The 72,089-nt window shown below is 37.3% G+C and overlaps 1 protein-coding gene across 1 annotated transcript; it reads left to right on the top strand.

Moving 5' to 3' along the window:
- Positions 1-31,154: 31,154 nt before the first annotated feature.
- Positions 31,155-69,684, top strand: LOC149201019 (uncharacterized). The gene is given in 6 exon segments (XM_089401167.1): positions 31,155-32,072; positions 32,177-33,278; positions 33,428-33,766; positions 33,960-35,402; positions 69,120-69,182; positions 69,274-69,684. Coding segments are annotated over 6 exon segments (3,951 nt in total). The 5' UTR covers positions 31,155-31,479.
- Positions 69,685-72,089: the final 2,405 nt, after the last annotated feature.

Here is a 72,089-nt window from a genome sequence, read left to right as displayed (position 1 = left end):
AATCTCCAAAAAGTCGCATTATAGACAACTCCAAAAACGCAGTTGTCTATAATGAGACTTTTTGGAAGCCTTTCCGGTGGGTTTTTCCGGTCAAAATCCGGTAGCAATTTATTGGAATCGCAAGTTTGATAGCTAGTTTCTGCACAATCAAGGCGTCCCAGGGGTTTTTCAGGGTGCTGAATCCAAATATGCAGTTAAAAAACCATTTTAACTGCAACAAATCAAGATTTAACCTCAATTTCTTTCGCCGGATTCCGTCACCGGAATCTCCAAAAAGTCGCATTATAGACAACTCCAAAAACGCAGTTGTCTATAATGAGACTTTTTGGAAGCCTTTCCGGTGGGTTTTTCCGGTCAAAATCCGGCAACAATTTATTGGAATCGAAAGTTTGATAGCTAGTTTCTGCACAATCAAGGCGTCCAAGGCGTTTTTCAGGGTGCTGAATCCAAATATGCAGTTAAAAACCCATTTTAACTGCAACAAATCAAGATTTAACCTCAATTTCTTTCGCCGGATTCCATCACCGGAATCTCCAAAAAATCGCATTATAGACAACTCCCTTAAAAACGGGTTAAATGGTTAAAAATATTTTACTTAAATATTTTAATTTTTTTATTAAAAAGCCATAAAAATTTTATTAATTTTTTATTTAAAAATGGTAAAATTTATGATAATTTAATTATTTAATGATGGTGGGATTTGTGTTTGTACGTTGATTCATGAGTCTTATTTATGGAAAATCACTTTACATCAAAAAAAATTATTAGTGTTTATAAGAGAGCAAACTTTCACTATTAAAAAATGTCTCTAAATTAAAAATAATTACTCTATTTCTTTATATTTAAAAAATGATATCTTAATTAAATAAATAATGTTTTAGTTATGTCTTCACTTTTCTCAACACAATGTCAATCTAAATAGTATTAGCCGGAAACCTAATATTCCATAATATCATTGTACAATATCAACTTAAATTATATTTACAAAAAACTCAATATTTCATATTATTATTAAAGTTGAGATTTCAAGTGGCATCTAGACATAGTCTTTTACAAAAAACTCAATATTTCATATTATTATTAAAGTTGAGATTTCAAGTGGCATCTAGACATAGTCTAATACATAATAAACGCTATTTTCATAACAAGCTAACCCTCTTTTTAAGAGGAATATTTCATTTTTTCCTCTCTTTTTAAAGGTAGAAAAACCTGAGATAATTGTGGTTAATTGTTCTTTACAAATATAAGTTAATTTATCGATATTAAATAAAATCATATCATTTAAAATGGTTAATTCATAATTCATGAAAAAAATAAACTTTTAATTATATTAATTTAATTATATTGTTAAATTAATATATTATTATTTTTTTAATTATATTATTAAATTAACATATTATTATTTTTTTAAGATAAATAATAATAGTAAAATAAATAAATAAAAATTATTTTTCAACTTATTTTATTTTATTTAAATTATTTTAAATATAAATAAGAAAAATATATGAAGGCAAAAATAAAATCAAATTCTGTTACTTTATACGCATGCACTAGACATTTTGAACCGAAAGCCTTGTCTTGTTTTAATAAAATATTTCTTTGGGAAAAGATCAGAATTAAAATTAAAATCAAATTGGGTTACTTTATAGACATTTTGAACTGAAAGTCTTGTCTTGTTTTGGTTAAATATTTTTAAGGTAATTAAGCCAAATATAAAATTTAAGGATATGTTAATATTTTTTCTCGGGGAGAGTATATATATTTTAAAAATAACTTTATGAGGTAAGTGTTTCTTGGATTGCATTAATTTCATTTTAATTTTCCGTTTTATATTCTTATACGTTGAAAAAACCATTATTATTATTGGATGTGTTTATATATCTATATATATATAAATAAATATTATAAGTGTTATTTATTTGTTTTTTATTTTTAATTAAGTTGTATTTAGGTTAGGGTCAATTAGAAAATAATTTGTTTACTAATAGGATGTTGTTATTACATTGGTGTGAAATTTTGTTAGTGCAACTTTAGAATTGACTTTTATCTTACATCTTTCTTAAGGGATTTGATGAATATGAATATGTGATCTCATATAAATTAAATTGGGTAAACATTTATATTTTGAGTAAAAAATAATATATTAATAAAAATAATATTAAATTATTTAAATAATTTATTTTAATTGTTTATTTAATGAATTTTATTGAATAAAAAATTTATTTTTTAGATAAATATATATTTAACTATATTTTTATATAGATATTTCGAGTTTAATTATTATTATTTAGATTAATAAAGTAAATTTGGAAATTCCACTAAACAACATACATGTATATTAAATTAAGAGGAAAAATGTTAAAAATAAAAAGGTGTTTAGGTTAGTGCATAGCACGTATCATACATATGCATTACATAAGTTATGGGATGATAAGGAGCTGGAGGGGAAAAGGAAGCTAAGGTATTATAAGGAGGTGACTAACTCCAATCTTGCTAACCAAGATTATTTTTATGTTCTGACCAATGTTAAGAAGAAAATGAACATTGTGAAGATTAGAACTAATCATCATGAGCTTTGAAGTGAAATCGGGGCATTGTTCTATTCCCAAAATGCCTTGGGATGAAAGAACCTGTCACCTTTGTGATACTAAGAGGGTTAAACATGAAAAACACTTTATCTTGGATTGTCTGACTTTTACTCACATCCATTCTCATTTCCAAAACATTTGCCACACTACCAACCTTCTTGACTTGTTAAGCCAACAAAACTATAGTAATATAGGAACATTTTTTTTCTCTTTTTCTTGATCATAGAAGTAAAATATTAAATAGTCTCAATTCATCTCTTATCTTAAGATCTAATAGACCACATTAGTCTTAGTAAATGTTAATTGTCATCATCATAATTGTCCAAACTAAAAGTACAAGTAAATGACCTTTTAATACGTACGTTTTATCTTTTTTATAAAAATAAGTATCAGGTTATAAATCAATTATTTATAATTAAATGTATTTTTCAATAAAAAAAAAATCACCAAAATTTCTATTAAAAAAATAGTTTACAAAAATATAATCATGGAAATACATCATGTTCCAAAAAAAGGGGTCAAAATCTCATGTGCATCACCACCCAATAGTTGGATATCTCTCAAACTGATGATAATGTTTACTATAATGTACATCATCACATTATTTGTAGTTAAGTGTATATTCTAATGTGTATATCTATCACATTATTTGTAGTTAAGTGTATATTATAATGTGTATTAGCTATACACAAAGAGATAGGATTGGCACAATTAATGGTCCTTGCCTCAATGAGAAAATGCACTGAACCATATTCATGGGTATTTGATGCACTCCGTTTAATGTGCTAAACATAGTGCTCATCCTTGCCCTTTCCTCTTTTTGTTAGGGAACCTTTGGCCCCTCATTAATATTCATGAGACAATGGACAATGAGCCTTATGTGGTTTATGATATAATGTCCTTGGTGGGATTTTGTCGTTTTTGAAGAGCGGTGTTGTTGGATGGTTATTTAAGGGGTTCAAGGCGTCGTCTTGAAAGCTCTTTAGCATTTTATGTCCCCAAACAAACAAAAAACACTATGTATGCCAAGTCACAAATCATGACACATACAACTACAAAATTCTTAGGTGCTATGTGTGCCAACAATGTTAATAGTTTTTTAAAAATTGAAACTACAAAATAATTAGAATTAGATATTAATGCATTGGTTACTTTAAACATGGTTTTTATTATTATATCAAAGGAGTTAAAAAATTTCAAGCATCCATGATTACCTATACATTTAAAAATTTTAGTTAATTTAATTCATTTTTAATATCTCATTTAAAAATTTTAGTTAATTTAATTCATTTTTAATATCTCATTTATAAAATGTTTGTAATAATTTTGTAAGATTAATAATTAAAAAAATTTATATATTTTTTAAAAGAAAAATTAGTGGTTTCTGAAGAAAAATAATTATATCTTATAGAATTTAGGCAAATCGTTTATAATAAAAAATGGAATTGGTAAAAAAAAATTGGGAAAAAATAGATGTTAGTCAAATGGTGAAAGTTAGCCCTTAAAATTTTTCTTGTCAAAGGAGATTATTTGATGAAAAAGAAGCATGATAAGATGACAATTATTTGATGAGAAAGAAGCATGATAAGAAGCCTTCAATTTTTCGTCATTGAATCAAACTATGGTGGTACTTATGAGGAGTGCTTGCATTTCCATATGGCATGAAAATTTTGATCACGAGCATTTCATACCTTTTTTTATTCTACACGGAATAAATACCACCACTTGCTCATTTAGGAATACATGTTGAGCCACTCTATGGACGATTGGCCCTTCTTCATAAATGTTAATAGTATTTCAAGTTATGGAGCCCATGGTATGACAATTTTGTATAAAGAAGGTCATGAATGCATAATACATTTCAATGTGAAACTTGAGAATAATCTTCTTAGTCATAAGTCTAGTGCTAAGCTATCAAAAACAGAGAGGAAAGACACATGGTTTGTTCTCTTTGGTTTTATAGCATATATTACTTTAATTTTGTTTTATTTGCATTTAGGACATCTAGAGGTGGATGCATTCATGACATAGATAGTCACTCAAAATTACAAGGTAATTGATGTAATTTCTTTTGTAAAGATGTTATGTTATTTTTCATTGTCTCCCAACAGAAATGAATGATTTTAGACATAAAATAGATTTTGCACATTTTAAGCATAAAATAGATTTCATGCATATGTTTTTCTCAATTCTTAGTTGTCATGAGAATATGTTTCTGAATTTTTATATTTTCCTTTAGATTCCATTTATATTCAACCTAAGTTGTAATTGAGGTATAAAAGTAAATATTTTATTAAATTGTTGTTTCTTAGTTTACATAGCATTGAACTTAGCCTTATTTTTCTCAATTAAGGTTTGTTGACTTTTTTTAAGTTATTATTTTTTGAATTCGAGTTCTACCATATTTAGAGATACTTTCAAGGCATTCTCATATATCAATGTGAATTTGGTCTAGTTCACATTTTTTTCTTTGAAGAATGTGCACTTTGAATGTATGCAAATCAAAAGTCTTTGACATGTTTTTTTTCTAAATTTGAAAAATGGAGTTGGATTCAGTGGACAAGATATCTCGAAAACTATCTATCAATAAAAAACATTTTGGTGTGGTGGAATGTTGCACTTTAGGGTGACCATATTCTCCATTAAACATTTGTTGTCGATTATTAGGATCAACAACCTTACCATTTGTTATTTTTCTTCTTCTAGTTTTCTTTATTTTTAATTACATCATAATCTTGTAGAGAGAGAATGAATCATGTTGGATCACAAGTACAATAAGTGAACTATTTACAACTACTACTATGAAGACATAAACTAGTACTAGACCTTTATTATACATAGATTCATCATCTTGATGTTCATCCATGTGTTGGTTTTTCTTCTATTTTTGGTGTGGTAAGACTTTCTTATTTCTTGGTCATTTATGTCATTAAAGTTATTAGGTATCCAACAACTTTGCATCCTTATGTTGGTTGGTTGGTTAGCATTGTGGATTTCCAACTTATTTTGGACCAATTATTGAGGATGTTAGTAATAGAGTATGTATTTCTATTTTACATTAGAAATTCAATTGCAAGTGGTGATGGCCATTACCATTACTAAGGTTCTAGTTTGACATAGGAAAATATCGAAATTGTCTACATGGAAGCAACGTGAAGAAGAAATGGGTTGTTCAATCTATATTTATGACACTATATGCATTTGAAGCGTTTTTAATATGCTTTCTTACTTGAACCTATAAAATATCATTTGTGATATAATTACATCCTTTAGGGAAGAAACATCATGGACTTGGCTAAAAATTTATCATTAAACAATTTTTTTTCTCCGTAAAATAGTCCACCATTTTAAGAATGGAGGAGTGGAGACATAGTTATTGAGCCTCTTTTTCCTAAGGCTACACATTTATTTTCACAATAGGCATAAGTCTAGTCCTACATGTTGGCTATTAGAATGGAAGCAAGATGTCAATACATGCATGAATTTTGTGCCACTTTGACTCACATTTTCATATAAAGGGGATATTTCAAATTATGGGGTGGATGCTTCCTATTTTAGTGTGTAGTCATTGATTTTTCTAGTGGTTACTTAATTCATATATCTTTTGGAATTGTAGGTTATGTTGCACAATTTATTGTGTTTGCCACACTTTATTCATATCCCTTACATGTATAACCTACATTTACAAAAGATCATGAAAGGATTCATCCAAACAATGTGCTTCTTATAGTGACTGAAGTAGGACTCTAGTGAATGATTTGGCGAGGGTTTAATGAAGGTGGCCCTTATGTTGGTCATTGTTGTTTCATCCATGGTAGTCTTGAATAATGTTGAAAAGTGTGCAACAAGAAATGCTTGTTGAGAGTACAACAAGATGATGGAGCTTAGTGAAAAGAGTCGCCTTCACTAAGTGGGCCCGCAGGCTATTTTTGGCGCAAGTCTATTTTTAGACTATGTCTATTTTTAGACATATGGATCATGTCTATGTTTATGGATGATTGATCAAGTTGGGAAAAATAGATGGACTTCTATTTTTGATGAAAGTGTGAGTGATCACAGTGTGAGTGATCAAAGTCTATTTTTAGACTGGCTGTCAAAAAATAGAAAAGTCAAATATTATTATCTCACAATAATATTTGGACTATAAACTTAATCTTATTCTCTTGGAGCACTTCAGTTTGAGCTACAGAGGTGGCACATGCAGTTTTCAGAAGGAAATACGCTTTTCTTATGAGTCAGTTGAGTTGGCGCATGCATGACTTCAGTTAGAACTCAAGTGAGTTGAGTTTAGTGGACTGGAGGTACAGTTGATGGAGTTGTGTTCAGTTTGACTTAGTTAAACTAGTTGTAGTTAGTCTAACTGCAGATAGACTAATGATGAGTTGTTAAACTAATTATTAACTCATAATACAACTAAAGAATACATCAGTTAACTCAGTTGCATGTTCAGTTCAACAGGGACAAGTGGTAGAGAATCAGATTGCTATCAGTTGTGACTATAGTTGTGCATCAGATCTTGCACAATCAAGGGATTGAGTATGCAAATGAGTTTGCTCACGTATTTGGCCCACATTTTAGCCTTTGCTCACGTCCACAAAGAGTGAGTGACTATTTTGCAGGTGAAAAACGAGTTTGGGAAGCTATTCTCATCAGTTCTTGAGCAGGTATTGAGCAGTGGAGGCTGGCAAGCAGTGGGATAGATTTGGAGATCAAATCTGAGCTGTATTGTGTGTAACAGGTGGAGATACTTGTGAGAAGTATTATGCTTTGTATTGTTACATGATTCAATCAATATAATATACAGATAGTGTGGGGTTTTTAGCGAGATGCTTTCCCCGGGATACATACTGTGTTTATGAGTTTGATTGATGCTTCTATGTGTGCCTGTGGATGTTTCTGCTTCTGTAAATTGATGATCAACGTAGAGGAGATTATGTATTATACATGTTCCGCTTAAATTGTATGATCAGGATAATCTCTATTGAATATGTGTCATATTATTCAAAATTTCTACATGGTATCAGAGCTAGATAATTGTAGAAAAAGTTTTTACATGGTATCAGAGCTAGATGATTTGTAGAAAAAATTTCTACATGGTATCAGAGCTAGATAATTGTAGAAAAATTTCTACATGGTATCGGAGCAGCTTGATTTGTAGAAGAGATTTTTACAGGATATCAAGCGAGGATTGATCATCAGATCTACTATTCAGGAAGTGTTTACATTCTATTTCTCTAGGCAAAGCCTGTAATCGGGCCAGGTAGCCTCTGGATTCATCCTTCCTTTGGAAGGTGAAATATCCGGTGAAAGCCCATACAGTCAATCTCTGTACGAGAAATATTGTGTTCTCACGAATTCTAGATCGAAAGGAGTTGAGTTTTGTGCTGGTGGAATTCGAATTTAATTCCAAAGCAAGAGATAAAACTCAGAAACATTCAGTTCGAGAATGGAGATAGTATGCCCCAGTATCTCACGAGGTTCACTCAGTGTCGCGATGAGCTGGGAAGTGTGGGGGTTACTATTGATGATGAGGATGGTGAGTCTAGGACTCCTTGACCTTCCTAAGAGTTGGCATAGCTACCAGGACTCGGTGAATGGAAGGGAGAAACTGCCAAATTGGGAACAACCATGGTCGGATTTGATGCAGGAGGAGATTAGACGGAGCACCAGAGACGGTTCTTCATCCATGCAGGATGAGGAGAACTGTGCCTTAGCGAGTAAGGCGAAGAAGGGGAAGGAGAAGGTTTCTCTTTTCGAATCTTGTTCTTCCAATGATGGGAAGAAGGTTGACAAGGTGAAGGTGAGATGCTTTCGTTGTCATGAGTTGGGTCATTATGCTACTAATTGCCCAAAGAAGAAGTCCAAGAAGGGATCCGGGGAAGGATCTGAAGGTGAGGCAGCCTCACTTGCTTCACAGTTTGAGATGGACTTCACACTCTTCGCATGCATGGTTTCATCCATGATGGGAAGTGGTTGGTTTCTTGACAGTGGAGCTTCTTTCCACATGACCGGTGACAAAAGTTTGTTCAGTACTTTGGAGGATAAAGATCTCCAGATACTCATAGGGATGGGTAATGATGAGAAGTATAGTGTCTCAGGTGTAGGCACGGTTATTTTTCAGAGGGCGAATGGAGCTCGCCTTACCTTGACCGATGTCAAGTATGTACCAGGACTGAAGAGAAACTTGGTGTCGATCGCGATGCTGGAAGACAGAGGCTATGATGTAGTCTTCAGTAAGGGAAAGGTTTTCCTTAGACACATCATCACTAGACAAGTGAAGCAGATTGGTTCACGGGTCAAGAACCTGTATGCTCTTGAGGTTCAAGATGCATGCAAAGCCTTGAGCAGCAAGGCAACTGATGGAGACTTGGTGGTTGAGAGGGAGCATATATTACCTCTCAACATGCAGAGCCAGAAGAAGTCTCAGACGATTGTGGAGGAGCCACGATTGGTGCAACAGCTTCAGGAGGTTGTGGAGGAGCCACAACAAGGGAAGCTGAAAGGAGATCGAGTAGAGACATCTACTCATCTAGAGACCTCCAGTAGGGGGAAACTTCAAGCCAGGTGGGCTGAGGGATCGCATGCAGCCATACCTCCAGGTAGGAGGTGGGGTGATGTGGATTGATTGTCCCAAGGAGGAGGGGTAGGATCCTTGAGGTACCCAACCTCTTGGATGAGACCTTACTACGGGAGCCCCGATGTGTAGTAGCAGGAACTGACTGATTGGGTAGAGATAGATGCGGATGGAGCGGCAGAGAGAGCGACAGTGCAGGGAATCCCAGGACAACACATAGCTAGTAGGCTGTAGCAATGCGAGAGGCACAAGTGTTTTGCACAGTGCTAGGTGGCACAGAGAGGTGTGCAATGGTGCGAGATGCATGGAGATGTTGCAGTAGCACAAATGTCAGAGAGGGAGCACTTGTCAGCAGTAGGTAGAGCTTCAGCATCAGAGGGTGTTTCTATCCCAACAGGGAGGTCAGTTGGGAGGTGCAGTGCGGATGCAATGCTGGGAGATAGAACCAGCAGCAGCACGGATGCAGTCAGAGATCAAAGTGACAGAGGCTAGAGCAGTCAGATACTGAAGAGCACAGAGATGCAGAGTTTCAGTCGACAGAGGCAATAACAGTCAGAGACTTTGATGACAGAGCAAGTGGACCGGCCAGATGTGTTGCATGGAGAACATTCCAGAGTTACAGGATCGGGTTTGAGAGGAAGCCTTTCTTGTTGAGAGGGAGTGTTGAAAAGTGTGCAACAAGAAATGCTTGTTGAGAGTGCAACAAGATGATGGAGCTTAGTGAAAAGAGTCGCCTTCACTAAGTGGGCCCGCATGCTATTTTTGGCGCAAGTCTATTTTTAGACTATGTCTATTTTTAGACATATGGATCATGTCTATGTTTATGGATGATTGATCAAGTTGGGAAAAATAGATGGACTTCTATTTTTGATGAAAGTGTGAGTGATCACAGTGTGAGTGATCAAAGTCTATTTTTAGACTGGCTGTCAAAAAATAGAAAAGTCAAATATTATTATCTCACAATAATATTTGGACTATAAACTTAATCTTATTCTCTTGGAGCACTTCAGTTTGAGCTACAGAGGTGGCACATGCAGCTGTCAGAAGGAAATACGCTTTTCTTATGAGTCAGTTGAGTTGGTGCATGCATGACTTCAGTTAGAACTCAAGTGAGTTGAGTTTAGTGGACTGGAGGTACAGTTGATGGAGTTGTGTTCAGTTTGACTTAGTTAAACTAGTTGTAGTTAGTCTAACTGCAGATAGACTAATGATGAGTTGTTAAACTAATTATTAACTCATAATACAACTAAAGAATACATCAGTTAACTCAGTTGCATGTCAGTGCATGTTCAGTTCAACAGGGACAAGTGGTAGAGAATCAGATTGCTATCAGTTGTGACTATAGTTGTGCATCAGATCTTGCACAATCAAGGGATTGAGTATGCCAATGAGTTTGCTCACGTATTTGGCCCACATTTTAGCCTTTGCTCACGTCCACAAAGAGTGAGTGACTATTTTGCAGGTGAAAAACGAGTTTGGGAAGCTATTCTCATCAGTTCTTGAGCAGGTATTGAGCAGTGGAGGCTGGCAAGCAGTGGGATAGATTTGGAGATCAAATCTGAGTTGTATTGTGTGTAACAGGTGGAGATACTTGTGAGAAGTATTATGCTTTGTATTGTTACATGATTCAATCAATATAATATACAGATAGTGTGGGGTTTTTAGCGAGATGCTTTCCCCGGGATACATACTGTGTTTATGAGTTTGATTGATGCTTCTATGTGTGCCTGTGGATGTTTCTGCTTCTGTAAATTGATGATCAACGTAGAGGAGATTATGTATTATACATGTTCCGCTTAAATTGTATGATCAGGATAATCTCTATTGAATATGTGTCATATTATTCAAAATTTCTACAAATAATAACATATGCGCAGATGCCAACTATATGTACTTGTGTGGATATTATATTTTTCAAAAAATGGTTAGTCATTAGAAATTTTAGGAAATGATAACCAAATTTATCTACATCACCTTGAGTGTTGGTAAGAGAATTTTTCAAATTTTTTTATATATAGTATTGTGACGAACGAAAAGGTAGATTTGAGAGGAAGCTTTTATACATACCCTCCTAGATTTGGGTTCTATTTTATCACACCTTTGTAGGAATTGAATTGATTTCTTAATCCCTATAGACAATGAGTATATATTTCCTCCAAATCAAGCATGCCTTGTCTTTCCTTATTTTGTTTAAATTTCATTCTTGTTCATGGAAAGCATGATTATCCATTACTCTTATGATGCATAAGGAATTTATATAAAAAATTCTAGCTACCCTTTCTTCCTATTTACAAACAAGAAATGAAGCATCCATAATTTCTAGCTACATTAAGTTCAAATATCATATTTGCACTATAATCAAACATAGTAAATCAAGGCGATAATGTAAGGAAAGAAACATTGGAAATTATAACTCAATAGAATGACAAATACCCATCTTCTTGAACATTGATAAATCTCAGACAAGAAGTTATCAAATATAAAACTTGAAAAGAAAAAAAATCAATAATTGTTTCATTCTTGTTAATATGTTCTCCAAGATTGGGTTGCAATTGTAATAATAGGAGTGTTATCTAGTATTGTTACATGTTTCACAACTAAGGGACTTCAAAAGTGGTAAAAATGTTATATAAAGTTGATGATGAACTAGATCTATTCCATAAATATGCATCAACAAGACTATTTGGTTGAGCACCAACTAGGATTTTCACAAATCCCACTCTCTATTCTCCTTTTCTTTTGAGTGAGAAATTCAAACGAAGAATTTATGTTTTCCATCATAAAAAAAAGGAAAAGCTACATAACTTTATTTAAATAAACAAGGTTACAACCCTCACATGATTTGAAGCATGTCTTATACAATTCACTAACATGACCAAATTTTCCAAATATCCTTCCCACTATTTACAAAATATAAGCTAACAACCTTCAAAATTACCAAGCACGAGGAGACCTATACATTGCATATACATCCATTACAATTAGCCCATAGTGTAGGTTGGACATGGGGGTTTCACTGGGGAAGCAATACCATACCACATGGGTTCATATTGGGGGATATATATTGAGGAAAAAATGACATAATATAGTGGGGGATATATAGGGGGTAAAGGATTTTTATATTGGCAGGTATAAATAATGAAGCTCAAAGTTAATGAAAAAATAAAAAGTGGTATAAAAAATGTTAATGAAAAAATGGATGCCTACAATATCTAGTGAAATTAGGAGTTTTTTAAATTGGGAAGGTATATTGGGTTCATATTGGTAGGGGATTAAATAATGTGATTTTTAGAGGTATTTTCCAATATGTAGTCAAATTAGGGGTATTATTTAGTATGTCACGAACGCACGTGATATGTCAGAGGTTCATTGAGTGAAGCCCCCGTGAGGTTGGAACTTATCCAACATAATTAAATTAAACTACATATAATTTTACATAACTATCCAAGAAATCCCCACTCCATATAAAACCATAAAATCACCTCAAAAGGTATCACATCATACCATAATTCCATTATTTACAATATTAATATAAGACACCATAACACTATTAAAAGAAAGGAGCATGATCATATTTATCTTGTAGACCATCCAATTCCTCTGAAATATACCAAATACCAACATCCAATAGACTTTCATAGTTGGATAAACCATCAACCAAGGAGTATCTTTACTTATAGTCATGTTGAAGTGAGATAGAATCAAAATTACAAATTTAAGCTGTATATTCTCTTATAATGGTCTTGATATGAAATTATCCAAAGTAAATAAGCCCTCCATCCAACTTATCACTGGAAGAGGGTCCCAAAATATTTCAATTTTTTGAACACCATTTTCTATCACAAGAGTTGGTATTAGCTTTGATTCTATCAATATCAAAAGAAATTATAGTCAATACCTAATCCTACTTTAAATCTAATTTAATGAGCTTCCATCATATATAAAATGCTCCTAACCCCACAAATTTTGGGATCACCTTGAGCTACTCCATCGAAATAGACCCATGCCCTTGATCAATCCACTTATTCCATGACAATATTCCTACAAGGCTTCTTCTATTTTGTCCATTTAAAACATCTAAAAATATTTAGGCTTTGAGATGCAAACTAACGAGATGGAATGATCTTGTCTTCAAATAAAGTATAATTCCTTGTAACCCAAATATACAAATTCCTTGTAGATTCAAACTGTTAATTGTAATTTACTAAAACAATATACTTGAATCTACTCTACTCATCATTGGAAACAATTAACCGATTGCAAAATCATGAAGCATACAAGAGAAAGAATTCAATCAACGCATTACACAATCATTTCCTAGGGAAAGTCACAGCTAAAAACCTCTGATATATATATATATTTCATTCGTAAAAAAAAATATGAGAAGATTACAATGCTTTGTGCAAGCCCAAGAAACCTCTCGACTATCTCTATTTATCTCACTGCTTTCTAGAAAATCCCAGGCCAATAATTAACCAAATTTTGGCTTGCCCAAGTCCCTATTTCCTTGCGTTGTTTCCTTGGGAATTAGCCCCCTATTAATTAGGGAAAATACTCAATATGAATTGCACAATCCTCATAAGCTTTCCTCTGACTGCATGCACCAGCTGTACAATTCATACGATTATACAACTGATAGTACATTGTCCCTGAACTCCAATCTCAACTGGTTAACTCTCAGATCTGACATGCATGGGTTATTTATGAGTGAATCATTAGTTAACTAGTTGAACACATGAAGTAGCACCCCATTATCTGACCTCCTACTAGTTCCTCCATAACTTGGAACTAGTTTAAGTAACTTTAACTCGGTTAAACTGAATTAATTAATTACAACTCAAAATAAAGTCAACTAGGGCTCCTATAATGTAGGAGACACTCTACATGACTCAATTTAGACCCTCAACTCGAATTAACTGAGCCAAATAAGTCAATTTAACTTATTTAACTCGTACAAGTTGTCTTATGATATGGAATTACAATTTTATTCCTAATTTAATTCAAGGACAAAATTAAATTAGGATTTTTTTGTTAATTTTTCAACACTCCCTCTCAACAAGAAAGGGATTATCATATACCCCAATCTTGCCTCTATGGAACTCAAATTTTCCTCTTGATAGTGCCTTTGTCAAGATGTCTACATCCTAATCCATTGCAAGAATGTACTTCAAAAACATTATTCTCCTCTGCACACAATCTCGTAGATGGTGATACCAGGTGTCAAAATGCTTGGACCGATCATGAAATACCGGATTCTCAAAAAGTTTGATACAACTCTGATTGTCACAGTAAATCACTATAGGATCCATATACTGACTAAATATCCAACAAGGATCTTCCTCATCCAGATAGCCGCACAAGTTTCTTGACTAGCATCCATGTACTCTGCTTTTGCGAAATTGAGTGTAATTAATCTTTGCTTCCTGTTGTACCAAGAAACTATTGTTGACCTAATACTAAAGATTCCCCCTAATGTGCTCTACCTGTCAGATGGACTCCCTACCCAATATGCATTTGTGAAGCCTTGCAACTTCACTCCCTCTGTCCGTCTTTACCAAAGAGCAAACTGATTGGTGCCTCTCAGGTATCTCAACACATGTTTAGATGCCTTACAATAGAGTTTGGTTGGCTTAACCATTGCTTGATTAATTTGGTTAGTTGTAAAACATATGTTTGGTCATGTGTTCACCAAATACATAAGTGAACCCACAAGTTGCCTATAAATAGTAGCCTCCACTACTTCACTTGAAGTAGCATCTTCCTTCATCCAATTCCATGCTAGAGGAGTCTCCATGTGTTTGCTTCTCTCCATGTGGAACTTCTTCAATATCTCATTGGCATACTTACCCTGAGATATAAACATTTCATCATATTCTTGCCATACTTCCATACCAAGTAATAATGCATGAGCCCTAGGTCCTTCATCTTGAATTCTCTTGCAAGATACTCTTTGCAATATTTTACCAACTTCTCATCACCTGTTAGAATCAAATCATTGACATATAATACTATAATAAAAAATTTACTTTCAACCACAATATGCGAAAGGTTTTCATCTGCTTCACTTTTGGTGAAGCCCAACCTGGTGAAATAGTTGTCAATCCTGGTATACCAATTACATGGTGCTTGTTTCAATCCATACAATGCTCGCTTGTGTCTACACACAAGAAACTCTCTGTTGATGGTCCCAAATCCTTCTGACTACTCAATATACACCTCTTCCTCAATCACTCCATTGAGGAATGTTGTCTTCACATCCATCAAATGTATCTTCCATCCCATCTGCGTTGAAATTGCTAGAATAGATCTAATTGAATAGTACCTTGCTATTGGAGAAAATGTCTCCTCGTAATCAATTCCCTCCAACTGAGAGAACCCTCTGGCCACAAATATGGCCTTGTATTTCTCCACACTCCCATATGCTACTTGCTTTACCTTGTAAACCCATATGGAACTCACCACTGACTTGTCTGCTAGTCTTGGGACCACTTCCCAAACATTGTTTCTAATCATGGATTCATACTGCTCTACCATGGCATCAACCCATATTGGTTGTTTCACTGCTTCCTAAAACTAGGATAGCTCAATCTCTACACTCTAGCTCATTAGAGCCATGTATCTAGTGTACCAAACTGGTGACCTCCTCTGCCTACGTTGTGATGTGGGTGCTCCCACATTCTCTCTAGCATCATGCATCAATATTTTAGCCTCTCTGGTGTGCTTACTTCCATATCTTTAAGTATCTGCATGAGTGGGTGCTTCCACTCTCTACTCCTCTGCATGTGGCTGCTCCACATCATCCCAAGGTTCTTCTTTTGGAGCTAAAATCTTTGCATATGCATGCAACTGAAGCTCCCTCTCAAGGGAACAACATGTGGCCTTGTCTTAATCAAACTTCACATCTCTATGGACAATTGTCATCCTGTGAGATGCAAGTTACACCCGATATTTGTGAGTTGTATCAGTGTACCCCACAAATATGCACAACTCAGTTGTTGGCTCTAGCTTTATCCTTGCATCCTTGGTAACATGACAATAAACTAATGAACCAAAGATCCTGAAGTGTGCTACATCTAGTTTCTTAACTGAAAAATCTTCTTATGGTGTACTCATCCCGAGAATCCAATGAAGACTCTTGTTATGCACATATATAGTTGTATTGCATGCTTCAGCCCACAAGTACAATAATAGGCCTTGATCATGTAACATCGCCCTTGCAGCTCCCACAATATTTTTGTTCTTCCTTTAAGACACCCCATTATGTTATGGGCTATGGGGTGTTATTAACTCACATCGAATGCCTTTTGATGCACAAAATTTCTTGAATTCATTCGACACATATTCTCCATCATTATCTCTCCTGGGAACCTTCACTTTCTTGCCAGTGTCTTTCTCAACAAGTGCTTTAAATTCACAAAATTTAGAGAACATCTGATCTTTCTTATGTATGAAGAAAGCCCAACACTTGTGTGAGAAATCATATACAAATATTACATAATACCTGTGCTTGGTCATGGAGGCTGTCGACAATGGTCCACACACATCTGAGTGAACTCTTTCTAGGATCGCTTGCGCTCGATTGTCCTTATCATGAAAGGTATCTTTACTGTACTTCCCCAATGTACACCCTTTGCATGTATCTCTCTACTCTAGTGTACCCTTGGGAAGTCCTATAGAAATATGTTGCATGATCTTCAAAGCTCCATGGTGAAGATGGCCCAATATTCTATGCCATAATTCATCGATATCTCGACTCTACACCTTCTATACTTTTGTGCTCAAAGTAGCACAATATTCTACATCCAATTTGTAGAGGTTCTTCATCTGAACCCCAATCCGCTTAACTTTTCCTAAGGCTATGTGATGAAGGAAATCCTTTCCTTTTCTAAATATCACATCATAGCCACGGTCCTCCAACATAACAACTAAAACCAAATTCTTCTTCAGACCCGGAACATACATGACATATTTTAATGTGAGAGGAGAACTAGACTCCCTCTGAAAAGTAACAGTATCGATGTCGGTCATGCGATACCTTCCATCACCTCCCATTTCGATGCCCATCTGGAGGTCCTTCTCGTCCAAGTCACTGAAGAATTCTTTATTGTCGGCCATATGGAATGAGGCTCCACTATCTAGATACCACACACTACCCCTCACTGCTGACACCATGCAAGTAATGAGGGTGAAATCTAACTTAAATTGTGAAGCAAGAGCTTCACCCGCCGCTCCTCCCTAGGTCTTCTTGTCATCCTTCTTATGCAAACACTTCATGGCATAATGTCTGAGCTCGTGAAAGTGAAGTCATTTAATCTTCGACAAGTCCTTATTATTTCCTACCTGACTATAATATGATTTGGAATGGGATGACTTCCCTTTCCCTTTCTTTGCCTTTCCATCCAAGGCACATTTCTCCTCATCATCATGCTTGGATTAGGATCCATCTCTGGTGTTCCGTCGAATCTCTTCTTACACCAAGTCAGACCACAGATTATCCCACTTTTGTAGGTTCTCCCTCCCATTTACCGAATCTTGGCAGTTCTGCCATCTCTTGGGAAGGCCTAGAAGTGTTATGCTACTAGATCATATTCAACAATTGTAACACCAACACTTCCAAGCTCATCCCGACATTGCGTGAACTTTCTCAAGTACTGTGGTATTGTGTTGACCTTCTCCATCTTGATTCTCTGAAGCTTGTCCTTTAGTGCCAACTTCCTGTGGTCACTTTTGTTTTGAAATAGGTTTGTCAAGGCCTTCCACAAGCATATGGTGTCTCCTTCCTGTGGAGGTTCAAGACAATATGATCTCAAACACCTAGTATGTTCCTTCTCGCATTTGCAACTCATTTCCTCCAATCTACCAGATCTTAAGCATCAGTTGCTGGAGGCTTAGGAATATATTTGTCTATGAATTTCTTCAACCTGTTTTCTTCCAACAATGCCTCCATCCTGTCCTTCTAAGAAATATAGTTCAAACTACCCTCAAGGTCATATTCAAGTCTTAATCTATAGAACGCCATCTTGCTAGATCTGAAGAATGATACTGCAAATTTGATTTCACCTGCAAAAGACAAACTTGTATTCTCCTCTTCTAGAGTGATTTCAACTTTGATACCATGTAGAAATTCCTTGTATATTCAAACTGATAATTGTAATTTACTAAAACAATAGACTTGAATCTACTCTACTCATGAGTAGAAACAATTAAACGATCGCAAAATCATGAAGCATACAACATAAAGAATTAAATCAACACATTACACAATGATTTCCTAGGGAAAAGCACAACTAAAAACCCCTGCTATCTGTATATTGTATTAGTTGGAAAATATGAGAAGATTATAATGCTTTTCTCAAGTTTGAGCAACCTTTGCACTATCTTTTTCTATCTCACTACTTCCTAGACAAGCCCGGTCCAATACTTAACCAAATTTTGGCTTGCCCAAGTCCCTATTTCCTTGCGTTGTTTCCTTGGGAATTAGCCCCTATTAATTAAGGAAATTCATCAATATGAATTGTGCAATCCTCATAGGCCTTCCTCTAAATGCATGCACCACCTATACAATTCAGATGATTATACAACAGATAGTACATTGTCCCTAAACTCCAATCTCAACTGGGTAACTCTTAGATTTGACATGCATGAGTTATGTATGAATGAATCATCAGTTAACTGGTTGAACACATGAAGCAACACCCCACTTTTTGACCTCCTACTAGTTTCTCCATCAGTTGGAACTAATTTAACTGACTTTAACTCACTTAAACCGAATTAATTAATTACAACTCAAAATAAAGTCAACTAGGGCTCCTATAATGTAGGATACACTCTACATGACACAAGTTATACCCTCAACTTGAATTAACTTAGCCAACTAAGTCAATTTAACTTAGTTGACTCGTACAAGTTGTCTTGTGATGTGGAATTACAATTTTATTCCTAATTTAATTCAAGGAAAAAATTAAATTAGGATTTTCTTGTTGAATTTTCAATACCAAATACCTCATGCAAGAATAATAGTTAGAGATTTGTAGGGATTTGTCCTTTTTTTCTCATGCCAATCCCTTTGGAAATCCTCAATTAATTTATCATTCCACATATCCTTGATACACATAAAATACTCTACCTATTTCCAAGCCTAAACAATATAAGAGAATGATGCAAGAAAATGATATATAGACCATGGGGGCTTCACCCTTTTGACCAATATCTTAGCATGTTCATTCATGAAGGGGGTTTTAAAATTGTGAAAATAGAATCAATATATTGTAAGTATGGTGTGGTTGGGAGGAGAGTGGTGAAGGATGTGGAGTAGGGGGATTTTATAGGTATTGGGGGGTATAAAATGGGGTATTTGATAAAAATAGGGGTTATCTTAATAAAAATTATGTATTGGGAGGGGATTCAATAAAAGGATTTTGGGAGTTTTTTAATCAATATCTAGTGAGATTAGAGGTATTCTTTAATATCCTTTGAATATAGGTGATATGGCACAAGTTGACTAAGTGGAGACTCTATGATATATACTCCATATATTCCATGCATAATGATCTTCTAGTAGGCCCATACCAATTCCTCTTGTATAAATTACTCATGTTAGCGCATCTATAAGATTTAGACACATATCCTTGATTTAAGGGGATACTTAAAAGTTACAAATAACCTTGAACCACCACACTATATCCACTACTAAAACCATCCCAAAAAGATATTTATATCCATTTTTAGTGGCATATAATCCACCTGTTATATTTTTTGACCACAATAGTTCACCCTTAAAATCCTTAATATGAACATGACTCATCCTTAAAGAAGCAATAACCCCACTCCAAGTAGTTGCATCCTCATCACCTACTCAATGGCATCTAATAATAACCATTCTTTCCTTCAAATATAAGAATCTTCAAGATCAACTACTTGATTAAGTGTGAAAAAACCCTTTTCACTAAATTACTAAGCATTTGATTACCTTTATATCCTATTCAAGGATCCAAACCAATTTTGACCTTGTCCCCCCTACTCACACTCCACACCAACCATCTACCAATTAGTGGAAAGGTTAGCTATTTATCCTCAGCTCCTTGAGCGTCATCTAGCATGTCATCCTTCTTCGTGGCTCCTGAGAGACATAATTGTGCAGTTTTAGAGAGAAGTGACTGCTGCGGGATGAGGCCCTAAGAGTACACATCTGCATAGTTTTAGGATGCAAGGAATACTAAGCTTCTAAGGGACAAATAGGATACAAGGCATTTTTGTGGGATGAGACCCTGGGAGGACACATCTACATAGTTTCGAGATGCAAGGTAAACTGGGCAGCTGAGATGTGTGAGGGACAAAACTGCGCAGTTTCTAGAGACAGTGGGATCAGACTGAGGAAAGAACACTGGAGGAAACCACTACGCAGTTTTGAATGCTATGGGAGGTTGGGATTTTTGCACATTACACAGTTCTAGTAGACAAGGGAAAAGCTTGAGGGTTGCAAATGCGAAGTGTGCAGTTCAGGAAAGCTCGATGAGGCTAGGTTGCTAAGGAAACTCCGTAATTTGGCTAAGTGTGGGATCATTGGAAAATATTTGAATAGTGTTAGAACTTGACTATGATCACATACTTGAACACTTAGTGATATAACATAGACCATCCAGAACATATAGCACATACTTCGCTTAATGCAACAACCTTTGTGGCAACTTACGACAAGTGTGGCTTTGAAGATAGACTTTGGGAGGATAAAGACAACACTTGTGTAAGAGTGCATGAAATGAATGTGAAACATGTCTATGAGGTGAGGAAAACCCATCCTGGCAAAGATTTCCCCTTGAAGCAAAAGAAACTTCCCTTCTCATGACAAGTGATAATCCCCATGCCCAAAGATGACACATACGATACAAATATAAAAGCATGAATGACTCTTAAGATTGACGAGGGGAGCTTGAGATCATCATCTTACCGATAAGTGACTAAGGAATGATTGATTGCAGGATCCATAGTAGGCTCTAAAATTTGAGTACAAGCCAAAATTTTGGAGGGTGTTGTAGCCGCTACAATAGACCACTAAACCTGGAAACGATGTTCTGTTGTAGAAAGATGATGACTTTCTGATCATTCACATGTTTGAGTGGGACTGCTTATGTCCACTGTGTGAAGTAATATGTAGCAATTAGGATATAACAATGTTGCTTTTATGAATGTGGGAGAATCTCCCCAATAATGTCCAAGCCCCAACGTTGAAAAGGTTCTTCGACTGCAATGGACTGTAGTGGGGTGACTGACTTCTTGTTTCTGCCAGCACACCTTTGACAAACTGAACACTGGTGGGCATGAGCACGAGCATCTCTAGATAATGTAGGCCAGTAAAAGTTGGCCTGCATAATCTTATGTGATGTGATGTTTCCTGTGAATTGTCCCCCGATTGGTCCATCGTGGACATCACACAATACCTTTTCTCAATCATATGCTTCCAAACACCTGAGCAATACTCTATTGTGGTTCTTTCTTAACAACACCCCATTCACCAACTGATAAGATAATTCTTTAATTGTCAGTGCCCTCTTTTGTCGCACATAAAGTGGGAGGGAACCGTGTCGTGCTCAAGGTATTGGTGTACATCTGTGTACCAAGAGTTTGTTCTTGTAGTGGGGGAGCCTCATTTAACATTATACATCTCAATTTATTGCTCCCATCCTAAAAGCTCTTCTTCTTCCTCCTTCGCATTTACTGCTTCTGCTGCCATTCGACAAAGACCATGGCCCTTGATTTATTTTAACTAACTAGTATCATGAATTAATTTTTTACTTAATATTTTAATTATTTATTAATATTTTAACTAACTATTAACATAAAATTATTTTTATTGGTTCCCCTAGGGTAATTTTTTCCCTTTAATTATTAATAAAGGTTTTGACCCCAGTACCTAGTCAAAAGTAGCTGTTGGTCTCTTTAGCCGGTGGAGGCTCTGCTCTGTCTATTTAACTTGCTAAGCTGGATCTGTTTCTTCAACTTGTCCTGATGATGAACCACATTGGTTGGTTCGAAACGCGTCGACAAATGATGTTTCATGTGATCTTCGCCGAAGAATCTTTTGTAAAGACCATGGCCCTTGATTGTGTGAACTGGATTGATTTCTAGATCATACTATTGCAACCTGATCATCCAGTTCGCGCTCCTTTCACCCGACTCTTGTTGAACAAGGAGTGATTTAACTGCTGAGTGCAGGACAAGATAACGCAATGATTTTTCAATAGAGAGGGTCGAAAATGCTTTACCACCTTGTATACTGCATAAGCTTGTTTGTCCATGGTGGGGTAATTAAGCTCTGGTCCTTACAAACTTGGGCTCATAAAGGAGATAGGCCGCTCATTGTTCAATTCATCCTTATGAGTGAGTACAATAGAAAGAGAAGTATCATAAGCAATAGTGTAGAGCAATAAATCTTTATCAAAGTCTGGGTTGTACAATGTGGGTGCTTCTGCAATATCCTTGTTAATACGATAAAATGCATCCTTTTCCATTTTATCTGATTTGTAGACTACATCCTTCTTTACCATCTCCTATATTGGTTTGAAAATCTGGTCATAGTCAGAGATGAACTTGAGGAGGAATTTAATTTTCCCTAAGAAAGACTACATGGCCTTCCTGTTCACTTGGAAGGGAATCTCTGTGATTGTCCTAAACCTGTCTAGGTCTACCTTAATCCCACTCTTAGCAATGATGTGGCCCAAGATATTACCCTTGGACATTGCGAAGATACCTTTCTTGGGATTTAAGGATATCATGTACTTGTGACATCGCTCAAAAATATTCTTTAAGTGGCGTATGTTGTCTGAACTTTATTTGGAGAATACTCTTACATCGTCAAGATAAACCACTACGCTCTGCCCAATGATTCTGCGGAAAGTGATGTCCGTAACACGTTGGAATGGTGCATTAGCGTTGATTAGCCCAAACAACATTTGTCTGAATGTGAACGTGCCCGACTTCATTTGGAACGCGGTTTTAAGTTTGTCAGGCTTTGTAACCAGAACTTGGTTGTACCTAATATAACAAAGAAAAAATTTCAAACCCCGATATTGTTTGCAATATTTTTTCCATGGATGACATGGGGTAGTTTTCCTTGTCCGAGGCGCGGTTGAGATTTTGGAAATCTACACACGGGCGGATTTCCCTGGACTTCTTCCTCAATGGGACTAAATTTGACACCCACGTTGAGTGTCATACTTTGTATATGATCCGAAATCCAATAATTTTCTAAACCCTTTCTGAATAAGAGGCTCAAGCGTTGGATTAACTTTCCTTAGCTTTTTTTGGAATGCCTTGGCCCCTTCCTTTATTAGTATCACATGCTGGATGATTCGCGTGGCATATGTCTTGAGTTCATTGCAAGTCCACGCAAAGACATCACAATACTTCTTGAATAAGTAGTTAAAGGCTTGCCACTCTTGTGGTGTGCAACAAGTATTGAGATTAACATATTTCAAATCTTTATTCTTTCCCAAGTTAATCTGCTCATGTGACATTGTGGAACTATGGGTCTTAGCATTGGCAGGTCCCTAGAAGCAATTTTGCAAGTCATACAATTTTTCCAATGATACCACACCCTTGGGGATGAGGTTTCCTTTGCTTGTACTCGCTACATCCTGAAATGCATTTTTGTGCTCGTCCTCATCGATCGTTGTGTCTTTAAATACATCAACGTTTGACATGAAGCACAATATCTCTTGTTGATAACTTCTAAGATGAGGTGACACACAATGTATGGTTTTATGTACCTGTCACACCACAATTTTTGAGTCACCTACCACTTTCAGGATGGCAACATTGAGGTCAATGGACTTTTGTAAGCCCAAGATGAGTGCTTCGTACTCTACAATGTTGTTTGTGCACTCAAATTCCAAGCAACTAGAGATCAAATGCTTTCTCTGCAATGGGTCCATTAAAAGGAAACCAGCTCTAAAGCCCTCCTGCATTTTGGAACCATTGAAGTACATAGTCCAAATATCATATGTATAGGGACTAGGAACTACACTAGTACTGCTACAACTACTGTTAACTATACAAAGTTCATTATCACCAGTTGGACAAGGAATGAGATCCAACTGTGTATCTGGTGGAACTAGGGATGGTTGTGCAAGATAACACCCCAGTTGAGTTTCAAGGAAGCAATTGCCGAAAAGTGATTCTGCAAAAGCCATCGGTTCATTATGTCCATTCAAGGGAGTGATAATGTGTTTCATATATCTCTATGATTCTACCTAGATCTGATTATCTATGCCCCTATACGAAAGCCATAAGTGTGACCAGTTTGTGGAAAAGTATACATGTAGCTTGCTAGACCAGTCTCTACTCAACAACACTCCATATGTTTCCTGAATGTCCACAATCACTATGTTGATACATTGGTGGACTCGTTCGTCTGATGATAAGCGCTTGATAACATCTATGAGTTCACCAATTGTCTATACATGAGTCATGTCCAGCTGAATAATTTGTGCATCTCTTTTGTCCCATTTAGCATTGATTTTCTTGGCAACAAATAATGGAATTACGTTCACCAATGCACCAAAATCAACCAATCAATTGTGTATATTGAAATTGAATATTTCGAAAGTTAACAATAAAGGTGGGCAGAGTGCATTGAAATCCATCATTAATGCACTGAGTACAGATTCAAGAGAACTAGGAGACTTACCATATCCCTTGTCTGAAGAGGTAGCATTAGCTATGGAGGTTTTCCCAAGTGCTCGTAAGAGGATGTCTTGATGGCTTATGATATTTGTTAATTCAAACATTGAAATTTTCACACGAACCTTCTTCATGTCATCAACTATGTTGTAGTCCACAACGGGAAGAATGGTCGAGGTGTCTGGGGATGTAACTTGGTTTATGATTTTTGGAGTGATGGTTTGTCCTTACTGCTGATGGAAACACTTCTCGTTGAGACTGATTTCCCAAACTTTCTCTGAGTATTCTGCACTGAGTTGGCTAGTGGGTTGATTTTCATTAACAAATTTTCTTTGAATTTATGCTTCGATAACTCGACTATAGTGGTTGACCCTTGGCTTCTCAAGTTGTACCAATTGGTCTTCTTCTGGGTCGGACTATGACTCAAAGTCTACTTATCGACAATATCTTTTGGGTTTTGAGTATACATTTAAACATATTCATTTCATGCCCGAAACTTAGATTTCCATAGGCTATAGTAGCTTCTTCATTTTCTTCTATAGGCTCAATCTGCTCTTTAGCCATTACCGAATCAACAAGTTGCGTAGCAACCATGCTCATGGATTGATTCCACTATGAGCACATTTTCTCTGAATGGTGTTCTTGATGAAACACGCAGTATTATCCTGTGCCCAACTTCTCAATGTCCCACACAACATTGAAGCTCTGCGCAGACTTTAACAGTTGGTTGTTGCTACTGCTAGAAGTTGTAGTCCTTATGAACAAGTTGAATCTAGGAGGCTTGTTGCTCATAGTGGTCTCACTTGTCCTCTGTTTTAACTCTATCATTTCATTAGAAAGAGACTTGAAAATATGAGTCAAGCTTTCAAGATCAAATGGTTCTTTCTCTTTAGCCCTATTCACAGGGGCCTAAGACCTATTACCTGTGTCCTTGGAGTCTTTTGTTGGTTCATTGTTTGAGATGACTCCGATTGCGTGCAAGTTCTTCTTGACAATGATAACATCTTCATAATTTTTTGTCAATGTTTGTTTCACAGTTTGCTTCACAGACTTCGCAATGCTTGCTGGAAAGGAAGAGGTGTAGTAATCTATGGTGATGGAGTCATGAGGTTTAGTGTTTTCTGGAAATTTGTTCAAGATGCAATTGAACCTCTGGTTAAAATATTTCACCTTTTCATTTTTCTCCATCTTAAGATTACCTAGCCCTTTCAATAACATGGCGGGGGTCTTATCATCAAAATTTTTTTCAAGGAAGATCTTCTTAAATCCTCTCCAATTCTAGATGGAGTTTGGACGAAGGTTGTGATACCATACAAATACTCTACCATCCAAGGTACATGGGAAAAGTCTACATGCAAAATCTTCGTAACGTACCTCAAGTGTTTACAGATGCAGGTAAAAGTTGTCCAGATGGTCTTCAACCTTCATTGTCTTATCAGGGTCATACTTTGTTAAGAGCTTCTCTGAATGCCTTGGCATCCTATGTAGAACACCCAGAATTGCGAGTGGGCCCAGAGTCATCAAGTCTAGATTTTGGTCTGCCATATCTCCTTCTTTGTTGTCCTCCTCTTCTTTATCATATTTTGATGGTTCTTCTTCCTCTTCTTCTTATCCGCTTTTCCTGCCAAAAGTTGTGTCTGAGAGTGGAACGTTGTCTCCATCACGACCATGAAAGAGTGGGGGTTCTTATTATTTTTCCACAAAGTCTGATAATTATTTAAGAGTGACAAGAACCACGTCTTCAAGAGTAAAAAATACTATCCGTGTGGAGGTGCTCTTGTTTTTCTTTAGAGAATATGGAAGATTGATTACTCCCGAGATCAGTCCAACAAATTTTTCAAATTGACGGGTTATAAGGCGGATGACCTGAATCTAATCATACAAAATTTCATGTCCAAGGCTAAGCTGAGAAGAGTCACCAACTTCAGAAGCACGAGTAGGGGGTGTAATGAACGTTGCTATCTTGACCAGAAGATGGAATGATGGGGTCAATGCGTTTATCAGCCATAAAATACTGACTGCCCTCCTTCTAGCACCAGAAATGTTGACGGTGATGGACCCACCAATATTTAGGGGATCTCCCCATTATGAAGTCCCAATTAGACCTCACACTGTTTGGTGTAGGTTTTCCATCCGGTATAAAGGCCCAGTTACCAAATCCTTAAAGATTTGCCTTGAATCTAGCTATCAACACGAGAGGGGGATGCAGTGGTGTCTTCAGAAAGCAAGGGGGTGTGGATGGTGAGTGTTTAGTTGCAACTGTGTCAAGGTTCTTCTACTACAGAGGGGGAAGAAAAGTGAGCCTCTAAGTGAGAGGTAATAGTACCACCCAAGAAGAGACACACATGAACCAGATGGATCCATGTAACATCCAGTGGAATAGTCCACAACGGATGTGACGGTCGTTGCAAGCAATAAATGAGGAAGGATATGTCTCGTATCCTGTGGAATAGTCCACAAGGATGGGACAATAATAACAACCATTAAAACACATTCTCAATAAGATAAATACTAAAATAACTGAAATAGTTCAACTATCTTAGCACATGTGAATGCAAACATGAAATACAATTGTCCACAAAACAGTCTTACAAACATTCATAGTCCATGCATGAAGAACATGCTGGCCTTAAAGGCTTCTATTATAAAGTAAAAGTTCAAAGACACATGTTTACAATGTACATCACTAAGCCCCAATAGTGGGACATTGGAGCCACTCCTTGTTCCTTAGAGAACTAGCTAATCTCTTTAATGCCTTGTGGGAGGAGCCAAGGTGAAAAGTCTTTTGCTCATATAATGAGGGAGTATATATAAACAAGGGTGACTCTTTGACTACCCTCATTACCGTTTAAATTCCTATGACTTTTCAACTTACATGACTCTTTAAATTACATGTGTGTCCTTTGGACTTCCCCTTTACAATACATTTGAATACAATATACATGGTACACAATAGTCATGTGGGATATGACCACTCATGACATGACACTGCTGACATTACCTGCTTGATGATGTGGCAATGTCAAGTGTTGGATGTCTTATTGGATATGCTTTCTCTTCACCTTCGCATGGCTTGGTGATGCAAAATCTTTAATGATATTTAGTCTTGGAATGTGGTTGCAAACTTGTGTGTCCCTTCTCTTTCTCTCGATTGATATTTTTGTGAGTTTAGTTACAAGAGAGTCTTTAGGCATGCTTCCCTCCTACTTCTCCTTCTCCATCATCTCACCATGACAGGATAATGTACCTGTTCCTGCAATTCACTCATGATGAGACGACATCAATCCGAAAATCCCCTAGTCTAAGATGATGCAATCTGATCCATCAACTGAGCCCAAGGCTTGTGACAGACTTGGAAGAGGGGCTCAGTGATTGTGAATTTCACAGTTCCAATAGTCAGGGGGAGAGCTTGGGCTCTGAGATTGCGCAATGTGCAGTTGAGGGAGGCTTGAAGGACAGGATTGCAAAGTTTCTGGAGGTAGTGGGGTCCAGCTGAGGGAAAGGACACTTGGAAAGCCAACTATGCAGTTTTGGATGTCAAGGGAGGTTGGATTTTGCGCATTACATATTTCTAACAGCCAAGGGAAAATTTTGAGGGTTGAAGATGCGAAGTGTGTAGTTCAAGGCAGGCTGGGAGACATAACTGCACAATTATGGGGGTCAAGGTCGGGAGCTATGCATAGGAATTACTCAGAGAAGTAGCCCTCGAGGACAGGGACTGTGCATTGTGCAATTCCAAGAAGAAAGGTCATAGCTTAGAGGTTTGAGACTATGCAATGCACAGTTCAGTTGGGACCCGATGAAGCTAAGTTGCTCGATCGGGAAGATTTTTTCGAAAATGGTTGTGTGGGATAAGTGATGAAATGTGGTGAACCTTGACTGTGATTACACATTTAGAATACTTTGATGACATGAAAACATAGATCATAAGAACACATGAACAAACTATTTCCCTCTCTGTGATTGCCTCATGACACGATACGACAAGTGTGACACTTAAGATAGGCTTTAGGATGACCATGATGACACTTGTGTGACAGTGCTCAAGACTTTGTGTATGGATGTGATAAATGTTTACATTGTTAGGACAACTAATATACACAAATACTAACCTTCGAAACCATTAGAGTAGGCTTGCAAACATTGCATGACAACCAAACATGCCAAAAGATGACAGATAACCTGATATGCACAAGGGACGAAAGCACTGCAAGAAAACTCATGAAATGAGCTCTAGTGTTTGCAAAAACAATGTAAAACACTAAGTAAGGCTCTAAAATTGAGTGTAAGCCAAACTTTTGGAGGGTATTGCAACAACTACAACATATACTAAACAATTTCCCAAGAATAATGTTGATCAACTTGTGATTTTCTTATTATTAACACTACTTGCCCAATCTGCATCTATATATGTTGTTTGAGTGAAATATTTGCTCCTTGAGTACCACAAGTCAAGATCAATAGTTCCTTGGAAATATTTAAAAATACTCTTAACAACCTACATATAAGTTTCCTTTCGGTTTGACTGAAATATTATCACCAAACCTACTACTTGCATGGTGTTTGGTATTGAAGTTGTGAGACAAAGTAGGTTTCCAATCGTAGACTGATACATACTTTGATTTACCTTTGTATATTAATTATCCTTACTGAATTTTTTACTTGTTGCCATGGGTTATGATGAATGGAAGATTTGGAACTTGAACTACATGAGGACATCATCTCCATGAACATTTAACCTTTGAACTAAATATGAACCACTAAAGGAAGTTGGACCAGGTGATGAAACCACCAAGAATTAAAATTCCAAATATATCAAACTTCTTGTGGTCTATTTTGTAACAAAGAAGATCATATTTGGCTTTTTGAAGATTGAAGTTTTGGCCTTTGTATCTTAAGCTTGTTCAAGATTGTTTAATCAAAGTTGATTTCTCATTTTTGTATATTGCATAATATAGTTTTTCATATTAATTGGATAAAAAATCAAATCTATTAATTTTTTTAATTTAATTTAATTTAATTAATTAATTTAATTTAATTTTTAATTAATTAATTTAATTTAATTTTTAATTTTTAATTAATTAATTAATTTATTTTTATTTTTATTTTTATTTATTTTTTTAATTAATTATTATTATTATTATTATTTTTGTAATTGAATTTATTTTGTCATATATGTTAATTTGTTTCTATTGAGTATTTTGATTTTTAGTGGTTACCAAATCTCTATGTCACACCATTATTCTATTGTAATCTTTTATATTAGGTCTTGAATCGCTGATGGCTTGTTTGACATCCTTTTTTTCAATTACCCAATTTTAATCCATTTCATCATGACAATGTATAGACCATTATCTTGAATGACAGTCTTTGCTCTTAGTGTATCTATATGCTTTACATCAAAAATTGGCAAAATGTTTCTTCTTCTAATAATAGAAATGTCCATATTTTTACTACATAATATAATATGACATTTATCTTTTAATTTTTAATTCATTTAATAATAATTATTTTTAAATACTTAACTTTACTTTAAAGTAAAAAGAAACACTCGAAACCCTTAACATAGTATTAGTTCAAAATTATTATTTATACCAATTTTAAAGAATACTTTCTTAATTTTCAATTTCATTATTATTTTTTTAAATAGAAGCTTTTCATATCTCTAATAACACCTTTTCCACACAAAAAAATTAATTATAAATAAATTATATTTAAAATTTAAAAAATTGTATTACAAATAAATCAAATTCAAAATCTAAAAAACTGTAATTACAAATAAATCAAATTCAAAACCTATATACTTAATTTTTTTATAACCATTAAATATAATAACTATATTCTCCAAAATATTTATTTGTAATTAATTTTATTTCTCGTATTAATTTTCATTTAAGATCATCATATTCTAAAAATTAAAATTTACGTTTAATTTAAAAAATTCTAAAAATTTAATAGGAATTTAAAAGTCAAAGGAAAGTGTGTAACATCTGGAATGCAAAGTATTCCATCAATAAATATTTTAATATTAACATAGTTAGACTATAGTATTGATATAATCTTGAAATGTGAGTTTGAAATTATGTAGTTTTATCACGAGTTGTTAATGTTTTCGATTTTTTAATGATATATTTTTTTTTCGAAATTTAGTAAAGATTTTTTTGAAATGATAATTTTATTTGTGAACTTTTGGAATGATAATTCTGAGTTCTATAATCTACGGTGTAAATGCTTTCAAAATTTTGGACAGTTGAGCATCTTTTCCTTTTAAATGTATACGCGTTTAATTAACGCTGTCATGACGTGCAGAGCATCTTGTGGGGCCTACGTGTTACCTCCAATTGCGTGTGGGGCCTGTTTGCGTCTTACCTTTAGTTGAATGCGCGTGGGGTTTCAAAAATGCGTTGAAATTTGATGCTCGATGTCGGTTACTATGCTCTGTATTTTATAAAATAACTACGTATAAACCACAGGTGCATAAAATAACCTTGCATAAACCGCAGGTGAAGATTTAATATTTACAGCCAGTGTTTCCCTCGATCTCTCTGCGCTTTACAAGCCCTCACTTGTCTACACCTCTGCAAATTGCGTCCATAGTATCGAACCTTACTACCTTTCATTTTTGTTTTCCAGTTCGCAATGGCTACATCCTCATCTTCCACCTCTGCCGTGGATAATGCCAAGTTCGAAATGGGTACATCCTCATCTTCCACCTCTGCCGTGGCTAATCCCAAGTTCGAAATGGGTACATCCTCATCCTCCACCTCTGCCGTGGCTAATCCCACCTACAAATCCTTCAAAATTTTCATAAACCATCGCGGGGTTGACGTGAAGAAAACCTTCGCCAGATCTCTGTATCTTCGCCTCCGAGAGAAAGGATTGACGGCTTTTGTCGATGACGAGGAGATGCAAGTGGGATACGAAATTTCTTCTCAGTTAGAGCACGTTATTAGAACCGCCTCCGTTCATGTGGCGATCCTTTCTCCTAGATATGCTGAGTCATATTGGTGCCTGAAGGAGCTCGTAATGATGTTACAGTCAAATGCTCCTGTAATACCAGTCTTTTACCGTGTCAGCCCCGCTGACGTCCGGTGGGTGCGGGGCTCCTATGGTGAAGCCCTACAATCTCTTGAGAAGAAGGGGCGATATGATATCAAGACTACTATGGAATGGAGAAAGGCTCTTCAGCGAGTTGCAAGCAATAGCGGTTTCGAGCTGGTGTCGTCCAATGGGTGAGAACTCAACCTTCCGTATTGGTATAGTTGTGTTTTATACTGATAAATAGACATAGGCGTTTGTTTCTCACTAGGTCTACTTATTGTTTCTGAATAATTAGTGAGGAGTTGGAGCTGGAGCTGCTAGATAAGTTGGTTAAACGTCTGTCAGAAATGGTGAAAGAGCCAGACTTGCACGTGGCTGATTATCCAACAGGGTTGGATTTAAAGCTCAAAGATTTCGAAGATAGAGTGCTGTTGCAGAAAGAGGAAAGCGGGAAACCTCAGATCTTGGGGATTGTAGGGTTAGGTGGCGTAGGAAAAACAACGCTAGCAAAACTTTTCTTCAATAGGAAGAGATCAGGTTATAGCAAATCCTGTTTTTTAGCTGACGTCAGAGATAAAGCAAGTAATAGGTCTTTACATTTGTTACAGGTTCAACTCCTTAAGACCTTGACTGGAAGGGATGAGCAGGTAAACGATGTTCATGTAGGTAAAAAGATGCTGGAAGAGCATCTGAAATGTTTTGACACTTTAATAGTGTTTGATGATGTTGATAATGTTGACCAGGTGAATGCATTTTTGCCTGTCCAAACTGATAATCTCAATTCACGGAGTTTAATATTGATTACATCTAGAGATAGGGGTGTTCTCAGAAGCTCAAGAGTTGAAGGTTCATCTATTTATAAGCTATCTGGGCTTAATGAAGAGCACTCCCAAGAGCTCTTCTGTTCCCATGCCTTCAGCCAAGCTGATCCGCTTCCAGCGTTTCAGCATCTCGTATATAAGTTTTTAGAATTTTGCCATGGATTGCCCTTGTCTCTGAAAATAGTTGGGGCATTACTTTATAATAAAGAAATATCCCAGTGGGAAGATGAATTGGAGGCTCTTAAAGAAATACTTCCCAGTGACATACAGAAGACACTTTTTAGAAGTTAGTGCTCACTCGATAAACAGGAAAAAGAGATATTCCTAGATATCGCGTGCTTTTTCATAGGTGAAAACAGGGATTCGGCCATAAGCATATGGAACGGATCAGATTGGATAGGAAAGCGAGGGTTTCTAAATCTGCAGGACAAGTCTCTCGTAGAAGTGGACGACCAGAATTGTATACGTATGCACGACCACGTAAGAGACCTCGGAAGAGAGGTTGCTGCTACTTCGTCGCCACATCGTCTTTGGCAGACAAAAAGGGTTATTGATTATTTGTCACAACGATCATTTGTAAGTGTTTATGCATGGGTTATTGATTATTTGTCACAACAATCATTTGTAAGTGTTTAGTCATTCTCTTTTTTAAGATTATTCACTAAAAGTGTGGAACGAATTTTTGAACGAACCAGCCATAACGATCGTTTTTCAACTATGGACAGGAAATCGCCGTGCGGGGAATTCGGCTGGTTGAAGGCGAATTTGATGGCGATGAGCAAGATCAGAATGATCTATGTGAGATTACTGAGGCTGAAAATGATGGCTTGAACCGCATTTTGTGGAGGTTGCAAATTCTTCATATTGAAGGCTCTCTGATCTTGGAACGCATCCTGAGGAGGGTGAAGTTGAGGAGGGTGAAGTTACCAAATCTATTGTGGCTCAGCTGGGAAGGATGTCCCTACTTTTCCGTGCCTTCGTTGGTTACAATGAAGAAATTAAGGGTTCTACGAGTGGATAGAAGCAAATTAAAAACATTGCCGGACAGTGAATGCGAATCATCAGTAAGTAGAAATTTGTTATGTTGACGTCTGTATGTTTAGAAATTTGTTAGGTTGACGGTTGTATGTTTAGTAGCTATTACTGTCGCACAACATTTTCGTTTGAAAAGAATTCGTAAGGTTATGATAATGTGAATTATGATATTACTTGTGGTGTTAACGAGTGAACATTTTGCTTTTGCACCCACCTCTGCAGTTGCCAGCATCTTTGGAGGTGTTGCATGCAAGAGCCTGTTTGAGGCTGAAAAGCATACCGGGGTTGGCGCAGGCGACAAAGCTCAGATTCCTAGATGTTTCTTACTGCCGCAAGCTAGAAGAGCTGCCAGGGTTGGCGCAGGCGACGAAGCTCAGATTCCTAGATGTTTCTTACTGCCGCAAGCTAGAAGAGCTGGAAGTGTTTTTATGTTTGGAGGAGTTGCGGGCACTTGATTGTGACCACCTGAAGAGCATACGGGGGTTGGCGCAGGCTCCGAAGCTCAGATTCCTAGATGTTTCTGGGTGCGAAGAGCTAAAAGACCTGCCAAGTATGGAAGAGCTGCCAAGTATGGAAACGTTTTTATGTTTGGAGGAGTTGCGGGCAGAAACATGTTACATGCTGAAGAGCATACGGGGGTTGGCGCAGGCGACGAAGCTGAGATTCCTAGATGTTTCTTGGTGCGAAGAGCTAAAAGAGCTGCCAAGTATGGAAACGTTTTTATGTTTGGAGGAGTTGCGGGTAAACGGTTGTATGTGGCTGAAGAGCATACAGGGGTTGGCGCAGGCGACGAAGCTGAGATCCCTAGATGTTTCTTATTGCTCCAAGCTAGAAGAGCTCCCAAGTATGGAAACGTTTTTATGTTTGGAGGAGTTGCGGGCAGAGTCTTGTAACAGCCTGAGGAGCATACGGTGGTCGGCGCAGGCAACGAAGCTCAGATTCCTACATGTTTCTTACTGCCGCAAGCTAGAAGAGCTCCCAACTATGGAAACGTTTTTATGTTTGGAGGAGTTGGCGGCACTCTACTGTGTGAGCCTGGAGAGCATACGGGGGTCGGCGCAGGCGACGAAGCTGAGATCCCTAAACGTAGCCGAATGTCTGAAGCTGAAGAGCATACGGGGATTGACGCAGGCTACAGAACTTAAATATCTCGATGTTTCTGAATGCTTAGAGTTAGAAGAACTGCCCAGCATGGAGAAGTTGGTATCTTTGGTAGAGTTGCGGGTAGGTAGATGTCTGAAGCTGAAGAGCATACGGGGATTGACGCAGGCTACAGAACTTAAATACCTCGATGTTTCTGGATGCTCAGAGTTAGAACTGCCGGGCATCGAAAGGTTGGTATCCTTGGAGGAGTTGTGGGCACAAGGATGTAAGAAGCTTAAGACTATACAGGGGTTGGGGCAGACGACAAATCTTAGAGTCCTAGCTGTTTCTGAGTGCTCAGAGTTAGAAGAACTGCCCAGCATGGAAAAGTTGGTATCCTTGGAGAGGTTTTACGCAGCTGGATGTGTGAAGCTGAGGAGGATCCGGGGGTTGGAGCACGCGACAGAGCTTCAGCGAATGAATGTTCGTGAGTGCCTTGAGTTAGAAGAAGTGGAAGGCGTTGAAGATTTTACGGGGTTGGAAATGCTAGATGTCTCAAAATGTCCTAAATTACAATGCCCTGTGTGGGAGTAGGGGAACCGCTGAGTGGAGGATTAACTATTCTATAGTCTATGAAATAGGAATTGTCTAATTAGATCACGGTAACAGACGGTCAGACGGTCATAACGGTTATAAATATGTTTTTATTTATATTTTGTCTTTTTCAATAATAGACACCCACCGCTGTCAGAGTGTATTCATTGCTAGACAATTATATTTACATCATGGTCCTCGTGCTTATTATAACGAGCATATTTACATATTTTATGCGAGTACATGGTTTTAATAGTAATTTAATTGATACTGTAAAGAAATTTAATTTAATTTAATTATTGATTATTGTTAAAACTGTAAAGTAATTTAATTTAGATAATTTTTTTAAAGAAATTCAATTAATCAGGTTAAAGAGGAGGTAGTTTAAATTTTATTGTTGTGTTTTATGGAAAATAATTTTTAAAAGTAAACGATAAAACTAAAATTTTAAAATAATTATATTTTAATTATAAATATATATTTAATATTTTATTAACGTTATGGCACCAATTTAAAGAGATTATTAATGGTTTAGTTTTCAGGATGTTACTCCTCTTTTTTATAATGGTTAAATTCAAGCTAGTGTAAATTACTTTTTAACAAAATATAACATCCTTATAATTAATTTTGGAAGTAACATATATTTTGAAAATTTTCAAAGAATAAAAAATTAAATGTAATAAATTCATAGATGTAAAAATAAGTTTTACAAATAAATAAATTATAACAAAATTTAAAACTCATAATAAATCAATTAAATTTATTATATTTAATATTAAATATTAAATAATCATTTTATCATTAATAATGTATTATATACTAATTATAATATAATTAAACGGCCTCTATTTTGTTTTATAAAACAATTTTATATTTCTATTATGTCTAAATAAAAGATTCCAATTTGTTTGCTATGATTTCATATAGTTATTTTTTATAACTGGCCATAACCTAAGGAAACTTATTATACTTAATATCACCATCAAAGTGATTTAATTTTCAATTATATTTTATAATTATTTTTAAAAAGAACGGGACATGTTCTCAAGAGTGAAGGAATCTAAATATAAAGAAATATGATTCTATTTTATATATTTATTGGCTTGTTTTTTGTTTTTTTTTAAAGTGTTGAAAGATAAAAGACACTTTAACAAGAATTAAAACATAAATTATATATTGAGACAACTTATTTCATAAAAGTAAAGATATTGGACAAAATAATTGAATATAAAGATAGGTTGATTATAGTAAGTGAAGTTTTAAGGACCATAAATATAGTATATTAAGCAAAATTACAAAGCATAAAAGAGGCCAAAATATCTATAAAGAAAATACTTCATTCCAAAAGACCAAATAGAATTAACTAAGTAATTTGGAAAGATTAAAGAAACTAAGAAAGAAGGAAAACAAACAATAATTAGGAACTAAAAAGTTATTATTAGAGATACAAATACTAAAGGTAAAAAATAAATAGGAATTTGGTATACTTGAGATCCTCTTCATGGTCTTCCATGGAACAAATGGCATATATTAATTTATATTTGAGTGAAATTAGTATTGTATTATTGGTTGAAGCTTGTAAGCATGAAGAATCTAAGGTTCTTAACATTGAATGATTTGTATGTGATTGATATTGAATATCAAATCCTTCATAAAGGGATTGGAGGCATATGCTTGTTACATAAAATGAACATTTCTTCTCACATTTGACTTATAATAAATACATGCTCAATCAATACATTTGTAGGGAGATTTAAGATTTTAATGCCAACAATATTTATATAACAATCTATTACTTCTTGCCCATCAAATTCTATTTCTATAAGAAAAACAACCTAGATAAAAACTGTCCCTACAAACACAGAACAAGGTATTTACAATATGAGAATTAAAGATACTATCCCATTTCTAAGAGGCTTTAATGTTGTAACTCAGCTAATTAAGTTATTTTTCTAAACAATAATTCCAATCCTAATCCTCTTTAGCTATATGAGGACCTTGCTTTAGATAATAGGTGCAAAAAACTATGAAGCCCTGATTGAGAATTTATATTTATTTGGTATTGAACTAATTGAGCTTTATAGTTCTCAATATCTAATAATTTGCAACGGTCTAATGAGATGGTAAATTTCTAACTAGATGATTTGTATCCATGAACTAGGTAGTAGTGTCATGGACCATGTGATATCCCTACAAATAAATAGTAAACTTTAACCTTTTAAATGAGCACGAGTCTAACTTCAACCATCGACCTTTGGCTTCAACTTTGAACTTTATCCTGCACAAAATCTCCATTGAAGAAAACTTTGATAGCTAAAGTACTTGCCTTTTAAACAAAAAATAATGCTAATTTTTCTTTAAACGCTTAAATATTGAATTAAATGTCATATTGTATAATAACAATATTGAAAACCTCTATCATAATTTTATGACAACCCTCTCTACTTCCATTAACAAATTATCTATTGAGATGTTATGTAAAAAGAAAAATAGAATAGCCAATCATTGGTATTTCAACGAGTGTAAAAGTGTTGGAGAAGTTATTAGGGATGTCTCTAATGGTTCGCTAAAATCGGATGAGATAAAAAGATACAAAGCCTTAATTAAAAAGAAAAAAAAGGCACTCCATAAACATAAAACAATAGAAGCTTTTGCACTTACCAAAGTCAGATATTAAAAGATTATAGAGGTAAATTTGACTTTTAAAATTAAAGAGAATAGTATGATTCCTCTGAATGACTTGAACTCTTACCTAAAAAATCTTTCTAAATCCCATTTGGTTGTGGAAAACATTCCAAATGTTTCTATTGGGATGAAGTTTTGTCATAAAATATATAAAGTTTGGGGTTAAGCACTTACAAAAGGAAAGATAAGATTCACATCCAAAGTTACCAAGCCAATATCTTAAAAATTGGAGGGCCCTGTACTTATTCGTCACATACAAAATCCATTCAATTTGGTAGTCAAGTAGGGTTTTACCTAAACCTAGAACTCAAAACCTCATTGTTCCTAATTTTAAAAGTTGAGATAAAAGTAATCCCTCTAATTACATGATCATTATGATTAGCCCTAAATTCATTCATATTTAACATTGTTTGGTTTTATCAAGCTCCTCTTTCAGTGAATAAGCTCTGGGAAGTACTTTTTGACAATTTTAGTGGCATTCATCAATTCCTTTGGCATCTTGGTCGTATTGGTCTTGTTTTATTATGCACAAATTATCGTATCAATGTTTAGTTCCTTATTATAGTGGTGGAGTCTTTGCTTAAGCATTTTGAAATTAGGGTCTCATAGAGGGTGTGGAAGGCTTCAGTTTTGAAACTCCATTTTTCCACTCAGTTGTCTTAGCCTTTGAAACTTCTTCATAGAAAAGTAATCCATGGTTTGAACTTTCATTATATCTCATCTATCTTGGCATTCCTCTTTGGTGCTTTTGGTTCTCAATTTGGGGCTATACTTGTAGCAAGTTTAAGCTTCTTTGGTCGTGTCTTTGTCTTAGTGTTGGGATATCTCTTTTGTGTTATCTAGGATTATCTTTTTCTTTTGTGGATTATAGTCACCCCTGTCTCATATCTTTTCTTTGATTCTTGTGTTAGACAGTCACCTCGCCTCCCATATTGTTTTAGATGATTATGAAAGGGTGGGGATACGCTTCAAACTCATCCCTACAAAAGTTTGGTCCTTAGTTTTCTCTCTTTGAGTCTTGGGTTGACATTTGTTTGAAGGTGAGCGGTCTTTGTGCTATCTTGGGTGGACTGGCTAAATGTTCTCTTTCTTAGGTTTGCGTTGTCCATTGTTCTTTTTTGTGTAGTATGTCATCCTCCTTTCTTTGAACCTCGGTCCTATACTCATTCTTGTTGGAGAATTATGCCTTAGTGAGGAGGTTCAAGTGGTAGGAGGGGTTGTAGTAATGCTAGAATTCCATCTACCTCTCAAGCCCATATGATAGCGTATCATTTTATTGATATTTACTACGAAAATACCCCACCAACGATCCAAAGTGAAATTGAGGAAATTGAGAGCAGATCAAGAATTGAATGATGGTTCATCGCAGATGCGAAGAAGAGAAATATGGTGGTAGACGAGTTTTCAACACGAACAACATGAGAATGAAGATTACAATATATATGCTACCAATAAACCTTTGTTGGAAACTCAAGAACATTATGGGAAAAGTATTAGTTGAGCAATCAGAAGAGAAATGGGAAATATTGTTAAATATGGATGAAGTGCAAAAACAAATTAGAAGGTTAGTAAACAAAGTCACAATGATGGAAAAGATTCTAACCAGCATGGAATTCATGGAATTCACAGAATTTGAAGAGGAGACAGGACCACTGGATAGAATCCAAGTGAACTCTCCTTGTTACACAGTAATTTGTCACCGTTTGTCACCGTCCCTGTTACCACTCTCCTGCACCTTGGAGGACTCATTCCGGGACTTGTGAGAAGTGACAAGACTTGAAACCACTTGCATCATTACCCTCTGAATATGAGCTTCACATGCCCTGAAGACATCTCCTACAGCTTGCCCATAAAAATAGCCCTTTTTGCATTAGCGCGGGTTCACTGTGTACTGCCCGCGCCAATGGGGGAAATCTTCCAAAGAGGGCGCGCCCGTTGGCGCTCTGTCCCAGAGTCGCAATCGCGCCAACTTACTTGGGCAAATTTTTTAACAAATCAACCTCCGAAGGTTCTCTCCAACTCATTCACCAACTGAATCCATGTTAGGTGAGGATGGTTTAGCTTCGAATCTCCTTGAATGGGAAGTAGTTTGCCACTCTTCCATGGAAGTTTCCAAGTGATAAAGCCAAATCCATGATTAATGTGATTGATCTTATCTTTTCCTCTTTCATCTATAAAAGATTGTCTCCATGCCTTGAGCAAGCTAGTGGTAATGCTGGTGCTATAAGGAAGATATCAAGAGATCAAGAGATTAGAGTTGCAAGAGCTTTCCTTGTGTCCATAAGGCTTAACCTAAACGAGGAGATCTTGTCACCAAAGAGAGAGAGGCTTGTTCCCCATCCCATCAAGCTTTGCAAGACTTGTGTAGCTGAGCACCCAGCCAAAGGAGGACTTGACGTCAGAACATTGGTTGTATTCTCCTTTGTTGATTATTAATAATAGATGACTATCATTATGGTTCCACTCTCATTGTATTTGTAATGGTTAATGTGAGTTATGTCCTTTCTGACTGATGTATAATTGCATTTATTAGATTTCACGCTTGTGTTTGTGTTGTTCTTTGTGTGTGCAGGTGTCCATTCACGAGGATCGTGGAGGATCGTGACCGGCCAAAGCAAAGGAGCGAGGGCGACGTCTCTTCTTCAAATATTAGCGTTGGAATCCAAGTAGGTCTTCATCACCTACCTTTTATTTGCAATTAGGAACTTGCGTGGTAGCATTGTTTGATTGTTGCTAGACCCGTTCTGGGCTAGTAGGGATCGCCTCTATCCGTAGAGGGGATTTACCTCTCCAACAATTTGGCGACTCCACTGGGGAACAACTTGTTGTTTGATTTGTAAACTTTAGACGGAGCCTGAAGTATGGCCAGATAGCCTTCGAAACACTATTGCTTTGCATTAGTGGAGTAGATCAAAGCCACTTCAGTCAATCTCCGGTTTGGTTTACGGACCGAACGACTTGGAGTTTTGTCTTGCCTCTTTGGTTTTCTCTTGTTTGCTTGCTTGGATAGCTTTCTGGATTGAATTTCTTGCTGCCTCTTGCTTCCTGGCCTGCCTAGATACTGTAAACCAAGCTTTGGACTGCTTGTTTCTCTTTTTCACTTGGCAAACTTTATTAGCGCGACTTTTCCTCTGACAGTCGCGCCAGTTGGCGCATGTTGCTAACTGACAACCCGCGCCAATCCCTTTATAGCGCGAGTTACAGCCTGACAGTCGCGCCAGGCCTGTTAACCTTTCCAGTTTGCTTGTTTGCCAGCCCTCTGAGCTTGGATTTGTATCTTGCCACATCTTTTTCAATTGCTGGAGTGTGTTTTATCCCTGTTTGACTGGTTTTTAACCTCCATCCTTCCGGTGTTTGCTTCTTTCTACCGATTTCACACCCTAGCCCTAGGGCATCTAGTGGCCGTGTGTGTCAAGCCTTCCGTAGGAGTCTTGGGTTTCTTGATCATCCAGTCAACTTTGTGATTGCTTTTTACACTTGCTCAGTGATTGTTGAAGTGTTTTTGGTTGATTTCCGAGTGACTTGCTTCTTTCTTGCTTGGATTTCATTTTGCCTTGTTTGAGCTTAGATCACATAGCTCGTACAAGCCTTTGTTTTTCTTTTGGTTTGAAGAACTGTTTTGGTGTCTTGGGAATTTCATTGTGTTCTCATTGAGTGACTTTATTTCTTTTTTACTCAGTGTTACTGTCTCTCAAAATTCATTTAGTGCATTGTGCCATTGAAAAAGAAATCGAACAAATATCTTTTGCATTCAATAGTTAATGGGAAATAGAGCTTTTCATTGATTTGTATTCTTAAAAGAAAAAGTTTCATTTATTTGCCATTAGCTGCATTAGGCTGTTTGATTGATTGTGCTCATTTTGTTTGATTGAAAATTCTTAACCCTCTCGTAGTTAGTATTCATCGAACGAAATGGTATTCTTTGGCATATAGCTTGCATCTAGGCAATTGTGAGAGATTACATACGGTAGGACCTGAAACCGAAACTTAATTGAAGATCAACCATAAAATTCTTAACCCTCTCGTAGTTAGTATTCATCGAACGAAAAGGTATTCTTTGGCATATAGCTTGCATCTAGGCAATTGTGAGAGATTACATACGGTAGGACCTGAAACCGAAACTTAATTGAAGATCAACCATAAAATGAACTGAATAAACTTAACAACGCATTGGAACTTAACGCAAACATCTAGAGGTCTAGGCTAGAGACGTGTTCCAGTGTCGTTAAACCTAGTCACTGTTGTTTCACATTACGGTTGGGTGATTCCTCCTTTTGTGACTCGATAGTGGTCTAACACGGATTGTGCTCCCACGTACCGTCGCGTATATGGGGAGACCCCACTAGGTTATCATCCTTGATCCATAGGAAGCCGTGTCTGCCGCCTTACAAGCCGTAACGCACCGAACACAGCATTCGGGAAGATTGACTGCCGTACGGAAAGTCCTTGGTTTTCATATGATTGCTAAGGTGTATATGCAGTTTTACGGATTGTCTGGTAAACCCTTTGCCTAGTTTCTCCAGAGTAGTCACTTTTGATCCTTTTTGGACTCCTTAAAAGAAAAGGCTCACTTGAGCAGTTTGTCACTTCGGGCTCACAAAACATTCGAAGGCGACTAGAGTCACCTTTTTGTCCTTTTCTTGACTCTTAAAACATGAAAAGGTCAAGTTCAGTTCCTTTGTCTTAAAATTTATTCGGCCGCGTTCACATTTACCCGGTTAGGTCTTGTTCGCGTTAGCTTGAGTAGGTTTCTTTTTCGTTCTCGATGGAAACTTTTTCGGGGTTCACCAACCCAAGTATCCCTCCTGACGGGAATCCTGTTCATTTCCCTCCTATCAGGAATGTTGGTGCTCATTATATGGCAACGTTGTCCCTCCCAGGGTTAACTGTTGGGTTGTTGGTTTGGTTGTTCTCAACCTCTTTGGTCCCTACCGTCTCACCGTCTGGTCAATCAGTCCCTCCACCTGAACAACATCATTTTGATTCTAAGGTGGCTCTCTCCCCTTCGACGCCTACTTCTACGTCCTCCTCTTCTACTTCGCCTGGTGAGAGTCTCGATTCGAGTAACTAGGTGGCTAAGAAGAAGAAGAAGAAGACCAAGAAGAAGAGGTCTCCTAAGGGAGAGGTTACAAGTGCAGCTCTTACCCCGAGTACACCTGAAGTCGGGCCACCTTCTGCTCCTCCGCGGAAGGTCAAATTTCCTTGTAGATTATGCAAGGAGGACCATCTTCTTCGCGATTGTCCTGGCATTCCCAGGGTCTTAGAAGTATGGTCTCGTGATCTGGCCCGCCCCTCATCGTCCTCTGAAGTTCACGGTGATGCCACCCTAGCAGTTGGGAATGGTAAGGGACAAGGGAAGATTCGAATCCCCTATCGACTTTGTGAAGGCAATCATCCCCTTCACCTTTGTCCGCTCATGGATAAAGCCTCCAACGTCTTGGAAAGTCTCACAACCCCCTCACCCCAACTCCCCGTTGGATATCAACGTCTCTCTGCAGCTGCAGATCGTCCCCCTGCTGACAAAGAGATTGATTCAAATTCTTCTCTTGTCCAGGCCCCTCTTCCCGAACCCGACTGTCCCCAGCCTGTTCCCGACCAACCATTGGTCGGAAAGAGTGTCGATTCGAGTTCATCGCTCGCTCACTCTGTTTCGGAAGAGAATTGCGCCCATGTTCTTCTCGTCTCTTCAGATTCTCCTGAGTCCCGAAATGACTCCCCTAACCCAGCTGCTCCCGAAGGTTCTCCTTCGGTTCCTTTAGCACATGGGGGCAATCACACGCTTCCCCCACTAAGTAGTCTGGTCGCTTCCTTTGATTGGAATCGCCTGATCGCCGGCCGCCTTCCATCCCATATGCCTTTCCAGATCATAGTACATGCCTGTGCTAAGGCAGTACCTGACACTGTTTTGGATGAAGGGGCGTCTGTCAGTCTTATGCCGTACACTACTTGGCAAGCTTTAGGTTCCCCGCAGCTTGGGCCGGTCACACAGAATCTTTTGGCCTTCGACATAGGAGCCTGTCCATCTCTAGGAGTTCTCCCGAAGTTCCCTATTACTTTGGGAGGCAAAACCGTCTATATAGACGTACTGGTTACCCAAGGTGTTTTAGACTTCAGTGTTCTCCTTGGTCGCAACTATGTTTACGCCATGGGGGCCCTCATTTCTTCGCTTTTCCGTGTGGTTTGCTTTCCGCACGATGGAAGAATTGTGACTATCAATCAAGTGTCATTCGCTAGTCCCCTGATGCCTCTTGCGCAATTGTCGTCCCCTCCTAGTTTTCATCCACCAGTTGTATCTGACCCACCACAGATCAACTACGTGGCCACCTATCCCGTGCCTGTGTCCAGTGATTCCGCCGTTGTGCATAGTGTCGTGGGGGCATTGGGTCCTGACTTCCGAGATGTGGTCCTTCCATCAGGCGTGGCATTCTTGGAAGCACTGAATTCCTATTCATTATGATGAAGTTTGGTCGGAGCATAGTTCCTTTCCTATGTCAAGCTCCTTAAAAAATGAAACTAGGTTTGGTCAGAGCATAGTTCCTTTCCTATGTCAAGCTCCTTAAAAAATGAAACTAGGTGTACCGAGGATAGTTTCGATCTTGTGGCGACCTCGTTAAAAAACGAAACAAGGTGTTCGAGCATAGTTCTTGATCTTGTGTCAAGCTCGTTACAAAATGAAACAAGGGTTAGAGCATAGTTCCTTGTCTTCTGTCAAGCTCGTTAAAACATGAAACAAGGGGTCCCGAGGATAGTTTCGATCTTGTGGCGACCTCGTTAACAAATGAAACAAGAGTTATGAGGATAGTTCTTTCACTGTGTCAACCTCATTAAAAAATGAAACAACTCCCTTTCCAAATCGAGTCTTTTGATTAATATCTCGTAAAATCCAAGTCGAGTCTTTCTAAGATCTCGAGAGTGAACCTTCATTCCATCCACTTTGTTGAATGCAATGAAGCTTGGGGGGCATGTACCTCGATTTGCGTTATCATGCTGGGGGCATGCGAACTTATAACAAGCATAGTTTTTCGTTTCAAGCTTGTGTAAACATGAAACCGAATCCAAGCAAAGTTCTCCATGGTTCAAGCTTGTGTAAAAATGAACCCATACTCGATTTACATCTCGTGATTGTCGTTTATCCATTAAATTCCATTAGATGAGCCTTGGTTGTTTCATTCCATCGCCACCATATCTTTGGCCGATCATATGCTTTCACTTGGTTGTTTATCCTTTCCTAAGGAACCGCAACGATGAGTGGTTTTATTAGCCAGCCTCTTGACCATTATATGTTTTGAGTAGTTCCACCATTACCGGAACCAGTTGCTACCCTTTATACCACTCGTTCCTCCAAGACGAGTCTCCTTTAAAGCTCTTTTCTGACTCGTAAAATATGAAAAGATTGCCGAGTATTTTTCCCTTTTTGACTCGTTAAAGAGAATAAAATGGAGGTCTTCTTTCAGCTCTTTTCCAACCGATTAAAGACTAAAAGATCGCCGAGTTATCCCTCTTGACTCGTTAAACGTAAATAAGAGGCAGTTGTCTTTAAATTCTTTTCCGACTGTGTAAAAAACGAAAAGATTGTCGGGCCCTTGTCGTTTCAGGCTCGTTAATGGTTACGAAACGACGTGATCTCGATCACTTTTTTACTTTTTCAGGTCGACGTCACTAATCATGAAAAGTACTCCTCGATCGTAATGGTCGGGCAGTTCTTTCGAGCATTGTTTTATACTTTTTCGAGCTCGTGAGACACAACTTTACGAAAAAGGACCCCGTTGGAGTTTTCTTTTCTGCTGTCTTTTCAAACTCTCTAAACATGAAAAGACGCCGAGTTCTTCCTTTGTCAGACTCGTTAAACTCTGATGACATCGGATCTTCACAAGCATATGCTATCCCCATCAAGCTTGTTAAAAATAACCGGGGTACTCGCCAGAAATGGTGGGGAAAATGGAACCATAATCATTGTCGAGTCGGCAGTATGTCGCTCTTGAACATGGCACTTCTCTGCTTTCGTGTCTGGGTGGGAACATCTCATCTCATTTTTCACTGGCCTCCGTGGGTTTGGGTGATCCCGTTTTGACCTCTCATCTGCTCATTGCCTCGTCGTCATGACCTCTGATCCGTTGATGTCAAATACTGCCAAGTCCACTGTCGTGCCGCCGATATGTTCAAGAGAAGTTGACCTCTGCTAATGTACAACCTCCCTCTGATACCTCGCATAATTTTGATTCACCACAACATTTTTCCTCTGTCTCGTGTCAATGATGTGGGAAACATCATGGCCCACCTTTGATCAAGGTCACTTCCTGTCGACTTCAGCTCATTATCCAGGAAGCTGATCTAGAGACTCCCTTCCGGTGCCTTGGAGCCTGCATGCCTCAATGGCAGGTTCTTCGTGTTCGATGAGAGGTTTTCATCATTGGCCTCCGATCAAATGATTCTACGGGTGTTCGACGCCAGCTCATTCATTCGCACGCCGTAGATTGTACCTATAGTACCTTGAGGGCCATTGTCATTATTGGTGGTACCTCTCGCATCTGTTAACAGTTTTCATTATTGACTGGTAATCAGACGATGTTCATGCATGTTCGACTCCAGCTCATGTATTCACATGCTTGAACTTGTACTCTGTTCGGGTCGAGATGGAGCGCAAGACCCTGGATTTTGTCTGTATGGATCCAGGTTGCGATTTGTGGATTATTATGATGATTACATGACTCATTCACCAGATGGCTACGACCATGCCTGAGTCTATTTACCGATCCTCAATGGATGGCTGCGCCCATGCCTTGGATCTGGATTATTGTGTACTCTGTTATGGATGGCTGCGCCCATACCACTTATATCATGTACTATGAGATATCAGTTGTACTTCTCCATGCAGGTTCTCCGGCGGCAGTGTTTTCAGTTACGCATGTTCTTGTAAAGCATTTCACCCCTCTCTCTCTCGGGCCTCATGCTTTAGGGGGCATCTGTTACACAGTAATTTGTCATCGTCCCTGTTACCCCTCTCCTGCACCTTGGAGGACTCATTCCGGGACTTGTGAGAAGTGACAAGACTTGAAACCACTTGCATCATTCCCCTCTGAATATGAGCTTCACATGCCCTGAAGACATCTCCTGCAGCTTGCCCATAAAAATAGCCCTTTTTGCATTAGCGCGGGTTCACTGTGTACTGCCCACGCCAATGGGGGAAATCCTCCAAAGAGGGCGCGCCAGTTGGCGCTCTGTCCCAGAGTCGCAATCGCGCCAACCTACTTGGGCAAAGTTTTTAACAAATCAACCTCCGAAGGTTCTCTCCAACTCATTCACCAACTGAATCCATGTTAGGTGAGGATGGTTTGGCTTCGAATCTCCTTGAATGGGAAGTAGTTTGCCACCCTTCCATGGAAGTTTCCAAGTGATAAAGCCAAATCCATGATTAATGTGATTGATCTTATCTTTTCCTCTTTCATCTATAAAAGCTTGTCTCCATGCCTTGAGCAAGCTAGTGGTAATGCTGGTGCTGTAAGGAAGATATCAAGAGATCAAGAAGAGTTGCAAGAGCTTTCCTTGTGTCCATAAGGCTTAACCTAAGTGAGGAGATCTTGTCACCAAAGAGAGAGAGGCTTGTTCCCCATCCCATCAAGCTTTGCAAGACTTGTGTAGCTGAGCACCCAGCCAAAGGAGGACTTGACGTCAGAACATTGGTTGTATTCTCCTTTGTTGATTATTAATAATAGATGACTATCATTATGGTTCCACTCTCATTGTCTTTGTAATGGTTAATGTGAGTTATGTCCTTTCTGACTGATGTATAATTGCATTTATTAGATTTCACGCTTGTGTTTGTGTTGTTCTTTGTGTGTGTAGGTGTCCATTCACGGGGATCGTGGAGGATCGTGACCGGCCAAAGCAAAGGAGCGAGGGCGACGTCTCTTCTTCAAATATTAGCGTTGGAATCCAAGTAGGTCTTCATCACCTACCTTTTATTTGCAATTAGGAACTTGCGTGGTAGCATTGTTTGATTGTTGCTAGACCTGTTCTGGGCTAGTAGGGATTGCCTCTATCCGTAGAGGGGATTTACCTCTCCAACACTCCTATTACATAGAAGTTATCATGATATTTGTTGTTATGTATGTTAGTCATATTTTGTTAAAATCAATGACCAAGAAGGTTATCAAGTCTTTAGAGTAGGATGTAGAATGTTTAGAAGATAATATTTGTTAGGATTTATAATAAGTTTTAAAGATTTTACGTGGACAAAAGCAGTAATGCTATGATATTGGTCTAGTTTCCCCTATGCTAGAGTAGTCAACATGACAAGACTATCATTAGGGGAGTTTTGAGGTCTAAAATTGGCTTCGTAAGGAAAATAATAAATAATAGTTAAAATAGTGATATAAGAGATGGATTTTTAAAGAAAAAGAAATAAAAATATTTTTTTATTTGTATTTTCGACTTATCTCCTTACAAGTTTACTCATATATCGAGTATAGGTACCCATTGGATGTGTAGTTTTAATTCCGCATCCAATAGGTACCTACACTTGATCTTTGAGTAAACCTATAAAAAGATAAGCCAAAAACACAAATTAAAAAAATAATTGTCTTCTTTTCTCTCCCAAATATTTTACATTAAGGACAACATCATTATCTTAATTTTTTTTTTTTTTAAATTAAAAATTTTTAATATTATTTTTCCAATGCTCATTTTTACCTTAAAATTTCACCAATAATTATTTAATACTTTTTATATGATTTAATATCATCTATCCAATTTATAAAATTAACAATATCATAAATTACAATTTTTACACCATAAGATATTAAAAAATGTAAATACAATTTTTTTTTTTTTTTTTTTTTTTACCTACAATATAAAAATATCAATATTTATATTTTAGGCCTTTTTAATGCCATAAGGTAAAATGAAAAAATCTTTCATTTCATATCATTGTAATTGTAATGGGGTAGAAAAATACTTATAATCAAAACTTAATTAAAGGATATTAAAAAATGTAAATACAATATTTTTTTTTACCTACAATATAAAAATGTCAATATTTATATTTTAGGCCTTTTAATGCCATAAGGTAAGAAGAAAAAAACTTTCATTTCATATCTTTGTAATTTGGTAGAAAAATACTTATAATCAAAACTTAATTAGAGGTGGAATATAAATAGATTTTTTAAAATTATCATTGACAAACGTAACTTCAAAGATTAACTAAACTATTTTCTAATGTTTCCTCTAACATTGAAAAAGGTTCAAAAAAAAATTAAGAGAACTTCTCTTGATTTGGGAAGTTTGAGAAGAATGTAATTTATATAACATGGATTCAAGCTTTGCATGTTAATAAGTTTTAAGGAAATGATGATGAAATTTTAATATATAGAAATAATTTATTTATTTATTAAATCTTTTATTTGGAAGATCAAATTCGAAAAAATCGATAAAATATCTATTATTGTTATATAATTTTTTTTTATAATGTGATTTAAATGAATATAATTATTGCAAAGATTTTGGTTGATGATAACATTGTGACACAGTTAGATATTAGAAACCAATGAGGGGTGGGGATATAGTATTTTTCTATGATACCACACAGCTTCACTTATTGATAATATTAGGGAGATTATGCTTGTTGATGTCTCTGGTCTCCCCGATTTGGAAAAGGTAGAGATTGGCAAATAAAATATTGAATCGACCCAAGGGGCTTCTCCTCGGCCCTCCTTGGAAGTGTCACCCTTGGACTGTGTCAAGTCTTGAGTTTCTAATGCTCAACTTGCTAATGAATTGTCCAACTTCTCTCCACATGTCAACAAGTGTCTTGTACCCCATTTACATATTGACAATCCTTGTCCAGAAGCTCCACTAGCTCATGAGACCACTCAACTTGTATGTTCATGGGTCATTCCTAATAACGCTATGATTCTAGGTTTTTCTTAGTATCATCAACCTTTAGGAATCAGGAAATTCAATTTTCCATGGCATGGCCCCTTCATGGTGTGCCATATGGTACCTCCACTCCTCCATGAGTTAATGTATGGAAATTCTTGGCCTGTGCCCGACAATGGGCACACCTTGACATGACCTATCGGACTGGGTTACGCTTGTACATATTGTACATAGGAGCGTGTGATGATTTATCTCTTTTTTGGTTTGATGTGTGATGCAAGCTCTTCTTTAGTACATCATATATGAAAAATAAATAAATATGAAAATAATATATATATATATATATATATATATATATATGGTCATGTTTTTACCTCATCCATGTTTCATCTCTTTCATTATGTGATTTAACCATGGTTCTACACATTCTGGATGGTTTTTATAGGATAGGGTAGCTTTTTATTGTGACATATGTTGGACCTTAGGTGTGTTTTTCTAAACTAGAATATAGGGGTAATTTCCATATCGCCATCTCCAATGCATGATTAACTGTGAGTGCCATCATTATGCCTTAGATATGAACCCGTCAAAATGTGACATTAGCCACTTTCTCTTCTATGCATGTCATAATTTGACAGTAGAGCCTTCTTATACATGGATATCCTAGTTTAGCACCTTCTTGCCCTATTGGTGTTCACACAGTGTCATTTTTATTCTCTTTTGGAATCCCTCCTTTTGATCTACCATGGCTTAGAATCTAGGCCTCATGTCCTCTTCTTTGTCCTATTTCTGGCCTTACCTCGAGAGGATTCCATGCTTTATCCCTCATGATTGCCACATTCTATCATCCTATTTATGCATGATGAGGCTTGGTTTCATAATTCCATCATCATCATCTTCTTTTCCTATTTTTCACTTTCACTTGGTGTTTTACCCTTTCTTGGAGGAATTGTTATGATGAGTGGTTTTATTAAGCCAGTCTCTTTGTCTCCTTATGCTTTGCGTGGTTCTATCATAGCGACTCTAGCTACTACCTTTTATACCACTTGTTCCTCTAGGACGAGCTTCCTTAGTGTCCTTCTTATGCTTGTTAAATTTTGAATGAAACTGAGCTCCTTTTTGCCTTGTTTTTATCCTCATTAATTAATGAAAACACTAAGCTAATTTTGGTCTCTTTTCATTACTCATTAAACTTATGAAAATGCTAAGCTTATTTTTCCATCTTTTCATGCTCGTAAAATATAAAAGAAAATTTCGAGTTCTTTCTATCCTTTCTTATATTTTAAGTAAATTGAAAGTCAATGAGCGATCTCTTTACCATTCTCAAAGCTTGTTAAACCATGAGAAGGGTATGAGTGTAATTTTATCTCTTTTTTAACGTCATTAAAACTTACGAAAAAAGGAACCTACTAAACATACTTATCTTCTCTTTCGTGCTCATTAAACCATGAAGGAGACTAAAAGGAGAAAATGGGAAGGGAATATTCATTTATGTTAGTTATCAAAATGCCAGTGTCAATCACATCGCCCTCGAACATGTCACCTTTCTACATCATTATATTACAGTTGGGTTTTAGCTTGCCTAAGAGTTGTACCATACATATGAGTCTGTATGCTCCTCTGGCTAGTTACTTTTCCAATAACTATGGAGCGTGCTTCAATGCCTCTTGTGTTGTTTCATGATATTATGTGGTGATCATTAGTCATGCTTCTAAGTCACTCTTTTTTCATGTTGGTACCTGTTCAAGTGTCGACCATTTGCGGTTGCTTGTTGACCTTTTTGTGTTATCCATCCCTGTGTCAATTGTACTTCATCACTTCATGAATTCATCCATTTACTACATCTCTTAGTGTGTTCCATTTTGATTGATGGGGGATACATCAAGCCCCTCCTTCGACGAATCTTCTCTTGTCGACTTCAACTCATTATCCAAGAGCCTGATATAGTAACTAGTAGTACCTTGGAGCTTGCAAACATCAATGGTAGGTTCCTTTGCAATTGAAAATGGGTTTACATCATTAACTCTAGATCGTTGAGTTCGTGAGTGTTTAGCATCAGTTAATCTATTCACACTTAGTGGATTGTCCTAGGTACCTTGGGGTCCATTTTCATTATTGGTGGGTCTCCTCTTGTTTGTCAACGGTACACCTCATTGACAAATAATCAGACAATTTTTACCATGCTAGACATCAACACATCTATTTACATGTTCTTGATTTGTACCATTAGGGTTATGTAGAAGACCCTTGGTTAGGGACATCTCACTCTTATATGTCATCCTTCCTAGGTTGCGTTGGAGTTATGTATTCATTATGTACTTTGAGGACTACCCTGGGGCACCTCCTATCTATTATGTGTCCATAGTCCTACTGATGTATATTGTGACATAGATGTATTTGTTGGTGGCTATGATCTTTCTGATGTTTCACACGAATCCGCTATGTATTGTTTATGGCCATGTCTTATCATTTCATGTTAAGTATTTAGTATCTCTTTATGACTAAGCATGGGTATGCCTACCTTGGGGTTTTATCAACATATTTGAGACTTCACCACTTGATTTCCTTCGATCTAACTTCACATTTTTTGTTCATCCACCTTCACATTCTTGGCTCCTTCCTCCCATTTTGAGCTTTAAGTTTTGTTGTAATGCATATTTGCCATCGGTTTCTCTTTCGAATTCATGCTATAGGGGGCATATGTTATAACCCTATTTTCCACTCCATTATAGTGAGAGAAACCAATTTCAACTTACCTTGGTTTCTAGCTAAAATTCATCTCCTTTCACCTTTTATTTTACTTATGTGAGATTTATTCCATGTTAAAAGGGTGAAATTACATGATTGAATTATTTATCATAATTATTTTGTATTGATTTTATAATTATGAGATTATAATTATTTCATAATTGAGACAATTGAGAAAAAACTCATAATTGTGAAAAACGTGTCTAGAGTTTTGTGGAGGTGGGCATTTGCATGCCTAAGTCAACAAAGGAGATGTAGCTTGGATTGGGGCTCTTATATAGCCCAAGATGTTTGGGATAGCTACCCTCGACGAGTTTAACGACTCCATTAGCAGTGGATCCTTTCTTCTGAAGAAGGATTGAATCCAAAAAGAAGACTAATACTAATCCTATTCTATACTAAAATTATCCTACACTAACCTAAATTATCTTTGTCGTAAATTATTTTACGATAGTTAAATCAAATTTCAATAAGTGAAAAGTAAAAACCTTGATTCAATATAAACAAACAACAAGAGATATCACTTCAGTGTAAGTAAATAATGTATAAAGAATACTAATTTATATATTGTATTTATAAATTAGGATTAGAATAATTAATTCAATCATTAATGTTACAAGGTTAGAATATCATACAACATTTACAACATTATGGTACTGTAATAAAACAAGGCTAGAGCGTATTATAACTAGCTCTAAAAGAAAGAATAATAATATTCTAAACTAGTTGCAAAGTACATTCCAAAATGAAAGCTAAAATATGTTCTTAATTTAAAAATAAAATTCACTTCTTAATGTGATTAATATCAGAACAAGTAACAGTGACAATCCAAGAAACTTATTCTAGAAAATAAACACAATATTATTGTGTTTTCTTTCAAGTTTTTTCATTAAGGAAGGATATAAAAACAATTATCTAATCTAATTTTTCTAACTCTTGATTTTCCAAGACTTAAGCAAAATGTCCTTGTATCATTGATGCTTTCAAGCAAACAGAAAATTACAATATGTAGAGGAAATTGTAGGTTTTAACCCTATACAGAAATTACCTGCATACGAATTCTAAAACGCAAAAAAAAAACAATGCGAGAGCATAACACATAAAACACATATACACAGAGATTTTCCCCTGGATCCCAAAACCGGGACTACCAGCGTGATTTTTCATTATGTTCCTTTCAATGTTACAATACATATTTATACATGTTGAAGCATCCAATACCATGGACCAAAAAACCATTGCGTCCAAAACCATCGATCGAAAACCATTGTGTCCAAAACCATGTGTGAAAAACATGCACAAAACCATAGGTAGGTCTGCCTAACCTAATATAGAGTCCAAAACCAAAATTTTCCAGGGCGTTGCCCCAGACCCCATAGAGTGGGGTTACCTGCACCCCTCAAACCCCCTGTGACCACCTCCTGGTTTTCTTTCCACAGGGGGCCACAAGAGAGCTTAGTCATTTATCCAGCTCTGCAATGTCCATTGTTTCTCTACACCAAGAGAACTTCTCAGAGCTCACAAATTTTGTCAATGCATTTTTAGTATTATTCAAAGTGTCCACCTTTACCAACAACACCTTTTTGTCTTCTATCATATCCCTCACAAAGTGATACTGAACATCAATGTGCTTTGCCTTTGAATGATATGTAGGGTTCTTTGCAAACAAAATTGCTTTTTGGCTGTCACAGTCTATTCTTATAGCTCCTTGTACTAACCCGATACTTGAACACAATATCTGTAACCAAACTGCTTCCTTGCTTGCATGAGTGGCTACCATGTATTATGCCTTTGTAGTTGATAGTGCCACTATAGATTGTTTCTTACTCATCCAACTGATTGCACCTCCAAATAGGTTAAACACATACCCACTTGTAGATCTTCTCTGATCCATATCTCCAGCCCAGTCTGCATCAACAGAACCACGAATATCCAACACTCTATCCAATCTTGGTCTTCCTTGGTAGCAAAAACCATAATCACCAGTGCCACGTAAATACCTAAAAACTCGCTTCACTCTCTAGTGCTCCTTCCTCCCACTGTATGTGCAATGTCTGGTCTAGTATAGACCATTGCATACATTAGGCTACTGACTGCACTTGCATATGGAACACAAGACATGTCCTCTTCCTCTTCTTGTGTCTTGGGACATTGTTCAGTAGATAACTTCACACCTACAGGAATAGGAACCTTCACCGGTTTACTATCTTGCATATTAAACCTTTGCAGTATTGTCTTGACATACTTCCTCTGGTTTAACTAGAGCTTCCTCTTTGCCTAATCTCTTTTAATTTCCATGCCCAAAATATAGTTTGCAGCACCAAGATCTTTCATGTCGAATTTGGAGGACAATTGGGTCTTCAAATCCTGGATAAGTTCTTTGTCATTTCCAACCAGCAACATATCATCCACATACAAGACTAGATAAATAACACGGTCACCAATTAATTTAAAATACACACAGTGATCTGCTTTGCTTATGGTGAAGCCAAGTCCCTGTATAAATGTATCAAATTTCTGATACCACATGCTTGGTGACTATTTTAACCCATACAAAGACTTCTTTAATTTGCATACTAGTTCTTTCCTACCCTTCACCGCAAAGCCTTCAGGTTGCTTCATGTAGATTTCCTCTTCCAGATCCTCATGAAGAAATGTTGTCTTCACATCCATCTGTTGTACCTCAAAATCAAAAGCATCAACAATAGATAAAAGTAATATAATAGAAGTTACCTTGGCAATAAGAGAAAAAATATCACCAAAATCAATTCCCGACACCTGAGAATAACCTTTTGCTACCAACCAAGCTTTGTATTTCTCCACCTTTCCTTCTGCATTTGTCTTTTTCTTGAACACCCATTTTCTACCAATGGGTTTCCTTCCAGCCAACAACTCCACCAGATCCCAAGCCTCATTTTTGTGCAAAGATTCCATTTCATCAATCATGGCCTCTTTTTAGAGTTTTCCATTCTCTGAATCTATTGCTTCCTTCACAGTTCTGGGATCATCATCAGTAACAGATAAAGGAAAATTTGAACAGAAAGCAGATGGACTATACCTTTCTGGTTTCCTTCTTTTTCAAACTGATCTTCTCACACCCAAAGTTTGTGGCTCTTCATATTCTGATTCCTCCTCTGTTGTAGAGTCTGATTCTTCCTCCTTTAGCTCAAACTCTATCTTCTCAGGTTCCTTTGGTTGGACTTCAAGTTTAATAACATATTTCACCTCTCTAAACACCACATCTCGGTTGTACACAACCTTCCTTGTTACTGGGTTCCAAAGCTTATAACCCTTTAAACGATCCTTATACCCAATAAAGATGCACTTTTCAGATTTACTATCCAACTTGGTTCGTTTCTCCTTTGGAACATGTACATATGCATCACATCCAAATATACTCAGATGTGAAAGAGAGGGTTTCTTACCAGTCCACACCTCTTGTGGAATCTTATCCTCCAACACTGATGAAGGTGATTTGTTGACCAGGAAACACACAGTCTCCACTGCCTCTGCCTAGAATTCCTGTCCTAACCCAACACCACTGAGCATGCTTCTTGCCCTTTCCATCAATGTATTATTCATTCTTTTTGCAACTCCATTTTGCTGAGGTGTATATGGAGTAGTCTTCTACCGTGCTATACCAAACTTCTTACAGAATTCTTCAAATTCCTTACTGCAAAACTCTCCACCATTATCTGTCCTCATCACCTTTATCTTCTTCTTTGTCTGGTTTTCCACTAGAGCCTTAAATTCTTTAAATCTATCAAAGACTTCAGATTTCTTCTCAAGGAAATATATCCATGTATTCCTTGAGAAGTCATCTATAAATGATACATAGTACACAAACTTACCTAGTGATGGAACCTTCACAGTTCCAAATACATCACTGTGCATAAGCTCTAATATCTGTTTTTCCCTCTTACCAACAGAGGGGAAAATCACCCGATTCTGCTTCCCATATACAAAATTTTCACAGAAATCAAAATCTAGAGAGCTATTACTCATACCTTCTACCATACCTTTACCATGAAGTATTCGAAGGCCCTTATCTCCGATATGACCAAGCCTTCATAGCATGGTCTTCTCTCCAGAGACCACTAGATTTTCTGCTCCACTTTCAGGAACCATGGAACTGTTTCACCCATCAACAACAGTGATACCTTGTAGCTTGTACAAAGTTCCAATGAAAACTCCCCACATCAATACCAGTGCCCCCCGAACCATCTTGCAGGTATCCTTTTCAAACACTGTTTTTACACTTGCATCATCCAGCTTGCTTACAGAAATCAGATTTTTGGCTAATGCAAGAATATGCAGAACACCCAGAAGTGTTCTAACCCTTCCACCTTGCAACTTCAACTTTACTTTTCCACGACCAACGATTCTAGCCTTCTTGTCATCCCCCAAGAAGACATCACCACCATCATATTTCTCATACTCGCAGAACCACTCTCTATGGGGAGTGAAGTGAAAGGATGCACCTGAGTCAATCAACCATGCCTCATGATCTACATGTGTACTTGAAGAAGCCAAATACACATCCCCACCTTCATCTGAGGTGGCTTTTGCCTCTGTAGAAGGAGCATCATCAGATCCCTTTCCTTTATCAGGAGCTTTATATTTACAGTCCCTTTTGTAGTGCCCTTCCTTTCCACATTTCCAGCACACCACCTTTACAGGTTTTTCTGGAGATATAATTCTCACTCTAGATTTAGATCTCCTACTCGATGACTTATTTTTGTTTCTATTCTGGGACCGTACTTGTACAAACAAGGCATCACCATTCTGGCTCTCCATATTTTTTTGTCTCATTTCCTCCGTCAACAAGGATGAGACTATTTCATCAAACTGCAATGTAGTTGCATTGCTACCTATTGCAATAACCAGACTATCCCACGAATCTGGTAGAGAACACAAAAAACTGATGCACTTATCTTCATCTGAAATTTTAATATCAACATATAATAATTGACTTACCACAGTATTAAATGCGTTCAAATGCTCTGTCACCGAGTCTCCATCTTTCATCCTCAGGTTATACAACTTTTTCCATAGGAACAATTTATTCACTAGAGACTTAGATTGGTACAAAGTCCCCAACCTATCCCACAAAGCCTTAGTCGTAGCTTCCCCTAATACATTCAACAATAATGAATGTGAGACACACAATCATATTGTGCTCTTTGCCTTCCAATCCAACTTCTTCCATTTTTCAGCGGACAGTCCTGTTGGTTTGGTACCTAGATCTACCGTGATCCACTGATCTTTATCCACCAATAGATCCTCCATCTTGAGTTTCCATAACTCAAAACTATGACCGTTAAATTTCTCGATCTCTATCTTTCCCGCAGATCTCCCATTGAATAGGTTCTACCATAGGCCCAAGCGAAACCCCTCAGCAACAAAGGCATCCCCTTGAAGCCAAAACAACTCTGATACCAAATGTAGGTTTTAACCCCATACAAAAATTACCTGCATACGAATTCTAAAACACAGAAAATAAAGAATGCGGGAGAATAACACATAAAACACATATACACAGAGATTTTCCCCTGGATCCCAAAACCGGGACTACCAGCTTGATTTTTCATTATGTTCCTTTCAATGTTACAATACATATTTATACATGTCGAAGCATCCAATTCCTTGGACCGAAAAACCATCGCGTCCAAAACCATGTGCGAAAAACATGCACAAAACTATAGGTAGGTCCACCCAACCTAATATAGAGTCCAAAACCAAAATTTTCCCCTCAAGCCCCCTGTGTCTCCCCCCCACTATGTAATCAACGCAACGAAGTGGGGGGGGGTGGGCTCCGCCCCCCTTCTAATCCCCCGGTTAAGTACGTGGGCTAATAGTGGAAAGAATATAACACAACCCAACATAAATTATATTCAACAATCAACAATCAACCTGTAATACTTCAAACTATGAAGTATTTATACAAATTATAAACTAAAATATCTTGAAAAAATATCAAGATTTGTTTACAAATATCTCAAACTGTATTACACAAATAGAACTAAAATATAGGACATTCAAAACTAATGATTCTACTTGGCACTATCTTTGCAGATTTCTGATGACAAAGAAGAGAAATTCGAATTTGATAGCAACTCTTATTTGATGAGGTAGCATCCAAGTCACTAATTGTCTTTGAGCCTTTTCCTCCAAAAATTCTGAAAAATAGGGTCCTGTAATACCTTTTCATATCCTAAACCATAATCGTTATTAGAAAACAGAGAAAGGTTTTTGTAAATGATGATATTGGAAACCAAAAACTCTTTTGTTTTTTGAAAATTCATTTCCAATTGCTCGAAAACCGCATTTGAAAACACTAGCCGAAAATAGGAAAATTCAGGAAAATATACCTGCAAATATTCATCTGAATCTCCTAATCCATAATAGTTATTACAAAAGTGAGAGAGGTTTTTTTGCATGAGGATGTTAGAAACAAAAACCTCTTTCCGTTTTTGAAAATTATTTCTCAGTTGTTTGTAAACCATGTTTGAAATTACTATGTTGTATAGAAAAAAAAACATAATTTAACTGACCATGAAACATACATATGGCATGGAGGCAGGAGGTGACATGGAGGCACAACGTTGGAGGAAATATGATTAGGTGGCAGAATAGTAGTGGAAAATGAGGGGGGACATGGTGGGTGGACGTTGGGGGGAGAGTAATAGGCGAAGGATACGTGGCGGTAGTGAAGTGGCAGTTGAGTGGAAGTGGGGCGAGAGTAATAGGCGAAGGATACGTGGCGGTAGTGAAGTGGTGGTTGACTGCAAGTGGGGTGTGATGCAATCGGGAAGGTGGTTTGTGGAAATGAGTGGATACCACTTTTAGAGGGGGATAGAGGCAGATTGTGGTATTAGTGAAGAGGGGTTCGAAATGTTGAGGAGCGGACACGTAGCAGTAGGGCCCGGGGGTAAAATCAACGCCCCCCCATAAGGCGAGGGGGTCTGAATTATATTGGGTGTCGTCAAATCGAATGTTCACTAAAAATCAGGCATGGAAGATGTGTGCATTTTAACCATATATGACAAATCTCCTTCTGTCATTATCAATTTTACAATAAAATCAAAGCTATAGTACCAAGGCCTTATTACAATTTATTTAATCACATTTAAATGATGTGATTAATTTAATCTAAACACACTTAATTATTATCTAATGCTGCATTTCGACTTGCAAGCATATTTTTTTATTTTCTCAAGGTTTTGACCTTTTTTGGAAATAATTTACAACATGGAATATTATTTACAATATGAGATTTCTGAAATAAAATAACCAATCACCTTGAGATCATATAAATTATAGGACCCTAACAGGACCCTTATGACCTGCATTTCCACTTACAAGTAAGATCTAGTGGCTTCTGCATCAATTAAATTCAGGACCTGAGGGTTCAACCAAGTCACCAAACTACCTGCAGAACCTTACATTGCTACCTCAAGAAAGTAAAAGCCCTTCCTAATTTCCTTCTTACCTCCCTAATCTTCTTTATGGAACATTTCGTTTCCTGAAGGAAACAAGACATGATTGTTCCATTTTTGTCATTTTCTTAAGCAATCTTTGTTTTCTAAGGCTACTTATGCCCTTTCCATTCCATGTTAGAACTTTAGTTTTTAACTATAGAGATTGGGTTGTGAGCTTAGCAATCTCATCTTGCTTGAATTGATCAACATTGCTCCCAACTCCTGGAGAGCTACGATGTTAGACTTCCTCCCTCTTTTCTATTGGATGTTTCATGACACTAATATTGGATGACATCCTAATGCTTTAACTCCCATCTCCCTTATGTTTGCATGTGGCCATTTATGGCCTCATAATTTAGCCTCTTCTCTCATTGGTAATAGGTATTAGATTCTATCCATCTGCTCTGCTGGGATGACCTCTAATCCTTGTTTCTGGACTTGTTCCACCATATCCTGAAGGTCAATCCCTTCCCTTTCCACTATTTCCTATAGATATGGGTCTTTTGTACCTATCTCACTTGGGGTCATCTCAACATATCCTTTAAAGTCTTTAGACAGATCCCATATGTCCAAGTTTTATCCAAAATATTCTGGCAGCTATAGCATTTCTTCCTCTTTTTCTTGTGCATGCTCCTCTATTTTATCTTCTTCATTCCTATGAGGCTCCAAATTTTCTTCGTAAAAGACTTCAAAACTATTCCTTTGTGCCATTCTGCCTTCTTGATTTCTTGGATGATGTTTTTTGTTAGTGAACCCCCTTGTGTTTGGTCTCACAAAACCTTCATCATCATTCCATTCTTGTTCTTTCACCTATTCCTCAATTATATTTAGAGGGAATTCCTAGATCAGTTTGCCATGTTCATGAAAGTGTCTGCACCTAAATGGAATCTTCTTGTGATCTACTGATTGTAACCATATGTCATCCCTGAATTGTAGTTTGATTGCTTTAGGATGTGCACTTGAAACATCAATTTCCACACAAATTTTTGCATATGATATATATCTTCCCTAAAGAATTTTCTCTGTTTTCTTAATAAACTTTCCCAGTCGTTGAGGAATGAAAAACATGGAGCAAAGATACTCTTCTAAATATTATTAACACTTAAATAATATTACATAGAAGATAGTAGTAATGAATGACTGGAGTGAAATTCTCAACTAAACTTCACTGAACTAAACTAAACTCAAATAGAATGTGACATCTGGATTGATACCTAGCAGGTGGTTGGAATTAGATTCTCCAACACTCCCCTTAATTTTACGTTGGCCACGTGCTTCAAGATTTCAAGTTGTGCACTACCCAACACAGATTGGATGCATAAGGTTGCGCACTATAGTCACAAACACGGTGCAACAGACCCCAAAATTATACAATTTCATAAATTTGGCACTTTTTGTCACACTTTCTTTTCTTCAAAAGTGCGAAGTTTTGTTGTTGTCGCACTTTCTCTCGCCTTCTCATCCTTGTGCTCGTCACAATCTCTGCTATTCTTTATCAGCAAAAAAAGATGAAATTCTACTCTCAAGGAGTCTTACGTAGATCAGGCCCTGATACCATGTTAAGGAATAAAAAACGTGGAGTATAGATACTCTTCTCAATATTATTAACACTTAAATATGATTACACAAGAGACAATTGTAATTAATGACTAGAGTGAAACTCTCAAATAAATTTAACTGGACTAGACTAAACCCAAATAGACTGACACATGGATTAACACCTAACAGGTGGTTGGAATTAGATTCTCCAACACTAGTGTGTCTCCTATGTGCTTTAGGGTCGAAGGTATCCAGTAGTCAAGGGGTAATGATTACAACTTGACCCAAACCGGAACTCTAGTAAAAATCTCCTTTTTTGGAGTGAAAATTTCCATCCATGGGTGCATATATAGACCTCTTGATGCAAATAAGTAGGGTCCTCCATAAAATATTAGGTATCTATTCTCCATATGTTCAAATACCATAGTAAAGAACCACTAGACCCTAGATGCAACTCAATCTCCCCTCATGGCTTGTAGTAGTGATTGATCCAGTCGCATGACACTTTTTTGTGGGTTGGACACCCATAAACTTGTAAGTAGTAGCATATGATCACATGTGATCCATAAAGGCATGAGTCTTCGGATATGTGATTAATGTCATTGGGATTACTGCCATTTTGGGCTTACACAACTCATTCCCACTGGTCCCTTTTGACTTTTGTTGTTGATGCACCTGATTCCCTCTTCTGTCATCTTCTCTTCTCTGAGCATTCCTGCACTGAGTACCTACTCCAACCACTCCTTGGTTGTTACCTGATACATCGTCAGCTATAAACTTGAATCCCCCCTTGGATCCCTTCCCTTTGTCTGTTACCACATTATGACAGGAGGGATCCCCACTCCCTCCCCCTCTAAACACCATCTATTTCAAACCCTAGCTTTGCATGCACATAAAACCTCACTCTGGTTCACTCCAAAACATTGAGTATCAAAATCAGGGTATTTGAACCTTGAATCACATACTTAATACTTTATAACACAACCATACCAATAATTAACAATATCATTATATACATATATTCATTGATTTATTTTGATTTTGATTCTTTTCTTTTAAATTTTATTTAAAATGTGGATTGAGACTTAATGTAGAAAATGGACTAGAAGGACAATAATATGCACAACACCACCGGTGAAATTCTATTATGTGTTACGATACCAAGTTACACATACTAACAAAATGTTAGTTTGTTCCAAATACAATAGAAAACAATACAAACTAGTCTCCCCAAATATTTCTATTCAACATAGAAGTGTTTGTGTCACACATCTATCACTCTTGATTTGGGAAGGTGAATTCCATATGTCTGAATTTAATTTTTAATATGATGTTGTGTGCTACCAAAAACAAGCTCCTCATAATTATATATACAATGTGCATGGTGATTAATTAATTGGTGATTGAAAATAAAACATAACTTATGTAGAGGCTCAAAGTTGGTTATATGTGCAATAGTTGTTACTTTTCGCCTCAACAAAATGGTTATATGTGTAGTGTGTGGAGTAAGGACCATCAAAATAGTGACAGTCTCTAAAGCATGTCGCTCTCTTATTGGCGCATCTAGCATACTAAGAAACCTCCTCATCAACGTAGTTAAAGTCGAGGGGTGGATTTAACAACGAAATATGTGGTTCACATGGAAAAACTAAATCAAACTGCCTATTATCAAGTGTTGTTGGGATTTTCCTGAAAAAAAATAAATGCCTAAATTTTTTCTCCCTCCAAAAGTTCCACTTGCTCACTATGTATTGAGAATGGTATTGCAAACCACTTTAAAAAGTGGGGTGTATGGATTATCAACATGAGAGGAGTGTCGGAATGAATTTTCACAGTGACAATTAGGTGACTCTTCTAGATGACGCTATTTAGCCCAGAAGATATCCTACTTCATATTTTGCGAGAGTGGTGCCTTGAATTATTTCATTATGACAAACACACTGTGATGAAATTATTACACTAGTATTACATTTTAAACACTATATCAATTTCAAATGCAATAATTCTAAATAGGTAAATGTAAATTTTATGAACGAATTCAAGATCAATTCATGCACTCAAAATATAATGATCCACATCACTCATGCATAGTAAATGAGGAAGATCCAAAATCTGTCTTCATAGTATGAAACAATAAGTTCTTTCTACCTATGAGAAGTGGAACATTCTCTCAATCCCTCTAAAATTTGTATTGTGGTGTATGACTTCATGTCATCCTCCATGGCTACTTAACTCAAAAATGAGCGCAAAGTAAACTATGAATGTCGAATAATTTCCAATATTTTCCTACCTTTCAATTTACATAATAAACTTGCAACTTGTGGATGGTGTAAAAGCCTTAGAAGATCCATGAGAAAAGCATGTGGGCATGAACAAACAATTTTGAGTTCTCCTTGAGACCATACTCAATAAAAATCATACTCAATGTTGAACTAGGGATGCTAGGCATTTGTCACAGGTAGATTTCATCTTTTCACAATAGAACTTGTTGGAAGATGTTAGTAGCTCTAACAAAATCTCTGGTGAAAATGGCTCCGAAAAATATATTTTGCTAAACTCACCAACAACCTTCATGCCCTAAACGAAGATCCCGTTATGGAAAAAACCTATTTTTTTTCTTTGTCACTCAATGAAGCATCTAAAGGGAATAACATGAAAAGGACATGAAATATCAACAATGTTTTCACGTTTTCAAGCTACCTCCTCCTCATAAGTGCAAAATATAACATCATATCTATTGGAAAGGTAGAGAGGAAAAACAAAAAAATTAACACACACAAACCACAGGATTTGTTGCTCTTCTCTATTGATCACACAAACTTGATTAATTACAATGAACTCGATGAGGGGTATTTATACTTTTTGGACTAACTACTCGCCCATAATAACTCAATATGCACACACACTCTAAATTCGACTTTTCCAAAAATAGAAATTAATGTGAACTCACTCGACTTGACTCATTCAACTGACTCTCCTAAACTTAGCCAACTCTAACATGTGAGAGTAATTACAATTTCTAACACTCCCCCTTAATTATGATCATATGACTCAACATGACTTAACTGTGCCTGGTAGGCTTACAATAGAAATTGACTCAATCATCACTCAAACATGCCTTCTAGTATATGTCTCAGCTAGCCTTACAATGACTTATTTTTTTTTTTTGCAATTTTGCATTTTATCTATTTCCAACTTCTATATTCTCAAAATTGCTTCATTACCTGTTGTGTGTTCTTACTGTAGGCTCCATATTTGTTTACTTGTTGCTGTTGCAATGTTTCTTTGACTTGTCTTGAATTTGATCTGAGTCGGTCTTCTACAACTTCCTCTTCAAGGATTCGTCCAACTATGGACTGTTGCCACAACTCTTCATCTTCAAACTATCTTCTTTCCTCTGTTGTTTTTGCTTCATATTCATGTCTTTCTTTCTGCCATATTTCTTGATTGCAGAATCCTATATCTTCTTGACTCCATTGTGGAAAAATGGTTTTGATGCATTCTTTCTTGTTTTCATAAACTTCCATATCATTCTCTTCACTTTCATCATCAAGTGTTGTTTCTTTCTTCCTCTAATTTACAGATTCAAGATCATTATTTACCATTTTATTCAATTCTTTTATTCCAACTACTACTTTAAGGGTCACATCAATTTGTTCAATAGGTTTCTGAATCCATTCTTCAATGAGCTTCAAATATGCATCAAACTTTAATTTCATACCATAAGTCACTTTTAAAGTAGATGTCACGTATATTTTAATAGGACCTATGTGAATTTTAATATGCCCTTGAATTTCTACCTTACAAAAAAACGTATTTTCATTAGTACAAAGTTTTTTGTTGAGGAGGTTGGGCATGCTAACACTCTGTACAATTACAAAATTTGCGATAGTGATTTTCTGTACAACCTTCCAAGTGTGGTTCAACATCAAATTAGAGAAAACAAATATTTCTCTCTTCTCTCTGATAGATTGATGCTAATCCTTTTTCCCTGGATCTTTGTAACCTCGATTTGATACCAATTTGTTGTAAAGGCAGAGAGGAGAAACACAAAAATTAACACACACAAACCACATAATGTAAGATTCATAGACACTATAAATTGGAATTTTCCCAAAATATAAATTAAGTCAAAGTCACTGGATTTCACTTAGTTAACTGACTCTACTAAATTTAGCCAACGCTGGCATGCAAGAGTAATTACAATTTCGAACACCCTTGTTTTCCACTACATTAAGACTATTTATATGGAAGATAGCCTCATGCAATCATGCAAGTAGCTATAAGATATAGGAAAGAAAATAGTCATGGGTCACAAAGCGCGACTGAACAAGAATAAGAAAATAAGAGGCAGAGATTGTTTCCATGTTTAGAGAAGTTCAGGCCGCAGCTGAAGAACAGATAAGTCTAGACAAAAACAAAGAAGAAATTGAGGTTGAGATTGACCTAGATGAAGTAGAACATTACCCTGATTCCATTTCACTGTTATCTAAAGGATCTTGACAAGAACAAGGATTAAAAACAATAACGAGTGAATATCCATGAATCAATGTAGCTTTAGGACATTCGAATGCCCTACCATTACAATTCACGAGTGACATATCCCCAACTTATTCTTCACGTTTTTTGTACCTCAGCCATGCTGAAAATTCTATCTTCTCATGGACTCAACAAGCATGCTGGTGTGAAGATCACAAACTATGGCACAACAACTTAGTTTCACCTATGCCTCTAAAAACAAAACAATGCCCAAAATATAGACCAACTTTCACTTCTTCTAGGGCTCTCTCAAGTTCGCAAAATATTGATTCCAAAGTTTCAAAATAGTCCACAAACTTCAGGTGATGACAAATTAGAGGCTCGGACAACTTCACTACAAACTGCGAGACTGAAATTACACACATTGCTCAACCTTTGGCAATTCTCGTACCTCATTGGTGAACATATTAAGAACTGGATGGCTACATTCTGGGTTCCCAAGCTTGGATATCGTCCGAGGAATAGTATGTTGCATAATGGTTGGGTATGTTTTCACTTTCTCGGTCTTGAAGATGTCAATCTCATACTCGCATTGCCCTGGGTTAAGGGTTGGGGGTTTTTGCTATTACAACATTGGCAAGCTGGATTCAATCCACAAACTACATCCCCTCAATGTAAGATCGTATGAGCTAAACTATTGGGAGTACCCCTTGAGCTATGGAACCGCTAAAAAATTATTGACATTGCAAATTCCATTGGTACATTTTACTTCTGGGATGAGGGTTGTATAGGGCAGATGGATAGAACGTTATATGGGTGCTCGTAGAGGTGGATTTTGGTGAAGGTTTATTATCAACTATGGAATTATCTTGGGATTCCTTCTCACTTAGTCTTTGCATTGACTATTGGGGTATCCTATATCATTATCTTGCTTGTCACTCGACGCGATATCTCCTAGACTTTTTCCCGGCTCGTAGAACGACTGGCATAACACCCTATTAGAGGCACACCCATGAAAATTCGATCGAGATTCGGGATGGTTAGGAAGTTACTGAACAGCTTATGTCGAATCAAGGTATTTACACATCCTTTTATCCTCTTTTATCCTCTCCTGGTTCCAAATTTGTATCTTTACCTTCTCCTACATCTCCCCCTTTGACTTCAAATGTTAATTTGGACGCTGACACTGTTCCCTATCCTTCATCCAATCCAGATCCTAATCTAGTTCACACTTCATCCCCTTTGGTCTCTTCTCTCCCCCCTCTGCACCTCCAGTTCATTACTGACTCCCCCACATCCCCTATTCCTCTAGATCGTGATTTGGAGGCATTATCAATCTCTGATTCGGTTAGTTTGGAACCTTTGTCCATTAAAAAATCCTTTTTCCATCTCAGGGAGGGCCTAGATAAAGGTAACTTATCTTCAATCCTTGTGGCTAATTCCTCTTCTTCATCCCCCGTGGTTACTCCATCTATATCTCGGAAGAAGAAATTTGTTAAATTCAAGAAGCTTTCTTCTTGTCTCTATCTGGTCACACCTCTGGTTGGTTTTGGCCCATCATCTTCTCTCTCTCGGTTCCTTACAGCGGACGAACCCATTCCTCTAATCCCCTGATGCTTATTCTGTCATACAATATTAGGGGACTAGGGCCCTAGCATAAATCACGCTCATTGAAAGGCATCATACACAAGCATGATCCAAATTTGATACTACTGCAAGAAACTATGATCTCCAGGGAAAGATCATGGGAAATAATTCTCATCAATTGCCCGGGGTGGCTTGTCAGTGCCACCAGTTCTTGCGGACTCTCTGGTGGTTTACCGGTGGCTTGGAAGACCATTAGTTTCAATCGTATGGTTTACATGACTTCTACAGGTATATTATTAACTGGGCACTCCCAGGGTTCAACTTCTTGTATTAGGATCATCAACTATTATGCGCCCTATTTAGGCAGCGCATTTTCTAGGACAAGGTTTTGGAAACCGATATTTTGGATCTGCCTTCTATTATTATGGCTGGTGACCTTAATTTGATAGTTGACAATAATGAAGTATGGGGACATAAGGTGAAATCTGATCCCATGAAGACTTATTTCAAAACTCTCTTTTATGCTCTGTCCCTCCGAGATATTCTTCCACCTAAGATCGTTCCTACCCGGAGAAACAGAAGGACTGGGATTCAATACATATCTAAACGATTGGACAAATTTCCAGTTAAAGATCATTTGGTCTCTGGTTTGATAGATCTCCATTCTTTGGTTTTTCCTTCATTTCCTTCAAACCATCTTCCTATTTTTCTATCCTCAACAAGGGATACTAGCTGTAAGGCATATCCTTTTAAATTCAACCATTTGTGCTTGACACACAAGGACTTCATTGATATTGTGCACAAGGTTGGGAATGGGTAATCTTCTTCGATCGACCCAATGGATCATTTGAGTAATAAATTGCATAGTCTTAAGACAGAGGTTCGCATATGGGTCAAAGAGAAAAGAATTGATGATTCCCATAAATTGAATGCCATCAAAACCTCTTTGAGGGCTCTTTTCAATCCAGATGATCCTTTGTTCACATCCAAAGTGCGCAAAAAATAGATATTGGAATTGGAAGCTTAGAAAAGAGATTTATTCAAGGCACGAGAAATGGCTTGAAGACTAAAAAACTGGGCGATTTGGGTTGAAGCTGGAGACCAGAATTCAAAAAAATTTCATAGATTTGCATCTATGAGGTGGAAGGAAAATGGTATCTGGAACATTAGTGGAGAAGGGGGTTATGTTTTCACTTCACAATATGATATTGAACAGACCGCATACCATCATTTCAGAGCTCTTTTTTCTGAAAAAGAACTTGATTTTAGAGTTTAAATGGACTTTATCAATCATATGCCTTTGATGCTACAGGAGTTTGAGAATGACATTCTGGGAAGGCCTATTACGATTGAAAAATTACATTCTATTCTCCATGTTTGTGCTAAGGAAAAAAGTCTTGGACCGAACGGTTGGGGGGTCAAACTATACATTCATTTATTTATTTTTATTTTATCTTATGTCACAGGACCTTCTGAAAGCTATGGAAGAGTCCCAAATTAAGGGTTGTGTTTTGGGTGCCATTAAAGCTAATTTCATAGCATTAATACCCAAAAAGAAGAGCGGGGACTCATTTCTCGATTTTCGTCCCATTTCCCTGTGCAATTTTGTCTATAAGTTGATTTCTAAGCTTATTGTTGTCAGTTTTAAATCACTTCTAACAGATCATATATCACCAGAGCAGTTTGGTTTCATAGAGGGGTGTCAAATTCAAGACATGGTGGCTATTGCAGAGGAAGTACTACATACTATTAATGTCAAGAGACATAATGCTTTCCTTATGAAGATTGACATTACCAAGGTTTTTGACAGTGTTAATTGGGAATTTCTTAGACTGATTATTTATAAAATTGGTCTTAATTTCTACAATGCTAACTAGATTTTGGCTTAGGTATATTCCGCCAATTTTGCAGTGATTATAAATGGCCTCCCTACTATTTTTTTCAAATCACATTGGGGATTAAGGCAAGGATGTGCTTTATCTTCAATACTGTTCATTCTTATTATGGAAACTCTGATCCAGGTGGATATTGGTGGCCACCTGCCAGGTCCACCTGGACCCCCACCATTGTCTTTCTCAGCATTTTCAGTTTCCTTAATTGTAGCACATTTTACTATTTTTAGCAGTTTTTCGGGTCCTGAACTTCCGGAGCCGTTTTGAGGCCCTAAACGACGTTTTTTTGGAATTCTGGGGCGACCGAGCCCTAATGTTGCCCCCCAAAGTGGTAGTACTCGGATAGATCTTTCTAACGAGCTATCGTACGCGTCAAACGGAGATCGTATGCCAAAGTTTGAACCCCGGGAAATTGATGTACCAATTTACCCAAACGGGGCCCACAATTTGGCGTTTCATCTTCTAGGGTTAGGTTTCGGTATGTGAAGGGTTTTCCATTGTTTCTCAACAATAAATAGGCCTTCGAGCCTCATTGTAATATAGTTCGGAACAGTTCAGAGGCATGTAGCCGCCACATCTCTTCTCAGAGATAAGCTACCATCGCCCTAGCTGGTTTCTTTCCATTTCTGTTTGTAAGCATAATTCATTATTTTACAGTAATGAAATGAAGTATTATTTCCGCTGCATCTCTATTTTTATGGTTATCGCATCTCTGTATTTATGGTTATCTCTGTAATTTGTTGCGTTCCTGTTTAAAATCCGGATCAGTGGTATCAGAGCGGTCTGCTTTTTCTCTGTTTTTCTTTGCATGTCCCCAACGAGGTCGGGATATAAGGAGTTAGGGCTTGAATTGGTCGAACCTTTGCAAGACCGGCCTCGAAAATCCCGACGGCCTCCCATGGCGGATGAGAAGAAAGACGAGGGGGCAGGAGATCCTATCAAAATCTTGCTCGAAGAAGCCCTCGAGCGACAACGGAACGCGATGATGGATAGCTTTGCGCAGATCCGTCAGCGGCTACCCAGAGGCGACGCATCGGCTTCCAACAGCGACTCTGGAAATGCCACACCCTTCAAGGTACAAGTTAATTTTGAAATCCCCATATTCGAGGGTCAAATAGACGCAGATGCCGTAGATAAATGGTTAAATCTGCTAGATGGGTATTTTTCTGTTCATGAATTTTCAAGTCGGGAAAAGATTGTTTTTGCTCTTCTCAAAGCAGCCCCCCACGTCAAGGACTGGTGGGAAACCTACTGCGAGCAGAAGGATGAAAATACAGGCTCACTATTTTCAGCCGCACCCTCTTGGAATGACTTCCGGGATGCCATCAAAGAGCAGTACTACCCTGTCGGAAGCTATGAGGACAAATACATCAAATGGACCACACTGCGACAGGGACGAGACCAAGATGTGCCGGAGTTCACAAAAGTTTTTCATACCCTTCGCACACAGTTGGGTATCAAAGATTCTGAGCTGCATCTGGTACTCAAATACCGCGGCTGCCTGCACAAATACATCCAAGAAGAGATGGTGTTCTTGAACATCTCCTCACTCGGCACAGCATACCGATACGCTGTCAAAATCGAGCAAAAGTTCAAACAGAAGAAGCGAGACTTTGGATCTACAAATCCGAAGCCCAAAGGACAAAGCCAAGGCAGGGTGACCCAAGATAACCCGTCGAAGCCACAAGAAAAGAACAACACCACGAAACCGAAGAAGGACACAGGAAAGTGGTGTGAGTTCCACAAGAGTCCCACTCATAACACAAGTGAGTGTCGGACCAAGCAGTCGTTGGTGGCCGAGTTGAAGGCTTCCGAATCAGATGCGTATTCTGACCCTGAGCCAGAACCCGACAAGGGGAATGGCAAAGGGAAGCAGATCATTGATGCGGATCCCAGCGCCACTGTTGCCACTGCCAAGATCAAGAAAAATGAGCCCGAAGATCCAGAGGAGGGGGAGCGTCTTTTCCACTCACAGATGTGGGTGAAGGGTTCACCGCTGCAATTCATTGTCGACAGTGGTAGCCAAAAGAACCTGGTTTCAGCAGAGGTCGTGAAGCGGTTGGGCCTACCGACTACACCACACCCACAGCCATACAGTATCAGGTGGCTTCATGAAGGACGAGATCTGAAAGTTCGCCAGCAGTGCCACCTTCTCTACAGCATCAAACCCTTCACAGACGAGGTATTGTGTGATGTTACACCTCTGGATGTTTGTGATGTATTATTAGGCCAGCCATACTTATGGAGGCGACATGCTGTGTATGAGTCAAGGCCTCGTGCTGTCATTATTTCTTTGAATAATTCATTATACAGGATACCAGAGGTAGCCCCACCTACTGCCACATCCTTGATCACTACCAAGAAAGGCAGCAAGCTCATATCACAGACCA

The sequence above is a fragment of the Pinus tabuliformis genome, chromosome 2_1 (assembly GCF_031772625.1).
Source record: "Pinus tabuliformis cultivar Carrire ecotype Pingquan chromosome 2_1, CPIR1, whole genome shotgun sequence".
In the NCBI taxonomy this organism is placed as follows: domain Eukaryota; kingdom Viridiplantae; phylum Streptophyta; class Pinopsida; order Pinales; family Pinaceae; genus Pinus; species Pinus tabuliformis.
The sequence above is the reverse complement of the archived record's forward strand: the minus strand, read 5'-3'. Positions and strand labels throughout refer to the sequence as shown.